We start from the raw sequence: 72,089 nt of genomic DNA, 5'->3' as shown, positions 1-72,089 counted from the left end.
TTTTGGTCTTTGAGGTAATTTTTCATTTTAAGCCGATTGCATGGTTTTACTGGATGTCAACACTTGGAGAAAAGGCTGACTTGGAAGGGCTGCAGAAGTGCTGGGGTGGGTGTTGACAGATCAGACTGACATTTGCATGGTATTTCCCTGTGACCCCACCCCACCACCCTTCATCACCCTAGAGGCAGTGGTTTAATGATCCAAAGATCCTGGAAAAGAGCGTTTCTCAACCAATTTCTTTCAAAGGGAAGCCATGGAGGAAGGAGCCATTTTATCTGAGCAAATAGCAAATTCTTATAGGAGCTTGTAATGGCTGTCCATTCTTCCAAAATAGACCTTGCAGTGTGAAATGAGGACAGCAAGTGATTCATATGTAGGTGGGTTTATAATTCATTTTAGAAATAAAGCTGAGTCTGTAAATGACAGTCCAGGAAAAATAAGGAAGAATGAGTAGCTTTACGGGCACATCAGACGACGTAGGCCAAAATTGAAATACTTGGTAGACTTAAAATAAGTCTCTATTTATTTCTTGAAAGGTAATATGCAATTAAAGCTTCCTCTGTGGAACAGTCACATAAAATGGTTTTGTAATAGATTGTGAATTTGTGGAGGGATTGTATGCTTTGGTCTCGTCAATGGTTCTATAAAAGAGACTTGACATATAATGTTGACAGTGACAGAACAGAGGCTCAGATTCTGCCACTTTCCTGAAGTCACGCAGGTTGTAAGTGACTTGAACTTGGAAATGACAGCTCTAAATCTCATTCTCTTTTCATTAAGTTGTACAGCATCTCACTCTGTAACACTGTGTAATGATGACAGCCATGGACCAGCTCACTCATGATCTGGGTGGTAAAGAGTTTTGGATTTAGAATAACAAGAGGTAATTGGATAAGAGTCTCACCTGATATTACTTAGCTGGGTGACTTGAAGCACATCACTAAAATTCTCTGAACCTCAGTTTTATTATCTGTAAATCTGAAGGAGATATCATTTATTTATAAAGACCAAAAATCATGAGCGTAAAAGTTATCTGAAGATGGCAAAATGCTCTACCATGATATACTATTATTAGGCACAGACTATTATTTATTAGGCACAGCAATGTCTATTTGTCATGATCTTCTATATGAAAGTCAGGACAGTAATTCTAATACCTCTGGTCATGCATTCACTGAGCAAGACTTTGGATGTCCACTCTGTACCAGGCACACTTAATACAGATGGCAGCATCTCTCCTTGAGAAGCTCATAGCTTAGGAAGGGGCAGAAGCATATATATAAATAGATGAATTACAACACACTGTAGGGAGTGCTATTCTAGAGTTGTGAGCAAAGTGCAAAGGAGCCTAGGAAAGGAAAAACTCGGAGCTAGGAGAAATTCAGAAGGCTTTTTTATAGCTTGCCTGACAATCTTTTTATTTTTTATCTGCTCAAGAAGCTCTAAGCCCTAGTCAGACTGAACTTTAAAATTTTTCGTTAATTTGCTCTCTCATATCTCTGTGCTTATGCATAATGCCCCTCTACTATAATCTCTTATGTATTTTTTAGAGGCTTTTTTCAGCTCTACTGGGTCGAGTTTTTCCTTTCCTAGGCTCCTTTGCATTTTGCTCACAACTCTAGAATAGCACTCCCTACAGTGTGTTGTAATTCATCTATTTATATATATGCTTCTGCCCCTTCCTAAGCTATGAGCTTCTCAAGGAGGGATGCTGCCATCTGTATTAAGTGTGCCTGGTACATAGTGGACATCCAAAGTCTTGCTCAGTGAATGCATGACCAGAGGTATTAGAATTACTGTCCTGACTTTCATATTGAAGATCATGACAAATAGACATGAAACTCTAGCAAAGTACACAGGACAAAGAATTCTGTGATGTAGGTGCAAACCCTTAGCAATGTATAAATTCAGAAGAGCAGGAGATCTTTGAAAGCTAAAGGAATCAGGGAAAGTTTCCTTGAGGATGTGGCATTGCTTAATGATAAGTGATGAATAGGGAAATCATTAAACCCATCAGAATTCATTCAGGGAGAAGATCCTGTTTGTTTGGAAGGTCCTCTGTGGTAGATGCTAAATACTCAAGGCAACTGCTTGGGGGCAAAACTGTTCTATAAGAGAAAGAGCATTTAGCTGTTGTTCTAAGAGATAAAGGATGAGGAAAGTGAGAATGTAGGTGAATTGAGGAGGATGGCTGAAGCCCACACATTCAGCAAATCTCAATGACTAAATCCTGAAGTGCTTGAACTGAATGGTTTTTTTAAATGGAAACAATGAATGGACTCAAACCAGAGATTCCTGGTGAATATAGGAACATGGATACAAAGAGAGAACCAAGGCACAGCTATTCAGAGAACATGATATGGCCTTCTCAGGGTTCAGAGACATAGATTTGGGGTTTGGGCCAGGTTTAACCAAATCTCTGAGGAACAGAGAAAAGGGGAAGCTGATACGTGGATGACAGTATCAAAATGAGTTGAATCTCCAAAGCAGAGAATTGGCCTTAAGGAATCATCCAAGTTAAAGCAAAATTATACCTTAATCCTCTATGTAAACATTCCTTTAGCCACTGCCCCTTAGACCCATAGTTTATAAATGTCAGTCTGCCCAGCATGCTAATGGAGGAAAACCTTTCCCCTAAACACTGTGGCAGTGTGAGTTGTTCATGATACTAAATTCATTTAATTTACAGAACTATCTTTGTTATTTTTCTGACAGAATTTTTTTTAATGAATTGATGGCTTTTGATGTCTTTACATGGCAAAATTAAAATGTGTCAACTTCATGTTCATCTTCTAAATTTCTCAGAAATAATACTGGTCTATAAAATCTAAAAGCCGAAGAACCACCACCTCTTTAATATGACCCATAGTATAATTTTAGTTAGGTAGTTTGCCCTGAATTAAATGGAAGATTTATTTTCAGTTCCTAAATTTATTATTGGTGGTCGCGGTCGGTGTGGCTTTTTAAGGCACTGCCTTTTTGAGTCACATCATTCATACCCTCTTCAAATTAAAATTTGCGAGTAGATGCACTGCCACAGGGTCCCCCGAATGCTGTCTGCATATGAACAGGGTTTGGTTTTATAGTCAGTATGCCATTCAACAAAATGTACCCTGCAGTTAGTAAAGACAGTACCTTGCATTGTATTATTACAAAGCAGTGTTTATACAATGATTACGTATTTTCACTTACATAATTATGAAATGCACAATTGTTACCGTGCTGCACGGTAATTAGTCACAAATGGCACACGTTTCATGTAAATGGCTATAATTCCTGTGACTTTTCCTATTAGGGCTAGCTTCATGAGCATGTGACCTGTATAGTCCCATGGGGTCCCCTTGCTCAAAAGGGCCCCATGTTTGGTTTAAGGTTCTGTGGCTGCTGTCTTGAAATTGTTCGTAATTTTTGACAAGGGGACTCACCCCACACATTTCCCCTTTACGCTAAGCCCTACAAATTCTGTGGCCATATCCAGTTGAGATTGCAAGGATTCAAGCTGGGATGTGAGGTAGAAATAAGAGGACCAGGTAGAGAGGGAGGGAGCAAGACTGACTCCCCATAGCCATCTCAGGAGCTCCTGCCTCCAATCCAACCAGAAGGGCTTTTCCTGTTACTTAGAAGGTCTTGGCTCTTTTATTCCAAAGGAACAAGGAAGAAGAATTAGCTTTTCAGAAAATGAAAAGTTTTAGTTAGGCCACGGTAAGGGGGAGCTGGAAAATGCTATGGTTTTGTGTTAAACATTGGATGCTGGAAACATTGTTTGGTCCCAGATTTCATGTGTTGGAAATTTAATCTCCAAATTCATATGTTGATTGGAGGTGGGGCCTTTCAGAAGTAATTAGGATTAGATAAGGTCATCAGGGTTGGAGTCCCCATGATGGCACTAGTAGCTTAATAGGAAAAGGAAGAGAGACCTGAGCTGGCATGCTCTTGTTCTCTCACCATATGATGGTGAGAAATCAGTGTCTTGTCTTTATACAGTCTGTGGTATTTTGTTATAGCAACAGAACATGAACTAAGACAGAAGGTTGACAGCGAGGAGAGAGGCTATTGCTAGTAAGAAATACCTGAAAATGGCCGGGCGCGGTGGCTCACGCCTGTAATCCCAGCGCTTTGGGAGGCCAAGACAGGTAGATCAGGAGGTCAAGAGATCGAGACCATCCTGGTCAACATGGTGAAAACCCGTCTCTACTAAAAATACAAAAAATTAGCTGGACATGGTGGTGTGTGCCTGAAATCCCAGCTACTCAGGAGGCTGAGGCAGGAGAATTGCCTGAACCCAGGAGGTGGAGGTTGCGGTGAGCCGAGATCATGCCATTGCACTCTAGCCTAGGTAACAAGAGCGAAACTCCGTCTCAAAAAAAAAAAAAAAAAAAAAAAGATACCTGAAAACATGGAAGCAGCTTTGGAACTGGGTAATACATAGAGGCTGGACTCTGAGAATCACTCACAGTGGTCACGTGGCCTAGGAGGTGCCTTCAGGGGAAATGGAAGTACTCGACGGGATAAATAGTGGCCGTGAGATAGGCAGTGTACCTCACTCTCCCCCACTCTTCCATAGCATCGGCAGTGAAGGCGATAATTGTTTTTTATGGCTTTGTGTTGGTGGATTTCTTTGTGAAGCTCAAAAGAATGCCAAGTTCTGAACCCAGGTTGATTCAACATGAAAATAAACATTGTTCATGCAGGCTCAAGGAGCCAGAAGACGGGGGCAGGGGGATGGAATGGGGGAGAGGGTGCAGCTGGGCTCAGAGTGGTGTGTCCTCAGTGAGAATTCCAGTTCTCCCATAATCTTGCCTGTGAGGTCCTGAGAATGAGTGTACAAGGCCATAATGTGGTCCCGGATGGTGGGTGTTCCCCACACTTGAGCAGAATGAAGCCTGTGCAAGCTGTGAAACAGCTTCAGAGATTAGTCATCCTTGCTCGGACTCGGTAAAGCTTTTGCATTGCTTAGGTTAATGTTTCACTTTTAACTCATATAGAAGACTTCAGACACTATTGAAAATAGCACTTTCATCATTAGCTATGTTGCCATTTTTATTTTTTCAAGTTTCTTCTTGCTCTCTCTCTCTCACCATATAAGTATACTCAAAGCATTACGCTTGTTACGAGGTTAACCTAAGACAGAGTGTATGTTGCCAGCTATAGGCCAAAACTCTGGGTAGGGGTGTGAGAAAGAAATATTTTGGCAGCGATATAGCTTATTTGTCAATACTTTTTACATAAGTGACAGTAAATATTTACAAATTCAGGCTGCTGTGGGTTTCAGATTTTGAGTGAAAAGCAATCTCATACCCTGATATTTACTTTGAATATGTTCTCCTTCTTTTTTCAGTAGCCATGACTAATTCCCCTTTTCACAGGATGGAGAGCAAGTTGGTTCTCTATCTAGCCAAATAATAATAATAATAAAAGTTTACTTACACATTCCGGTGGTAGGATTCAGTTAGAATACAGGAGTAAGAAAACAAATGCACCTCTTAAAATTATATCACAGATTCATAGTAAATGAATTAAACATCTAAATGTTGCTAAAGTGGCTGAATCACAGATCCACTGTTTCTTACTGTTTTTTGCTAGAGGGGCAAAGAACCCATACATTCAGGGTATCATGCAGCCAATGAACTAAATCAAACAGAAACATTATTTGAGTATTGTTAATGCTGTGAAAGAGGAGAAAAAGAAGACAAAAATGTTGCCTTCAAGGAAATTATATTTGTGAAGAAAATAATGCAAAGTTGAGTAATCATAAAATATGAAGGACACTTTAACAATAGAAGGGAGGCAGAAGGCTGAGCATGGTTAATTTATAAATGGAATGTATGAAGTTGTTTCAGAGAGGCAAGAAATTATTTGGGGCTGGCAACGGTCTCCCTGGAGGAGGTAGATTTGAGTTGAGTATTGAAAGGGGCATTCTAGGCGGGCAGAAGGCATAAGTGTAATCACAGAGGTGGTGAAAGATCCATGAAAATGAGATGAGTAAGTCAACCTGGCTGATGTGAGGTTTTGGGATGGTGAATAATTAGAGACTGCTGGAAATAACTAGGGCATTGGACTCCAGAGGATCTTGATTGGTGGGATAGGAGCTTCTCCATGCTCCATGGAAGACCTGCTCTGACACAGTAACTATCTGAATCTCCATTTCCTGCTCAACCATCTTAGGCTTCCCTCTCTGCTTTTTCCTTGAAGCCGGGACTCCATTCCTAATGGGCAGGCCCATCCTTCCTGAAATTCAGCACAAGACAAGGCCTGGCAGGTGAGTATACAGGGCCATGGTGCGGATTCCTCCAAGCTCATTACTCCAGCTTGGTCAGGGTCTGTTTGGAAAATGGAGTGGTGACATCCTCTTGCCTCAGGATGTGTGGAGCCTCCTTCTTCCATGAGCACAATAGAAACAAAGAGGGTCTCTCTTATCCTTCACTACTCCCGGAACCCACTCCCCTGGTTCCTGGACGAAGAGCCCGAGAAGCGGTTGTAAAATTGGGAACTTGCCCAAAGGACCAGTGCTATACAGATTCATTTCAAACCCTGAACTAGTCGTTATGGGTGCAGACCTGATAATGAGCCATTATGAGAAAATGAAAAGCACACAATTTGTGGTGGTGCCCTCAGAGCTAAGTAATTCTGGAGAGTAATTATGAAGCAGGAGAATGATTATACAAACTGCAGACTAAACATTTAGGCCCCGGGTGTGCGGCCAGCTGACAAAGCAGAGGTAATTAATAAGCAGTTACAGTGTGGAAGATTCTGGAAGGTAGAGTTCTGTCGTCTGAAATTTAGTCTGACAGAGGAATATTAGTAAGATAAATGCATCTGGACCAAGCACTCCCGAGAGGAAGGGCATTCTCAATTCGTTTTTGTAAAAAGTCCCTGGCAGTGTTTGGCTCCCTTCTGTGCCCTTCATGAAACAGTTCCTGAGTATTACTGTTGGCAAGCGTGTGGGTGGGGGAGATGTCACACGCACCCACTCCAGCTGTACAAGCAAGCCACTGAGAGGATTAGACACTTGTTAGTTCTTATGAACTTAGGTGTCTGGTCTGTTTCTTTGGCTTTCAAAGGCACTTCCTGGCAGAGAGGTACAGTAGTGCTTTGCAGGAAATCCTGCGCCCGCAGCATCTGTTTTGCAGCTCGGCAGACCGCAGTTGGACCTGAGCATGGCCTGCTAATTTTCTGGGTCAGGTGTGCCTGTGGTGAGATGGGTCTCAGCCAGGTAAGACCCTCTAATCTCTGCTGTCTTTCTCCTGCCATAGATGCACTGATGATTAGAGGGTATGACAGGAATTCTTGCCTGCCTTTTGGTCATGAGGGAAACGTAGAGAGCATAATGGGCTTCTTGGAGTGCCAGGAGCCCAGTCCCCAGAGCTCATTCTTACAAAACCATGAAGCTGTTCTTTGATGCACTCCAACTTCTTTTTCTCCTATATACATGTGGGGCTTTTTGCTCTACACGCCCCCATCCTGTTGATAGATGCCTCCTTCCTACTTTCTAAATGTCCAATTTTATCTTCCCTTGGAATACCATCAAATTCTTCCTTCCTTTTTCTGTACCCACTTCCAAAAATAATCCCTACCCCCATCGTTTAGAGTGTCCATTTCCTCAGGGCTAATCCCAGAAGAAGCATATAAATTGATGAACTCGTACTGATATGTGAATAATGTTGCCCTTGGATGGTTAGAAAATTAAGGTAGTTCTTCACTGTAGAAGATTGTTTAAAGCCAAGTGGTTGAGAATATTCTGTATCCTTCCTTTTGCATATATTATCTCTTTCATCCTTGTGAAGCAGATAATCTCATCATCTCAATTTACAGAAGAAGAAACTGAGGCTCAGAACGTTTTGCGTAGCTTATTTAAATAGTCTAGGCAGAGATCGAACCCACATCTCTGGCTCCAAGAGGTCTTGATAATTCCCTCACACCTGCTGCTTAACAGCATATGGAAATATATTTGGATTCTACTCACCGTTAAGGAAACCTAGTAAGTTAATCTCTAAAAATCTGCAATCTGCAATCTGCTCAGGGGATACAGGCAGAACTAGGACCATTGTCCCAAATGTGTCATCATATTTGTTGTCTGCTTACTGAATGACCATGTGATGAATCCCTGAAACCCATGGAAGAACTACAAAATTTAAAAAAATTATAGAGTTCTGCTACGTTTTTACTAGGTTTTTCTAAAATTATGTTTGACTACACAACCCTGAGTATAGGCCATATGCTACAAGATGATCCATGATATCCGTTAGCCCAGTTATAACAACTTAGAGTTTTCTTTTTTCCCCCAATTGAATACAATGTTCCCAATCATATTAGTTATAAAAGATAATTGTAAAAACCATGTCTGGTCATCTAAGTCATCTTTTTCTACCAGTTGTTTCCATCTGATCTTCTGGACAAAGAAGTGTAAGACATTGGGCTGAGTTCTGCCCTTGAGTGAGCCTTGTTCTCCAGAAGTTACTTTCTATGATGCCAAATCCACACACCTGGTGAGAAGCAGATGAGGAAGTTTCCCTTGGGATAACCCAAGTGGAGTTGATTCACATCACTCAAGGGTGATGCCATAGTCAAAAAGGGAACCTTGCCTAGGCAGAAAATGAATTCTTGTCTCTCATAACCAAACCATGGGAAGAAAGGGTTGTGGCTGGACCTTAGGAATAATTTGGATGAGGAGTCAATGATCATAAGCCTTTGTCTCACCATCCCTGGCCTCTGCTTTTCTGTACTTGTTGGTTCCATTCTGTCTGACAGGCATCCTCCTGATAGTTGAAAACAAGACCAGTAGAAGCAACCAACCCTCACCCCTGACAGCTTGGACCCAGTGCTCACCCCCAGGACCAGTTGACACCGATAGTAGCTATTTTAAACCAAAGGAATAAAATGGAGAAAAAAATCATCTTCCAAAGACAAGAAATGCTGCTCACGAAAGAAAGATGCTGTGTAGATTCCCAGTAAACAATGGTATCTGTAAATGACTCTGGGAATCACTAATAAGTGACGATAAAACTGATTATTTATGCCTTACATAAACATTATGTAGATTTGAAAAAATTGATTTGTAGCATATACAATTTTATATTACTGAAATGGAAATATGAAGCAATGGAAACATTTTATTTTAAAAATATAAAGCTACACTAAGAGACATTAGCTCCTTTGACTCACATATTTTAAAAACAATGATGGTTTTCTGTGGAAAATAACTCTAAAAAGTTTTGAAAAAATAACAGTAATAAGGAAGAATTTGAGCACTGAAACATTTATTCACTCATTTTCCTTCAAGTATGTACAACGTAACTATAAAATAATTAGACTAAAAAAGTGGCAGGCACACCAGAACCTTAAACCAACAAGTATAAAGTATAGACTTTTTGTTGGTATAATAATAGCACTAATATATATTGAATGTTTACCAAGGCAGGTAACTGTTATAAAACCTTTATTGGTATGATTAGAATTAGTTCTCAAAACAAGTAGTTGGCAAACTAAGGGCTGTGGGTCAAACTCAACGCACCATCTATTTTTGTACAGTTTTATTAGAACACAGCAACACTCACTCAATTATGCATTGTCTGGCTACTTTTATGCTGCAGAATTGAGCTGTAGCAGCAGAGATTATGGACTACAGAGCCTAAAGAATTTGCCATCTGGCCCTTTATAGAAGAAGTTAGTTGATTCCTGCAAAACAAGCCAATGGAGCGTAGGTACTGTTATTTCTGCTTTACCCCAAGGTCACAGAATAGTAATTGTCAGGGTAGTGATTCAAATCCTGAACTGTTTGACTACAAAGTCCATCATCTTTTTAGATAGTTTAACAGCACAGAGTTGTTTGGGTTCAGATCAGATTCTACCACTTAGTAGCTGCATATTGGACATTTTGCTTAACTGCCCTGTACCTCGAATTCCTCCATAACTCTTCCCATTGGTAACAGATGTGGCTGGTCATCCTTCATGTCAGTACAGGCCTTGGACCCCGGCTGTCTGTCCCAGGCCCTGCATCTCGGGGTGCCTCCTTCAACATTGCCAAATTTCCTCTGGGAACAGCTGGAGTAGCAGTGCTATCTGGGCAGAGTGCCCTCACCTGGGACCAGTATTACTTCCCAACCCTCATGTGGGGTTGACCTAATGCCCCAAGGAGCTTCACAACTCATATCTGTGAGTTTATTTTGGGGTCCTTGACCTGTCCCTGATTCCAGGTGGGTGACCTGGTGAGCTACTGCTCCCAGAATAGCCCAGTTTTTCTTGTTGAGTCACCAGGCAAGTACAGACATGCTGATGTTGATGACACTCACTTACACAAAAGCCATAAGTTCAGGGCTCTGAGGTTATCTTGGCCCACTGCCAGCCTTGACTAGAGCCACATGTGGGGTCCATGTGTTGAGTCTCGCACGTCCATGTCCAAATAAATAGTGGCTTCCATTCTTCAGCACCCCAGGGCAGTGAAGGTGGTATCATTCACCCTCTCCCCTGTGCCCCTCCCATCACTGGCACCAGGAAAGTCAAACCTTTTCCCTGAGCATTCTTCCAGAGCATTGTCTATCCCCAAAGAATATCTGACATTGCTCTGCAATGCTAGCAGACCCTTCTGCTTGAGGCCCTCCAATGTGTTGCCTATGTCAAGGTGCTGACATGTACCCTCTGTGCTTAGGCCATGTTGGTGAGAGATGGACATTTCTTACACAAATAGGACCACTCTTCTTTTTCTACCCGTGGGATCCCCCCACCTCCCCGTGGTGATAGTGTGTGGAAGGCAAAGGTGCTGTGCTGTAAACATTAAAAGAAATCACATTCTAGGAATGCTGGAATTACCCTAGGGAGTTCAAGAGATGATATGGTCAGAAAATGTGCTGTTCTATATTTATGCCATAAATTTTCAAACAGTGAATTTAACATTCTCAGAAAATAAATTAACATTCACATTTTCCTGCATACTCTGGGCAAGACTTGACTTTGCGGTCCTCATCTCCAAAGCACAGTAACCGCCCACCCTCCCTTGAGAGCATCATTGGAAGCCAGGATTCTGGGTGGCAGCAGGGATGACACAGCATCATGACTGATGATATAACCTGCATTAAATAAATGATACTAAGGAAATGCAGAGGCCAGAAAATCTGTTTCAATACAAACAAATGCCGAAGAGCCACAGTGTTGTAATAACAGCATTGCTACCCTTTTCTCCCATTGAGAAATGTGGAATTAGCACATCTGACAATAAAAAATACAGAGGATTCTGGCATCTGCACAGAAAGTGATGGTGCCTTGACACTATGAAAAATCTTCCCTTATACTGAACAATAAGCAGTACAAAAATACCTCTTCTTTACCCATTATTCTAAGTCTTCATTGATAAATCATGACTCAGGCCTCTGAATTTTGTAAAACATTAAAAAAATCAAATTCTTTATACAGACAGGGACTTGGCAGAAAATGTTTTCCAGGGACACATACCATAAAAATTCCCTACTTGGTGTCACCTCATTTTCTTTTCTGTGAGGTCACGCTTGCTTTCACTTACTCTTGTAGTTTCTCCTGTCTTTCTTCACATTGGTACTTTCCCATAGGTTTTCTTCTCATTTAGGATGTTCTTTCCTCCTCTTCAAAAATCACATTGTGCTTTGTAATATTTGTAGCCCTCAACTTCTTTCCAAGCAGGTAATTTTGCCTTTCTTTCTGTCTCTCTGGTCATCTGCCTGTCTTAGCCTGTCAGACATTCTCTCACACTCTTTCATACCCCCCCACACACACTCACTCTCTACATATGCACACAACTGAGAAACATTTTGTTTTAATGTACAAGCAGCATGTTTATACAGAATTTGTCTTTGTCTTTAAGAACTACAAATCTCACGAAATAGAGGGCTACGTATCTGATACAGGAGAGAGTCCAAGATTACTTGCTTTTCATTCTCAGGTCTTGTCTGGATAATCAGGTTACAGTATGCTAAGGACGTCGAGATGCCCAGGATGGCACAAGTGGAAACTCTTTTAGAAGCCTTATTTGTGTTCTCTTGAGTGTCTGTGGTTAGAACTTGATTCTTTACTTGCCTATGGATCAAGTATCCTGTGGTTTGTAACAGCTGCAGTGCTGGATGAGATATCTGGGTTGGCAGGTGTAATTCATCCCCATGTGTCTACATTCTGACTATAGAAAGCTATTGAACTAAAATAACATTTCATTTAAAAATATTTGGATAGCCTAAGATCCATTTTTTTTTCTTTTTGCTTTGGATCAGGAGGCACTATAGTCAATTCGTACATGTTGTCCCTATTTGTTTTCACAGACAATTTATATTTCTTGATTTCTGACACTATTTGGCTGTCGTAGAAATAGCTGGTGACAGCAATTAAAATATACACTTGGTCGCTGATGATGTGTATCCTATTATGTGTTCATGCACAGCAGGGCAGGCTATCTGAAATGCATTTGCCTTAGCACATTTAGATAATGTGTGGGAAAGGTGACAGGTTTTTATTTTCCTTTTTGCCAATTTGTACATTAGTGTCCCTTAAGTGTCAGATTAAAAATTTCTTAAAGCACTAATGCTGATTAAAAATGTTTGTTTGGCTTGTTGAGAACTCCAATTGCTTGCAGGATCCAAGTCATATTCTTGTCCTTTAAGCCAACAACATTTTAAAAGCCTGTAATGGCTGTATCTTATTGAAGCAAACAATAACAACTTTCTATAGGGCTATTTTCTTTTATAAGGTAAACAACTAAAGCTTGTAAATATGGAAAAACAATCCAGATCCATAGAAATATTTGTAAGTATATATTTTTAAAAATGCTTCAGTCCTATTAGACTCTGTGTCAATTTAATACATTGGCAAAATGCATAGCACTTTGTTCTTTTTTCAAAACTCTTTTTCAGAACTTATGGCATTTCTTGTACCTAGTAAAGATTCCTGATAAGCCATTTCTTGTGGACTAATAAATTCTTGTTTGGTAAGCATTAATTTTAGTCTCTGCTTTTTATCTGTTTACTCATTCCTTCATTCTTCATTCAACAACAGCTCCTGTGCTGGTCTGAGAGTCAGGTTGGAGGAATGTGCCCTCTCACCAGGAGGATGAACTTGGTTGTATCACTGTGAGACACCCACTGAATTGAGGGGCCTCTGCAAAGTGCAGTGCAGCCCAAGAGGAGGGAACAACTGATTCTAACACAAGCTTCATAGAAGTGAAAGAGGTTTTAATGGGTTAGGAAAAGAGAAGAAGTTCATGCAAAGATACAGAGGCTGAAAGGACTGGTATTTGGGAGGTCTGCAATGGTAAATGAGGGAGAAGCTAAATGTGTGTGACTGGTGGCATGAGCGATGGAGGATGTGTAGATTGAGGCCAGAAGGCAAAAGGACTTGTGTGTCATTTTCAAGAGTTTGTTTGGACTTTATCTCCTAGCTATGGAGACCTTGTAAAGGACCTTTCGGCAGTGTGGTGACTTAGAGTGGGCACTGCTGGAATCGGAGGCTCTTACAGTAAGTGTGAGAGGTAATAAGAACTTAAGGCAAAGACCTTCTGTGTGATTATAGACCAATTTATTATGCAATACAATAGATAAAAAAGACTAATGCATAAGTCTTCATAGCCCCTCTTCCTCTTCTCTACCACACCCTCCAGGAAAATTCTGGCAGAGCTATGGATTATGAGTTAGATTTCCTTTGGAGTTCTTTAAGAGAAGAATATAAATATTCCAAATGCTTTAGTTTCTCTTTGCTGCTACATCTTGATTTGTTTTTTCACTGTAACTGCAGTGAAGTCAGTCCTCACGGAGCTCTAGGTTATTAGGGCTACATAACGTACTTTTAGGAGAGCCGGTATAATGTCGGGTGGCCCAACGATTGGCAGTTTGAAGACCTGCTGGTTAGTCACATCTACAAAGAATAAGATAGGCAGGATCCTAAAAACTCAAATCCTGTCTGGTTTCCTGCTACCACCCTACCTTCCTGAGGAATATTCCAGCAAAAGAACAGGCTATTACCAGCTAACACCTTGCATAAGAGCCTTTTCCAGGTCACGAACCTCAGCCAATCTGTGGACAAGATGTAAGAACACTTTGCCTCCTCTGAACTCAGAAGCAGTCGAGATGACATGTTCAGATGCTCTCTCCTGGACTCTGGTTTCTGCTTGGTTTTCTAAGAGACAGGAAAAAGGATGCTGCTTTCCAATGATAAGGCCTCCATCCAATCTTATCCCATCAGCTGCTAGGAAGGGAAAAGAGAGAACTGATCTCTGTTTTAAGTAAGTTGAGCTGTAAAGGAAGAAGTTCTGAATGAAGTACCCCACTCAGGCTGCTTATCTTCTTTCCTCTTCTGATGTGGTTTGTGTGTCCCCACCCAGATCTCATCTTGAATTGTAGTTCCCAGAATCTCCATGTTTCATGGGAGGGACCCGATGGGACGTAATTGAATCATGGGAGCAGTTACCTCCATGCTGTTCTCATGAGATCTGATGGTTTTATAAGGGGCTTTTTAACCTCCTTTTCTCTGCACTTCTCCTTGCTGCCACCATGTGAAGAAGGATGTGTTTGCTTCCATTTCTGCCATGATTATAAGTTTTCTGAGGCCTCCCCAGCCCTGCAGGACTGTGAGTCAATTAAATCTCTCCCCTTTATGTTTAATAAATTACCCAGTCTCTGTTATGTCTTTATTAGCAGCGTGAGAACAGACTAATACTGCTAACCCACTTTACCCTTAGCAGCATAGATCTAATTCTACCTTCTTGGTATGAATTGGGGTGTTGGGCAGAGTGAGTGGCTTTCATTTATTCAGTGGATTTTATGTCCAGGTTGTGCCACTAGCACAAAGAGTTCATGAAGGGCGTTGTATTACCAGCTTAGGAATTTGGGCTTTATATGGTAAAGGAGAGTTTCTGAAGTTTGTTAATTTGGGACTTTATGGGTTTAGATATTCAGTTAGAGAAGGTTAGAATTTTTTTAAAAAAGGTATCTAAAAAATAGTTTTAGATCCCATCACCCACAAAATTAAAAAAAAAATGGCAGGGGTCATACTAAAGACAGTGAAATAGTTAGGAATCTGTAGCTATATAATAGAAGCAAGGTATGATGAGGATGTGAATGAATTCAGTGGCAGTGGGACTGGAGAAAAGAGGCTGGGCATGAGAAATATTTAGGAGGCAAAAGAAGAGGGTTGTATGAAAAAAGGAGTCACCTCCCAGATTTGGTCCTGAAAAGTTGGCTGAACGGTATTATCACTCACAAGCACAGGAGGAAGAGGATGGAAGCATATTGTTGTTGGTGGTGGTGAACTCAATTTGAAATATGGTAAATTTGGCATTCTGGCAGGCCAAACAAGCAGAGATGTCCAGAGCTCATCCGGATATTCAGGTCTGAAGCCTAGTAGTTGTATCTGGGCAGGAGATAGAGATTCAGGAGTCATCAGTAAATAGCTTGCAGTTGAAGCTGTAAAACCAGACATCACCAAACAGAAGAATGAGAATGACCCCAGGGTGCATGGTAGCAATGGGGTCAGTAGCAGAAGAACCAGGAAGGATTCATAGTGGTGTAGCTGGAGAGGAGGAAAACCAGAGAGAAGGAAAGTGAGGAGGAGCAGTGCCCAGGAGAGTCAGGTGCTGCAGAGAAGGAAGGAACGTGGGGTGGGGAACATCTGTGTCTTCAGGAAAGTGGTTCATTGGTGACTGCTGAGCACAGCTTCAGTGAATGGTGGCAGTAGATCCAGAGGAAAGTGACTTCAGTGAATGTGAGGTGAGCAAATGGAGACATTGGTGTAAACGCCCCTCTCGAGGTTCTGGAAGCAGCTCACAGACTTGAGACAAAGCTCTGTTTGGTTTTCAGAGGGAGGGACTTGAGCATATTCTCCGCAGAAGCCCCGTCAGTCAGTGAGACTGGTAAAGACTGTTGTCATGTAATCAAAGGCAGAGTCTCAGTTCTACTCCTTCTCTTATCTCTGTCACGCCGAATACTTTTTCTCTTTCCAGTTGGCTCCTGGGACTCCCAGACTTTTCTGGGTTTGCTCCAGGTTTGTTCACCTCTTGTGTTAGTCTGTTCTCTTGCTGCTATGAAGAAATACCCAAGACTGGGTAATTTATAAAGGAAAGAATGTAATTGACTCACAGTTCTGCAGGGCTGGAGAGGCCTTAGGAAACTTGCAGTCATGGCAGAAGGGGAAGCAAACATGTTTTTCTTCACATGTCAGCAGGAGAGAGAAGTGCAGAGTAAAGGGAGAAAACTTCTTATAAAACCATCAGATCTGGTGTGAGAACTCACTATCATGAGAACAGCATGAGGTTAACCACCCCATGATTCAATTACCTCCCACTGGCTCCCTCCCACGACACGTGGGGATTATGGGAACTACAAATTCAAGATGAGATTTGGGTGGGGACACAGCCAAACCATATCTTTCCTGCCAGAGATAAAGGATTTGCTGTGCCCCTGTCACTGCTACCCCCCACTGCCACTAGGGCAGTCATGCCTCACCTGGTGCGACATTTGGTATCCTGACTTCTTCACCCACTTGTGCCTTCAGAGAGGACTTGGAACCTTCAGGAGAGCTGCAGGGTAGTCCTGTAAATAGGGGCCAGTGAGATGTTGTGCCCTAAGGAGAAGCTTTCCACAATGCAAAGCTTAGGTGTCAGATGTGCTATGAGGCCACTGAGGCATTGTACCTCCAGCACCTGTGGCAGGTAGGTGGGGCCTGGGCCAGCCACAACAACTCTTTTATTTCCCCATAGTGCTGTCCGAATGTCATAATTTTCTTTGTCATGATGTGGGAAGCACTGCCTGGTGGGGCTTCACCTCCAGCATACTGGCTGGCTGTCTGTCACTTGGCTTCCTGAATGGTATTTAAATGGCCCTTGCATCACTGTTGGGTCTCAGTAAACCCTCTGGCCTCTTCTTCAATTTGCCCTCTGCATACTGGGAAGGCCTATTCAACTTTGCCTGGCATGTGTGTGGAAGAAGCCCTTCTTAGGCAAAGAGATCTTGGAAGACGATCTCCCTAGAAACAACCGAGCATCCTCTCTGCAGTCTTTCTGTTTTTCTTTGGTTGTTATCTGGATAAGAGAGATTGAATCTGGCCTCTGCCCATATCAAATGCTGTCTGGGGCTGGAAACAAACCTCAAAACATGTTTTAAATACTTTATTTCCCTCCATCTGCCCTAAGTCTGCCCACTATGAATATGCTTGACTAAGGTTAACCCCAGCAATCAACTGTGAGTGATGGTGACCCTCCTAAAGGTAGCCTGTGGGCTACCTCTACCTAGCCTGTGGGCTCAGGCACCACACCTGTGTCTGATTAGACACTGTGTTACCCTGCCTGAACATGTGCCACAGGAAAGCAGCTTTCTCTTGTGCTCTCATAGCAGGAGATGCTTTCTGGTAATGTTAGGGCAGGGCTAGACTTTTCTCCTGCTGATTCTCTGCCTGGAATGTTCTATTCTTCCTTGTCACCAGCCAGAGCACCACTAAATCAGTGTAAACACCTCATCTTACAGGGAAGACTAAGGTCCAGGGAGATGGGGTCATCCTGGCCTTATCTCCTTAAAGAACCTAACTCTTCAAAGGTGTTTTCCCTGTTAACCCTCTGTATTAGTTGGCTAGGGCTGTAATTGCCAATACCGTGAGCTGGGTGACTTAAACAACAGAAACTGATTTTCTCACAGTTTTGGAGGCAGGAAGTCTAAGGTCAAGGTGCAAGCAGGTTTGGTTTCTCCTGAGACCTCTCTTTGGCTTGCAGATGGCCACCTTCTTGCTGTGTCCTCCCATGGCCTTTCCTCTATGTGTGCATCCCTAGTGTCTCTTCCCCTTTTTATAAGGACATGAGCCCTATCCAATTAGGGACCCACCCTGATGAGCTCATTCAACCTTAATTACTTCTTCAAAGGCCCTAGCTCCAAATATAGTCACACTGAGGGCTAGGGCTTCAACATATGAGTTTTCAGGGAACACAATTCAGTCCACTACATTATCCATAACATTCTCCATTTTTCTGTATTTTCTCCAGTGCTTGAGTATTGCATCAGTTTCCTATAATTGCTTTAACAAATTACTAAAAACATGGTGGCTAAAAACAACAGAAATTTATTGTCTCACAGTTCTAGAGGCCGGAAGTCTGAAATCAGCATCACTGGGCTGAAATTCAGCTGCCAGCAAGGCTGTACTCCCTCCAGAGGCTCTAGGGAGAAATCTGACCCTTGCCTTTTTCACTTTTTGGTGGCTGGCGGTATTCCTTGATTTCTGGATACATCATCACTCCATCCTCTGTGGTCACATTGTCTACTCCTCTTGTCAAATTTCCCTTTGCCACCCTTTTTTTGTTTGTTGGTTTGAGACAGAGTCTCACTCTTCACCCAGGCTGGAGTGCGATGGTGTAATCTTGGCTCACTGCAGTCTCCACCTCCCAGGTTCAAGTGATTCTCCTGTCTCAGCCTCTCGAGTAGCTGGGACTACAGGCCCACACCACCACATCCAGCTAATTTTTTGTATTTTTAGTAGAGATGGGGTTTCACCATGTTAGCCAGGATAGTCTTGATCTCCTGACCTCGTGATCTGCCTGCCTCGTTCTCCCAAAGTGCTGGGATTACAGGCATGAGCCACCTCACGTGGCCCTCTTTGCCTCTCTCTTATAGGGACAATGGTGATTGCACTTAGAGCCCATCCAGATAAGCCAGAATAATGCCCCATCTCAAGATCCTTAACTTAATCCTATCTGTAAGGTCTCTTTTACCAAATAAGGTAATTTTATAGGTTTCAGACATAGAAGCTCCTATCTTTGGGGGCCATTATTCCACTGACCACAGGAGTATTGTTCATAATATATCATTTGACGTTTTACACAGTGGAGTCGACCTATCAGAAGAGCACCTGTTGGATGGGCAGGAGACACAAAGCTGTTTTTGCTGTGCGTGTTCGGCAGGATCACACCCTCCATACCATAATCTAGACTCTTGGCTCTGTCCTCCCCCATGACCTTTGCTTGAGGGGAGGACCTGAGGACTAGGGAGCCAAGGAGTCTCCCTGGGGAGGTGAGGTTTCAGATTATCCGGGTAGGAAGAAAGAGTTTCTCCCATGTATTTTTATCTCATGGCTGGTTAGGGGGGTGGGCACCCCACTCCTGGAATCCATTTCACTTTGAATACTTTGTTTACTTCTGGTTAGAAGTCTCCAGGAGTGTGGGCTCTGGTAAGAAGGCCCTGCTTCCCCTGGTCTTACACAACCAGGTCTGCTTCTTGTCTGTATTTTGCTATCATGACACTTTTACAATTTTTCCTCTCCATTACCTAAGGTACCTGATGAATATTCAACATGTTTATGAAGTCCAGAGTACCAACTGTGCTGAAAATGAACAATTTTAATCAACGGTGAACCTACCATTTTATTATTTTTTTAAAAGAGGGAAATTACTGCATAGCGGAGATTCACAAACAGTGCTTTATTTAGTCAGAGGAGCCGTGGTCTGGTACTGGGATGGGAGGACTTTATTGGCGGCTAATCTAATATCTATCTAAGATTGTGTTTGTCTGCTCTTCTTGCCGTTTATGGTGAAAAATCTGCCAGAACACCACAAGTGTTTTGTTCCTTGTTTCTAGTCCTGTCCTAATTTCATTTTCATGCAATAGGAGTCAGGTTTGGAAGAAAATTACCAGTTACCTTCTACTTTTAACAATGCCCCTGCTTACTGTACAAAGTTGTGTCTGAACATTACTGCTTATTCTGAAAAACTCACTATGTAATTTTTAATGTCGTTTCAAGCTTTCTGAAATTTCATCTGTTTCTGGGGCATTGCTAATGGTTTACCTTAGAACACAGAAAGAACTTACAAAGGAGACTTCAGGAGAAAATCATAATCTCCTCAATGAAATCATGTCACTAAGATGCTACTGTTAAGAGCGGGGGGTGAAGCAGAGGAAAGACTAGACAGTGACTTGAAACATGAGCATTTGGCGTCAAAGTTATTACTGTCTTGAAGCTTTCTGTCCTGTGGGATGAATGGAAACATGTCAGTCATTGAGAGTTTTATATTAATCTCCTGTACCATCTAATTTGCTTGATTCAAAATTAGGTATAATTGCAATGGTTGCATGAACTCTTCTGGCACTAGTGAGATCAGCCAACAATAACCTTCATTATCTCTTCTGTTGAAGGCCACATTTGCTCTCAGGTAAATCTCTTAGAAAAGCTCATGGATGCTTCACTGCCCTTTTTTGTTTTGTTTTGTTTTGGTCCCAGGCAAATTATGCATTATGTGAATTCACTCTTCATGCTTTTCCTGGTTTCTCTTGCTCCCTTGCCCCAGGCCAGTTGCTAGATAGAGACTTGTGCTCCTACAGGGGGCATCTGATGAGTGAGTTCACACATTCATTGTTGGTGGCCTGCAGATGCTGTTACTCCTGGAATTATTCTATGGGGACTCCATGCCTAATAGAAAGCCTCACCCAAACAAGAACCCATCTCCAAGGGTGGATTTTCCAGCCCTGGGGCAGCTGAGTGTAGGAGAAATGTTTTTGAGCAGTACTGTTTTTCTAGGGTCATGCAGGTTCTGCCTATTTCACTTGTAACAAGGCTGGCCATGGGTATGAGAATGACATCCTTTGGAGTTTCAATGCACATTTTCTGGGACTTAAAGATGGGAATTTTCTTTTTTTTATTGTACTTTAAGTTCTGGGGTACATGTGTAGAACATGTAGGTTTGTGACATAGGTATACCTGTGCCATGGTGGTTGGCTGCATCCATTACCCTGTCATCTACATCTCCTAATGCTCTCTCTCCCTGAGCACCTCCCCGCACCCTGAGAGTCCCCACTGTGTGGTGTTCCCTTCTCTGTGTCTATACGTTCTCAATGTTCAACTCCCACTTATGAGTAAGAACATGTGGTGTTTGGTTTTCTGTTCTTGTGTTAGTTTCTTGAGAATAATGGTTTCCAGTTTCATCCATGTCCCTGCAAAGGACATGAACTCATCCTTTTTTATGGCTGCATAGTATTCCATGGTGTATATGTGCCACATTTTCTTTATCCAGTCTATCATTGATGGACATTTGGGTTGGTTCCAAGTCTTTGCTATTGTGAACAGTGCTGCAATAAACATCTATGTGCATGTGTCTTTATAACAGAATGATTTATAATTCTTTAGGTATATACCCAGTAATGGGATTGCTGGGTCAAATGGTATTTCTAGTTCTAGATCCTTGAGGAATCACCACACTGTCTTCCACAATGGCGGAACCAATTTACACTCAAAGATAGGAATTTTCTACGGAAGCAGTGCCTCAAAGGGTTTCTTTGTTGGGATTTTCAGGACCCAAATATAATGAAAGAATCTTTTCACTACAGATGACCCTTGACTTATGGTGGGGGCTACATCCCGATAAACCCATTGTAAGTTGAAAAATATCAAGGGTAGAAAATGTGTTTTCAACTTAGAACCATCCTAAGTTGGGAACCATCTGTATTTTGGTGGGTATTTGTGGTGCAAACGTTGGGGACCTTGTGCTATGCTGATATGACCATCTTGCTGACATGTGTAGCAGGTAAGGACTCAACCTGGGAGTGAATGTGAGCTTCCCTGAGGGGTAGACAGTCCAGATATCACCCCTCTAAGGCAGGTCCTCAGAAGCCTGGGGCTTCTGCTCCTGAGCCTCAGTTTCATGAGTGTGGACTTCAAGGAGTTTGAGAGAAATTCGGGGCTGTTTGTTTCTACTCAATTGAATTTTTTCCTATGTTGTATGCCAGAACTGGCCCTCTTGGGTTCTAATGACCCAGGAGACACTTTAATGACATTTGGATTATCCTGTTTCCTGGGGAGCTTTCTTCCTTATCCTGGGGATACTCAAAGTATAAGCCAGCCTTGGAAAAGATGGGTTGAAAGAAGTTCTTGGGGCCAGGCGCAGTGGCTCACGCCTGTAATCCAGCATTTTGGGAGGCCAAGTTGGGTGGATCATTTGAGGTCAGGAGTTTGAGACCAGCCTGGCCAACATGGTAAAACCCCACCTCTACTAAAAATACAAAAATTAGCCAGGCATGGTGGTGGGCACCTGTAGTCCCAGCTGCTCAGGAAGCTGAAGCAGGAGAATCACTTGAACCCCAGAGGCGGAGGTTGCAGTGAGCCATGATCGTGCTACTGCACTCCAGCCTGGGTGACAGAGTGAGACGCTGTCTCAAAAAAAGTTCCTGGGGATACTGCTGGTGGGCCAGCTACCCAGTGTGTTCAGCCCAGGACCTGTTAATGCCAACCTGCTTTATCTGGAGCTGTTTCAGGAGACACTTGGCCCTCTCACTTCCTTCATCTTCCTAAATGACTTTCCCTGAGCACCTTACGTCAGCCTCACTATTGAGGTGTCCCTACTCTGGCCTTCAGGTCTCTGAATGGACATTATAGACTGGGAATGAGCTTCCATAAAATGCTGGTAATTTTATACAAACATCTACCCTGGGAACCACCTGTTCAGCAGTCTGATTCCAGAATCTTTTCTTCTTCCACTGGAGTCTTCCTAGGAATGGGTCCCAATCTTTCAGACCTAAATGTGGGCATTTTTTACTCCAATCCCTATTCCTGGACTGTTTTGAGTAGAAACACTACTAGGGTGTGAGTGTATCCTTTGCTTTGCTCATAATACTCTTTTCCTTCCAAGAATGTCCCCTCTCCCTAAAATGATCTCAGCAGTCCCTCAAGGTACCTTTTGGGTCCTTCTCTTCCATGAAACTGCTTCATGTCTCTCCCTCCCCACTCAAAGCTCTTTCTTCCCAATCCTTTTGGCAATGAATCATGTGCATACTTTGTGACATACTCCAATAATCACTTTATGGTGAGCATAATATCCACTTCACTTACTCAGCTTTGCTCATTTTGATGTATGGCAGACATCTCTGTCTGCGTGATGGGTCTCTGGAATATTAACTATATTCTGCACGATGGCTTTGGTTTGGGCAGATGTTTTTATCTATCACCCGTGTCAATCTGCTTTCCATGAAGGAAATTTGGCTGACCTTCAGAGAGTGGATTTACTGACCTCCATTGGAAGCCAATGGAAGTGACATCATTAATGAAAATTTTTTTAAAGCAAAAATGGAAGATAATTAAATACAGCACAGTAGTTGTAAAACAGATTTCATTGTTATACATCACTTCATAAAGTAAGCATAGTTCCCAGTCTTCCACGTTTTTTGCAGCATTTTACCACAGAATAATGACTCCCTAACAACTCAGCTGAAAAATATTTAGATCTACTTGCTCTAAGAATAAGGTCAATGTTAAACATTTTCAGATGAAAAGCTTGCTGGATGAAACAGTGCACCATCAGAATAAAGCATGCAATATATTTACAGTCAGATGAAACAAATGTGTCCATAAATCTACCAGAAAGATCATCTCCTGTTTTAGGGAATACATATATTGTTTAGCCAGTACCAATACGTTAACGTGTGTGAATAATTTTGGGTATTCTGGCCTTCTTGAATCTCACAGCCAAATCAACCAGAAGGTTTTCCCTCTGAGTTGATAGTGGCTTGACATTTGGCATCTGGAAGCTTCCTTAACTTTGCTAGATAGGGCTCTGTAATGGGTGGGGACAGAGGGCAGCACCCAATAACCCTGATTCTATGGCGTATTGACTTGTCTAAGAAAAAATAAGTCAATCATTCAGATTAATCTGGGAGGCTAATTCTAAAATGGGGTTTTGTTTATGAGAATTGCTAGATTTGGGGCTAGGTTATTAACCTAATTTCCAAAAGAAACACTCTTACTGGAGAGAAAACCATGTTGGCTCATACTATTGTGTTTATATATTTCATGGTAAAATGATAGTCTCACCAGGTTCCATATTAAGAGGAGGATTAGAACTGTATCATTCAGTATTTTCTTTTGTATGTTCTAAAATATTTATCAAGTTAATTAATTCATGGACTTATGGATTTTTTCCATTCCAGGACTTCATTTGCAGAGAACATTTAGAAAAGACAGGTCACTTGCAGTAATACAGGACTAAATTGTGGTTCTGGAGACTTGGGTTCTTTGCTGTTCAACCAGTGGTCTTTTGTGTGTGCTGTTAACAGTGATTTCCGGCTCACTGAAATGTGTGAATGACTCCATATTTGTGAAGAGCTAAGTATCCGGATATATTAATCTTTTCAAGCGGATAATTTCAGGTAGAAATAATACAGCTTGTCTTTTGTTAGGTCTCACTAGGGGGAAAAAAATCACCCACAAGAGTCTTGCTTTCCTCAACAAGAAGGGTCTCTACTTATACAAATGGCACCTTTTTTTTTTTCTGGTTATTGGGTCACAGGTGGTTTGCCATTTGCTTTGAGTTTGCAAATCAAGTACATCTTCGGTTTCCTTTTCTTTAAACAAGTAAATATAAACTACGTTAAAGTGGGAGAAGGTTCACAGGATGAGAACATCAATTCAGCTCACAGCAGGTGTGAGTCTAAAGTGCCTCTTTGCAGGAAGGAAAGCCACCACCAGCTGTCCATCTGCTCTCTGCGGAAGGGACTGGGCACTGGAAAGCCTGCCTTGGGAGAAGTGACTCAACAAAATCATTTGTAAGCCGGATGTAGCTTTGTTTCCTTTTTCTAATGGGCCATATTTATTGCCATCTCAATTACACCTAATTCAATTAATAGAAAAAAAATATATGAAAGGACTCCCAGAAACTAAAATGGCTAACTGTGGGCAGGATGTTCAATTATTTAGACTCCATCAAACAAACCCCGTACTGGCAGGGCTGTTCTCTCCCCAGTACTTACCAGAGAGGGAGCAGAGCTAATGCACAGCCGTGCTCCTCATCCTCTCATGAAATAATCTTTACCTTGAGGTCATGCTACAGATGAAGAGCAAAATGAAAAACTGAATATGGTCAATACTAATTAAAATGGGGGGAGATATTAAAAGAGTCTAAAATTGGCTACCAATAATGAGATACATTGGACTCTTCCTCATTAACAAGATTTAGAACAGGCTGGGAAGTTTCTGTTTGGAACTGTGAAGTGTTATGGGTGTGGTCCAACAGAAGAAGAACACTGCAGAGTCACGGATAATGAATACAACTGGGAAGTTAAGGAAAGCACGCAATGCCCTAGGGCAAGCTTGTCCAACCTATGGTCCACATAGGCCCAACAAAAATTTTTAAACTTTCTTAAAACATTTTATTTGCAGTTTTTTAAAAAATTTTTTAAAGCTCATCAACTATGGTTAGTGTTAGCATATTTACATGGGGCCCAAGAAAATTGTTCCACTGTGGCCCAGGGAAGACAAAATACTGGATGCCCCTGCCTAGGGGAACTTGTTTTGTCTACTGGGTAAGTTGTCCTAATTACATTTCACCTGCAGTCCAAAGGTTATTTTAGACGATAGAACTGCAAGAACCCAAAACCCAAAAAAAAGAATTGTTGAAGTGGTTGGGAGGAGGTCATTTCTGAGATACATTTCAAGGAGAAATACACGTTTAAGAGACGTTGCTGGCAGTTATTGGGTGCAAGTGTTTTTCTTTGACGGGGAAGGAGTGGTTGGCAAAGGGACAGGAATCTGTGTACATTTCCTGCTCCTGTTTCTTTAACCAACATCCTCAGGGCATCTCTGGCACCTTGGGGTGGGGTAAGTGCTCTCTACTGCTCCTGCTTTAGCTGCCTTAATCTTGTCTATATGGCACTTGCTGCATGAACAGACATTTGTCCTACAGGGATGAAACTGGACTTGCAAGAGTTTGCTGTAGAAGGTGTTCAAGTTAGGAAGATGCTCAGAAATGAGCACTGAGAGGGTGGATCAGTACTGACATTAAAAAGAAAAAAATTTGACCTTACATGTTCATTTATCCTAAAGTAGGGAGGCCCAGTTTCTAGCCTCTCAAACCATAAGGAAGTAATCAAAATTAGAATAGATGGAAATCATCTCTTATTTTAAAGGCTCATGTACATTTCAGAGAAGCAATTTATCTAGCTAGACTCAGACTCTTATGGTCTTGTTTATTACTGTAAACAAGCAAGTTCACTTTCACTTATCATTTACTCTTTATTGTGTTGTTTGAAGTACCTACGTAATGCAAGTATGTACTGTACTAATATACCTATATTTCCAAATAACATTACGTGGTGTAGCCCACAGTCTCTGCAGAAGCATCATGAATAACCTGTGCCTTTATACTTTACAATCCATTATTGGTTGCTGTTAAAAGTATGATAACAGATGAAGCAAAAACTAAGTATGAATACACTTTTCCAAACACACACATACACAGCTTACAATGGAATCCCAATGGAAACAAGTCAAGTGACAAGATCTGATGTAGGATCTATAAAATGTAGACTCTGCAATAAAAAGCCAAAGGCACGTAAAAATATATTTTAACTTTAAAAATAACTTAGTTACAGTAATACTTTGCCTGTGTCTTACCAACAAGTAGCTGACAGTCAAAATTTGCAATATAGATATAATATATAGGGATATATAAGAACTACAAGAGAATCCCCAAAACCCATAAAGTTCAAATGTGAAAACAGAAAAGTTTTTAACACTGGAGAATTCGCTATGGTGAGCCCAAGCAATATATAGAAAAGAGTCTAGAAAAAAGGCTTAGGTGTTAAATAACTTTTGACTTCCTCTTGCTCAGAAAATGTCGGAGTGCTGTAAAGTTCCTTAATGCGACTCGCCCAGCCCTTCAGAGCTAGTGCCAATCCTGGCCAAGTCAGATTTCTTGTGTGTCTGCAAACAATACATGAGCCGAACATCACCAATGCCTGCTGAAAGTGGGCTCTGATTTGCCAAGATACGTTTTGCTTTGTTGTTGTTTTTCTAAATTGTTTTTGCAAACAGAGCATAACAGGTAAAAAAATACTTTGTAAGAATATTATTTTAGAAAACCCATCACAAAACTGCAAATACAGCTCCGGAAGCCCTTCTCTTCCACTGCAGTTAGTTTATTTTTTGTACCTTTTACCCCAAAGGAAAAAAGTTGGCATCCTGTTACTTATTTTTATCCATGACATTCAGCACCTCATCCAAAAGTGAGGGCCCAAGATCAAGCTGCAGGGAGAGGAGGGAACCTGTAAGGTCAGAGAGGGACTCCTCTGACTTAGTCTTTCCCTTGATGAGCTCACAGGGGGCGGGATGGTCAAACATGTCCTCGGCTGGCCAGTCAGGGTACTGTTCAGACAGGCTTGAGGAGTGGCTGTCCCTGCCCTGGCTGGACTGAGAGGCAGAACCGCTGGAGCCCCACGAGGTGTCTCCCTGGTGGACTGTCCCGTTCTCCAACAGGCTGCTTTTCTCCTGAGGTTTTTCCTCCATGACAGGCTCACAGCTAAGCCTGGGCAGCTTTGCTGGCCCGAAGGACTCCTGTTTGGAATTAAATGTCACTGGTGACAACAAGGGCAACATGAGAGCCTGGGACCCTCCAATTGTCGGGAGGGAGATGGCATTTTTGAGCACTGGGGAGGGTGTTTCTGTGAACACCGAGTCTGAGGTGCTGTTTGCCCGGAAGAACTCGTTATGCCCAGGGAACTGGCCCAGGTGTGCTTTCTCCTGGTTTCCAGGTAAAAGCTCATAGTTCCCTTGAAGAAAGGAAATATCTCCAAAGACGTCATGCTGGCCCTCTTTGCCGATGTGGATGGTGTGGCGAAAGTCTCCAAGCGGGGGACTGATCATATCGGGAGACAGAATGTCCCTCAGTTTAAATTTCTTTCCTTTCTTGTTATTGGCTGCTTTCAGGTAAATTGGCGTCTTGGCTGGCATTTTGGAATTTGAGGATGTCTATCTTGCAAGCAGGGAAAAAGTGCCACTTTCTTCTCAGATGGTATATATTTCTGAAGAATCCTTTTTGATAAGGAACTGTCACATCATTTTTCTCAAGTGGCTTCAGAAGTCACTATGAATTGAGATGGGGTCAAAGAGAACCTTCCAGAGGCTATGGCCAAGTGAGCCTTCCTAGAAAGCCAGTTACATCATCCAGTCTTGACCACCACCAGGAAAAACCTGGAGAAGAAATCAAAGCAGGTTATAATCTGAAGACCCTACGGCTTCCCTTTTTGCAAGAGCCTGTAAATAATGGCAGGATCAGTTCCAACTAAACCCGAACTTACCTTATTGTTTCCCTTCAATAACTGGATAAAAATTTTCATCTTAGTCTTATTTAAGGAGAAAGAAGAAGACTTAAAAATCCCAAATCTTTGACACCAGTACTTTTTAGATATGGTCATGATCACGTCTAAGGTTTCAGTCCTTTTCCTTTATTTTAAGAATAGCTGTAAGCATAGAATCAGTGATTTCAGCTTCCTAAGTATAACTGGATTTGTTTTAAAATACATTTTCCTTTTGCTTTGATACACTAGCAAGACTAATGATATTTCATTGTTGGATTCCATATGTACATAAGTTAATGCAATAAAATAATTCCAGCACCTTGAAGCAGTGTAGGGCCACAGCCCTACAGGGTCATGGGGTGTCCCCTCTTGCTGTGCTGAGGTGCTGGATCTGAGAAGTAAAGTGACAGGACACAGAAGGACTGGAAGAGACAGCTGGGCTTGTGGGGGCCATGCCACTTACAAGTGGAGACAGGTGAGGCCCCAAACGTCCAGAAGCATCTGTATTAAGACGGGGAAGGAACGGTGCTGGAATTATTTACAGGGAAATAATTTAATAAGTGACAAGGAAAGGTGCTGGAATTATTTAATAAGTGACAACTATTATGTGCTACCATCCTGCAAAATCTTAGTGGAATACATTCTCACAGATAAGAAAATAGAGATTCAGGATAAGCCCTTCCCCCAGAAAGTCACCTTTTCTCAATAACATATAGCCAATAATCAAGAGAGCTAGAGTTGGAATCAGGTTGTGGCAGAGAGTACTGGGCTGTTGAGGATGTCAGGATTTGAAGGCATCCTGAGATGGGAGGAAAAGAACAAAACTGCTTGTGGGTAACCCCTCACATAGGCACCAAGGAAGGAGAGCTATGCAGACCCCAGGCACAATTATTGCCTGAAGTATAACTTACTGCTTACTTATATCTAGCTTAGGTATATAATCATATAACGGACTGTAGTTGGAGCTGTACAGATATTTAGTGCTGATTTATATAATCCTTATATATAACCATATATACTTTGTAGTAGGAAGAATGCCTAGAGCAGTCACAGCAGAAGCAAGTATGTGGGAAAAACAGCCAGACCAGAACCAATGACCCAGGAGGTAGCATCCCTGCCTGAAAGGGCAGATGCTATATGGAAGGTCAGGGTCTAGATGGCAGCGCTCAGTACCTGCTGCATGGTCGGTGTGGAGCAAGAGTTATTCCTCCTGAAAAGCAGTTGCAGTACCTTGCATCCAGTTCTTGTGGAAAGTAGGCCTCAGGCCTGAGATCCCACCAACAACTGAGGAAGAAGAACCCCTCTGGTGTCATTGTACCATGGCGGCTGTACACCGTCAGTTTTTCTTGCTACTGTGCTGGCTAATCATCCTCCTATAAGATACCTTAGAGAAGAGCACACTCTCAGCTCCCACTGCATTGGTTTACAGCATCCTTCTATAGGAATCCTCTGAAGTCTCCAGCCCCCAGATAAGAAGTGTTGTGCATGGCACTTGTTGCACACAGCTCACCTCCTTGCCTCGGTGACCTAAGAGGGGTGGACCCCCTTTTTTTGGGGACAGCCCTCCTACTGCACACAGCCCACCTCTCTGACTAGGTGACCTAATGGGGTGGTCCCCTCATTTGCTACTCACATGATTATGTATGCCCTATCATCATAGATGATCTCACTCACGACCCTTCCCTGTCTTAATACAGATGCTTCTGGACGTTTGGGGCCTCACCTGTCTCCACTTGTAAGTGGCATGCCCCCCCTAAGCCCAGCTGTCTTTTCCAGTCCTTCTGTGTCCTGTCACTTTACTTCTCAGATCCAGCACCTCAGCACAGCAATAGGGGACACCCCATGACCCTGTAGGGCTGTGACCCTACACTGCTTCATTTTGAAGAGAAAACACTGACTCCATATTACAGGCTGTGCCTTCACTTGGGAATACTTCTGAAACATTACTGATAAGGCTGTATCCTCCCTGTAGTAGGCAGAATTCTAACCCCCATGATCTGTCTCCCGGTGTTAATGCCTCTGTGGGTAGAACCTGTGACTAGCTTCTAACCAAGGGAGTATGGGAAAGGTGACAGGTCACTCCCTGATTAGGTTACATTATAGGAGATTCTATCTGAGCTGACAAGGGAAAGACTCCCTTTGCTGGCTGGGGAGAGGTGAGCAGTTACACTGTGAAGGCCTATGGAGATGAAATCTGCCAACAATGTTAGGAAGCTTGGAAGTGGATCTTTCCCCAGTTGAGCCTCTGATGAGACCACCACCCTGGTCCACATTGAATCACAACTCAGTGGGATCCCGGAACTCAGCCCTGCCCAGATTCCTGACCCACAGAACCTGTGAGATGGTAAATGTTGTAAGCGCTCAAGTTTATGGTGTTTTGTTACCACTGTCAAAAGCTAACACATCCTCCCTGCACATACTATATGATAAGATTAGGAGGGATGAACTGTAAGAAGGCACTGGGGATGTCAGGTCCTCTTTTGCCCATGAGATACTCTTATCTTTTGAAAATAATCCTTTACCTCTGATGCTGACATAGAGAAGATAAACCTTTCCCCACGGCAGGAACTCCCTAAATGGCTCTGCCATGACCTCTTCTCTCAGGAGCCTCTCCCTCTGGCTGCAGAGACTGCAAATAAATACTCCAAAGGCTGGGTGGGTTAGCTGATGTTTTGAAGGGAGCCACATTTGCTTTGTAGCAGCTGGAAGCTGTCTGCATCTGCCCCATATTTCTTTCCTTTCAGCAGGAGTTTTAAATTCATTTACCAGTGACAGGTGACAAGAACTGTGCTCTACCACCCACTGGCTTGGTAACAGCTAACTCAGTTTGGGAAGCAGCTAGCTCACTGTGTCAGTATTCTGGCCAGCAACCCAGGCCTGAGAAGGCTGAAGACAATGAGCTGGAGAGAGCCAGCCTCATTCTGGCTCTGGGTGTGGGGAGGAAGCAGAAGAGTATGAGGAGGTTTGTATTCACGCAGAGTAGGCTGACCTTGGAGCTGCCAAGAGAGACATGATTGTGGGTCCTGACTCTCTCTCTCTCATGGTTTTCTAATTTAGGTCTTGTCTTGGTAACTAAAGTTGAAGCCCGGGTTCTTCCTGCTAAAACATCAGAACTTCCTTCCTGTATGAGTGTACAATGCCTAGTCCTGGCTTAGGGCCCCTGCTGTTCAGAGGTGGCCTTCCTGCCCTCTGGTCACAGTGTGGCTGGGTGACTGCAGGAGCAGCTGGGTGGTGTGAGGAACAGTTGCCCACAGGAGTGGTATCCTCAGCACACAGGGCCAGGAAGGCAGCTGCCATGGAAAGATACAGTGTGTCCACCACAACTCATGGCATGCCAGGGCTGCCTGGGGTCAGCTGATGGAGGCAGGGTTCTACAAGGCCAGGTCCCAGAGTAGGGTGTTGCAATTATTTAAAAAAAAGAAAAATCTTAATCACTTAAGGCCTGGAGTTTGCAGTCAGCCTGGGCAACATAGAAAGACCCTGTCTCTATGAAAAAAAAATTTAGCTGGGCAGGGGGGCTCCTGCTGAAAGTCCAGCTACTCAGGAGGCTGAGGCAGGAACATCGCCTGGGCAGCCAGGTTTCTAGAAGAACTTTCTAAAAAGATTAGCTGAGTGTGGTAATGCACACTGGTAGCTACTTGGTGGGAGGCTGAGGTGGGAGGATTGGTTGAGTCCAGGAATTCAAGGGCTTCTCTATGTACCAAGCGCTGTTCCAACCCTTGACATGGACTAGCTGAAGGAGCCATGAAGCTATTACTATCCTCATTTTACAAATAGAATACTACTACAGAACTGATGTCCAGCCACTCTGCCAAGGCTGCATGGCTATCAAGCACGAAGCCAGGTGGCTGGGCTCAGAGCTTTGAGGTCTTGACATGACATTTGATGAGTACCCTCCCTGGGAATTCTTTCTGCTCTCAAATTATGAAAGGGGTGCATCCCAAACCCTGTTTAAAACACAAATGTGTGGCAACATGCTGGGCTGATGCAGATTAGAAACAGGCCCCACACATCCACTGAGAGTCGAAATAGGAACAGGTCCAAACTCAGTAGAAGGCAGTTGGGCAGTATCTATCAAAACTAAATCATATGCCCTTTGACCTTGGATTGTACTTACAGGGATTTACCCAACTCATATATATGAGAAATAATAAGGCTGTTGAAACCAGCACAGTTTATAACAGCCAAGAGATGGAAACAACCTAATTGTCCACCTATAAAGGACTGGTTCAAAAAATTAAAGTGCATCCATACAAATTAATACTATTCACATCTAACAAAGGATGAAGCAGCATTTAATATGCTCATCCGAGAAGAGTCCAAGGATGTACATCATCAAAGGAAAAAAGGTGCAAAAGTGTGTAGGTATATCTGTACTGGCTTATCTATAAAATATTTCTGGAAACACACAAGAAATGGTATAATAGTGACTGCCCACAGAGAGGGGAAGTGGATGGAAGCGGGAACAGGGTAGAAAAGAAATTTTTCACTATATATCCTTTTATGATTTTGGATTTTCAAATCATGTGAATGAAATGCATCATGTGAATGAATGCATACATAGGGCTCAGATTATGCTTCCTTGGAGAGCCAATTGTATACATGGCTGTTAGTTCCTGAAAAGCCTTCTAAACCTATGAGTTACTGATCATAACACAAACATCAGGAAAATGTGTCCAAAAGCAGCACCTGCAATGGCAGTGTGCAGATATATAAAGACTTCACAAGAGGCCTGAACTGCATCTCCCTGAGCTTGGCTATGGGACAGATCACTTTTTCCTTCTGTGATCAGGCCTTCACCAAAAAGGCAGCATGGATCTCTACTTTGCAAAAGGGAAGAAATTTCAGAAGAGAAACTTTCAGAGTTGGAAGGGAAAGAGAGAAAATTTAACAGGCGGGAGAGCGCAAGGATGCAGGAGGAGCTCCAGCCAGGGCATGAGTGAGGAGGGAAGTACAGGCAGGTGGAGTCGCCTGGGCCTGTGAGGACAGCTCCTTGTGCAGGGGTGACTAGTGACACACACACATAACCTCTTATGATAGAATGGCCCTATATGCCATGATATGAAATCCTATCCCCCCTCATCATTTTAAGAAGACACCTGGGTTCTATGAGACCGGTGGTAGATGACCAATGCATCAGAACAGTCAGCATGAGTCAGGGGAACCCCAGGGCTTTCCATTCTGCCCAGAAAGAACAACAACCTGCTTGGAGGAAGGGATGTTAGGAAGAAAGAAAAGGAAGAGCTAAACAGGAAGGGCTTACAGGCTGGAAGCGAACACCAGATACAACTGGGGAGTGAGCCCTCCTGGGTGTTCCACAACCCAGATGAGAGAACTGTAGCTTTATGTTTCTCAGTAGGCAAGACTCTAACACCAGCATTAACCTGTGGGCACTGAGCCATCGGAGGGTGCCGGGCACTCTCACTTGGGCCTCTCCTTTCCTTATCTTGAACCCCTTTCTTGAAACCAAGGGCTCACTTTGTCACCCCAGCTGGAGTGCAGTGGCTCAATGCAGCATTGAACCCCTGGGATCCCAGCATCCTGAGTAGCTGAGACTACAGGTATACAAAACTATTCCCAGTTAATTAAAAATTTTTTTAGAGACAGGGTCTTGCTATGTTGCCAGGCTGGTTTTGAACCTCAAGTGAACCTCCTGCCTCAGCCTTATGAGTAGCTAGGATTACAGATGAGTCTCGCCATGCCTGGCTCTCTAGTTTTCTTGCATTTCTCTACTCCCATTATCTTCCTCAAATCTTAAGACAGATAGAAAGGTTCTTATACATAGCCTTTTCTCAAAGACCCTTCCCTTGACCCTGAAATTTGAACTTTCCGAGAATGTTCCTGATTTCTTTTTAGTTCCACAAACTTTCTCCAAGTTCTTGGATCATGGTTTCCTCTTTCCCCTCATAGATGAGGCTGGAGATAATATTCATCTCAGAAATTATTCTTTTAAAAACAAATGTTCTAGTTCCTAGGGCACTAGAGAGAAAAGATTCATCAACAAAAGGGTCCAGCTTGCCAGTCAGCCGCTTGACCCTCTATCAAGGTCAGAGAGAACATGTAGCACACAGACAGGTGGGCAAGTGCTGCTGAAAATGGACATGCTTCCTTACAGGTTTTGTGAGAAATCCAAGGGTTTCAATACACAAAAGGACCTAAGAGGAAGCTACAGCTATGGTTTTGATAAGGAAGGGAGCTGGGCTGCATGAGGCTAGACAATTCTAGTTTCTTGTGACTGACTGAAGCGCAAATGACAGTGATAATAATAGAAATAATCACAGCAGTAATAAATAATTAAGAAAAAAAAAAACTGAAGCACTGTTTTGCTTCATTTCTTCCCATCCTTTTGGCAAACAGAATAATGCTGAAAATACCAAAATGGGGCAGCAGCCAGGAGGAGGGGAAAATCAAGGGGTTATAAAAAAATGACAGAAAAATCAGTTCCTGAATTACTCGGAGTTGATGGACTGGCAACTCACAGGACTCTGAAAAGAACAAAGGAGTTGGAATATTTGTAAAATGCCATTTAAAGATAGGGATGTTTGGTCTGCCTAATGGTTTTTAAATGAATTCTTAGAGAAAGGGTAAAAAAAATCATTTGCATCCTGCAAAACAGGTTGCAGTGTTAATTTAAAACACACACGTACAAAAACGGGAAGGTGGGGTGAAGGGTGCTACTGTCCCCGGGGACCTGCAGCTCCGTTCTTTTCTCCTCCTCGCAGGGAAGTGAGCCTGCATCCGACCTCCCATTTCTGGCTTAGTTGTCACATCCTTCAAGGACATTCCAGCTTGTGATCACTTTTCACTTTGCCTCAGCACAGTCGCATCCATGTGGCCAGACACGGCACCACTGCACCATCTGAGCCCTATGCCAGAGTATCCAGTGACTACACCTGCATATGGAGGACTGCATGTTGGGACCAACAGTCCTAGGGGAGGAGGATGACTCGGCCAAGTACCCTCCACCACCTCCGTACCCCCAACCGTCTGTGGGTTATGTCTCTTTGCGGCCAACCAGGAGAAGATAATCATTCCACTGTGCCAAGCACCCGGAACTTGATACTGGGCTCCATATTTAGAAGGGATAAAGGCTACCTGGAACATGTCCCTGCATGCTCAGAGCAGGGCAAATGGGAGGAGGTGAAGGAGCTTGGTCGGAACGTGACAAGAGGCTGAAGGAATAGAGCAGCTTAAAGAAAACTCATAGAAAGGGAATACTAATCTTAAGGGATCTGAAGGATTCATTTGATTGTAATGAAAAAGGAATTAACTCATTCTGGGAGGCCCTAGAGCTATCAAGCAGAAACTACAAGAAAACAGATTTTGGCTTCTCCAAATAAGAACTCAGGTTTCTCAAAAGATGGAATGGGCTGGGGTTAGGAGGGACAGCAAGTATGGCCATGGGGTGAGGATCTCACAGAGGAGAAGGCGGTCACTCTGTACCTCCCCAACAAGTGTGTGAAGGGAGGTGTACACATACCCATTCATTCTGAGTTTCCTATATAGAAACCGATCACTGACAATTTCCTTATGGTCCCAAATCACTTTCCCATAGAAAAACAAAGAGAGACTTCCCTCGAAGGGGCTCTGTTTGAACATGGCAGTCTTCTTACTAACACAGAAATGACCAGCCAATCTTTGGGATTAGAAATACTACTAAAATATTACTAAAACGTGGGCACTCACGTAAATCCTTTTACAAATCTCTGTAGGAGTGCTTCTCCAAATCAAATAATTTTGAAATTCAAGGGGATAAAAACCCATAGCATTAGCTTTTCATTTAAGTTCAATGCTGAATTTCTAAGACAGAAATCAGTGTAACCAGAAGCACCCAGTAACCAGCATCATAAAGAAGATGCTTTTCATATTTTCAGTCAGTCTAACTCCACCCATTTGAGAAGATAAGAAGATGCCTTTTCTATTTTTAGATTCTTATCCTCTCCTCATATCATCTAAATGGAGGACATAGCTCTAAGCTTCAAGACTATGAAACTCTTAGCTGGCTTCCCAGCTGCTGAGCTCTGTCATGCAAATGAACTTAGCCTGAATGAGCAGGCAGTATTTTACAGACCCACTCAGAAAGTCTGATACATCTCACCCTCCATTATAAAGGAACTTCATGTTTGTGGTTCAGCTACAGCTTGAATTTACTATTCTTTTACACGCCTGATTATATAAAGACCCACAAATACTATATGGGAGACTCAGTGCTAACTTGTGTACACATCTCACTTTTATAGAATCTAATTGGAAAGATCTTTGAGAAGCAAGATTGGAAGACAGAAGGCTCAGTTCACATAGTACCAAGTCTGCACTTTTGAAAAGAGGCCATTAGGGCCTTTTTCCCTATAAAATGAGTTGCTGCGGGAGACTCTTATGTGGACATTGACCTCTGGCAGTTACAACAAGGCAGGAGGAGGGCAAGTCCTCTCACGCCTGGTTATTTATCAAAACCAGTTTTACATGACACTGAACCCGAGCTGGTCAGAAGCACCCAGGCAGGCACCCTGGTTTTGTGGATGTGAATCTCTGATAAGGCCATTGCTGTGAACTACTCATGTGCTTCCTCAACTAATGGATCTGACTTGGTCTGTAATGCTGCAAGGTCAGTATCAATACAGAAAGAGAACTTGAAGTTTTCAGCAATATTCAGCCAGGATATTCATTCTCATCTCTGCTCAAAAGCAAGGAACTTGCTTAGTTGCTCACAAAGTAACTGTTAAGCCAGCAATTATTCTAAGCAGTTCTCCAGTTCTGGTAATGGTCATTTCCAATGATCCCAAATACTAAGCTGACAATGTCCAGAAATTCAGATTATGGTCACTTGACCCATACTACCCTGGAGAGCAAAGTTCCTAGCCATTTGCCTTTATGCCACACTCTCAAACGGAAGCCCCATGAATATTCTAGTTCTCTGATGGGGTAATAGGACAAATACAGGATTTTCATGCTGTTCTGCCACCCTGCTAGGGCCCTCTACAATGATCCATGTTCCTTGGATGGGGTGAAACATGGCTTTTCTGTGTCATACATATATATCACACTGGCTACATTTGGCATCTGGTGGTCATTCTACTCTCGGTCTACTTCCACTGCAAACATCCCTACGTTATTTGTATACATGTAGTACACACTTATTTGTTGAATGCATGATTTCCCTCTAGGCTGAAATCTCTTCTGTGAGCATGAGCTTATTCATCTTTTTGCCTCCCACAACACATGGCCCACAGTGAACTTCAAATTCACAAGTGTTAAATCCATAACCCCTGCAAGGCCTTCCATCATGAGAGCCAGGCTGATTTGCTCTTAGGGGCCAAACCCTAGAGCAAATCTACAGAGGCCCTCTGAAAAGCGACAAATCTGCAATGCTTTGCTCTCTAAAGAAGACTAATAGCTAGCATTGAGTGCTTTCTGTGGGCCAGGCAGGCATGTAATACTCAGAGCATACCTCTTAGGAAGCAGTCTTAGATGAAGCCTATGTCTGTGGCCAATCACCCAAAATGTGGAGGAGCTAGGATTCCAGCCATAGCTGCATTCTTTAACCACTGCCGACATGAAGACTATGTATCTTGAGGTCTGACAGCACCAAGAGCTCAATATTGATGAGAGGTGGGGATGCTAACCTGACCTTGTCAGAAACCAAGAATGAATAGAAAGGGTCCTAGGCACTGGTCCCTCCATCTCTAACTCACTAGGACTTTTCAGTATTTTTGCTATTGTCGAAAACAATCCCAAAAGGGATTTGACTTTGTGGTAAAAGTCAAAAGATTAGAATTGCAAAGTAACAAGGGCCCCCTGATCCTCGAGGAGAAAAAGCAAACATCCTGTTCTTAGAAAATAGTGTTAAGTGTTCATTCTTTTCCCAGAAGTAGACCACTGCATGCGACCATGAACAAACCCACAGCTTTCGCTGGGGACAATAGCTCCCTAGCTTCCTAACTAACACCTCATTTCCCTCCTAACCTGAAACTGAGAACCTTGTGTTCCCGACTGGAGAGCACTCCCACCTTCTTACCATCAGCCTTTATTCACAACATCCTCTGAGACCTGCTCCAGACTCACTTCCTTCCTGAAGGAAGTCTACTCGAATGCACCTCACATAATCCAGCCTTGCTACTGCTTTGCTTGGGTTTTCTTAGGGGTTGTGGACGGCCTGTATTACGTGATTTGTTATTTTCCTGTTTTCTGGTTTTGTGGTTTTAATGCCAGATATTTCCAGGTGGGTGGTGAGCTCAGAATAAGGTAAGCCAAAGGGCTATAAATGAGCGCTACTGTTGAGAAAACTCTCCTCTTTAAGCTGAATCGCTTACAGAGCCTTCTCTTGAGCTGGGGACATAGAACACCCTCAAATTTTACTGAATAAACTCTTCTGACCATCCCTTAAGTCAAGGGTCTATAAGCTACAGTAGGTGGGCCAAACCCGGCCCTTTGCCTGTTTTTATAGATAAAGTTTTATTAGAACACACCTATGCCTATTCATTTATGTATTGTCTACAGCTCAGTGGGGTTCTCAACTGAGGGTGATTTTTGGTCCCTAGGTGATATTTGGCAATGCCTGGGAGTACTGTGGATTTTCATGACTGGGGTGGTATGCTCCTGGCTTCTAGTGGGTAGAAGCCAGGAATGCTGCTAAAGAATTATCTGGCTTCAAATCTCAGTAGTGTCAAAGTTGCAAAATCCCTGTAAAGGTGCTTTTGCTCTATCAGGTCAGAGTTGAGTAGTCTGTGACAGAAACTGTATCTAGCTCTCAAAGCCCAAAATATTAACTGAGCCCTTACAGAAGAAGTTTGAACCCATCTTAAATGTTGGCATTTCCATAGGGTTGGATGGCTGCTGCCCATCCCCTGCTCCTCAATAATGCCTCAGCACTCACATACCACCTCTAGGGATAACTTCCAAATCAGTACCTTCAACCCACATGCAGCTACTTAAGTCCAGAACAGCGCTACTCAAAGTAAATTCATGCAGTCCATGATGAGATATAAGTAGAGAAGTCGAAAGGAAGCTCTCTTTGACATTGCCATAACATCAAGCATGTGACCAGGTTTCTTCTCACTGAACAGGCTACTGAAAAGTTTCGGAGCTGTATGTTGTTGAGCTTGCATGGGAGTTGTGTGTGGCCCATGCTGCATATTCCTAATGCACAGTAGTATTGTACAATGGATTGGAAATGGAAGCAAAAAGACAGTGGCTCTTCCTAGACAGTTTGAGAAGCACTGGCCTTTTCCTTCCCCTACATTCCATACTTCTTTACTTTTCTTCTCTCAGATACTCATAAATCTTGTCCCAGATGTGATTTCCCCATCTTTCTTCTTCCTGCCTGCCTAGGCATCTGCCTCCCACACTATGCTTTCTTGGTAAATGGCAGAAGTTACTCAAATCCAAAACCTAGTTACTATCCAACCCTTTTATCTGCCTCCCTCTCTACATCAAGTCCTATAGTCCTGTCAGTCTGTCTGGACTGTCTCTCCTCATTCATCCCTGCTCCATCAGATCTTTCTCCTGTACAAGGACATTTACCCCTCACCTACTTTCCTCCCTCCTTCCCTCCCCTATCCCTCCACCTTATCTTCCAAATCTACACCAGAGTGAGCTGCCTAGCATCCTCCCATAACCCTATCACTCTTTGCTTTAAAAACCTTTCAAGGGTTTTAAGGGCAGGCCTGCCCCTACAGCCTGGAGATAAGATAATAGCTGTGAAGCTCACCTCAGCAATCCGGGGGGCCTGCCCACACTTGCAGCTGGATCTCCTGCCAGTTCCCCATGGCCTCCTAAGCTCCCATAGTATCTTGTATACACCTCAAACCTACCAACTATCACACTGGATTATCACTACTTATTTAACTCTTCCCCCAACAGGCTGTCAACTGGGAGAAAGAACAAGATCTTATTCACAGCAGGTACTGAAAAAAACGTTGTTGAATGGATAAACAAATGGAAAAGCTTGAAAGAGACTGCTGTGCCTCTTCCTCTTCAACCCTGCCTGCTCTGCTCAAAATGCAAGATGGGATCTTTTTATGACTTTTACAGAACAAAAAACATGTAACAAGAAGCTGTCTCTTCTCTTCTTGTGGCAAAGGCTCTTTCATTTTTCCACGTGTAAGGCATGTTATCTTCCTGTATCCATGTAGGGTAATAATTTAACAGTGTATCAATTCAGGCTGGAATAATTCTACAGGACCATACAGATCTTTGGGATTAAGGCAAATATTTGTGGACATGCTGGACTCCTATCCCTGACTGCAGTGTGTAAATAGCGTCTTAGAGAGGTAAGACTCACTCAAAGTTTGACAATACAGTCCCCTGAATTCAAACCCATTGGCTCTACTTAAAGAATGAGGCCCTGGAGAAACAAACTTGCTCTCCTCTCTTTTCAAAAGATGTGTTAAGGGAGGACTTGGCTCATTTGGCCTAAAATGTACAAGGGAGCCTCAAGAAACTATAATGGACAGCTGATAGAAAAGGGTTGTTTGGAAGATCAATGTGTGACTAGCACAGATCAGATACGTGGGCGGGGAAAACTATCAAAACATTTGCCAAACCAAACCAAACGAAACACTGATTGTATGAGCCAACCGAACAGCTATCTCACTGCTGTTCCTGGCCTTAGGGGGGAAAGAACTGGGCCAAAACTATGAGCCAGCCCTGTAAGAAGCCCCAATATACTGGGTGCCAGTTACCTTCATGTAAACTAGAGATAATCATCCCAAACTTTATAATAACCACAGGTTATCAGAGCGGTGTGTGAAATCTACAGTGCTGTGGAAACATGGGCATTATCTTCTCCCCAAATGAGAAACCAGATCATCTACTGAAATACAGGGTGGAGAGGAAACTAATGCAATTGCCCAAATAACCACTTCTGTTTTCTCCTTAAATTTTGCCTGTTATCACTCATCAATAAAATTGTTGCAGATAAGGCTAAAATGCTTCCTATCTATCCTGTGGACAGCCTCCACCATTGGAAGGGATTCCTATCAGCAGCTTGATCAGAGGTTAATTACCCTGTCAATGCGGCATAGGGCTGGGGTTATCTTCTCATTCACATGTACATGCATCGGTTATCTCCCCTTATGGCTCTCCCAGCCTTGGGAACAAATGAGAAGTCCCCAGTTAGAAAAATTACAACAACTGCTATATAAGTTAGATAAAAGTGGTGTTTTAACACCAACTTGGGATATCTTATAGTAGCCTCCCTCCGCCCGCCCCCACCCGACCTTAAGACATGAATACAATCTAACTTTTTTTCTCCTAAATTCTCTGGTGACCTACTTACTTTACCTTATGCATAATTTTAAGAGGAAAATCCTTTCACTTCCATTTAAAGTTCATTCTAAGTTCATTTGGTTTTACCTTTTACGGAAAAGAAAGCTGAGACCAAAGAGGACTATTACCTTCTCTCATTCAACTTCAATTTTGTTTCTACTATTCAATTTTGTTTCTACCTTAAGGTTTTTTTAAAAAAAAGAAAGAGTAAATGGAATGAACCTCAAAGTGGCAGACCTGGAAGTGATGGGATCTGGAGGGTGTGGGGTTATCTGGAGGGTGCAGAGTTAGGGAGTGGGCACAGCTAACCCCGCCAAAGAGCAACGGAAGGCTAGGGTGGAGCAGTAATCAACGGAAAGGACTTCATACTGCCTGGGAGTCCAGATTTCCAGGCTTGCTGAGTAAGGAACAGCCTAAGGTCCTAAGATCACTTGTCTCCTCCTTCTTCTGATCATGAAACTGTTTATGAGAACCTTTGAAAAAACAATAGGGAGTAAATTAATATGCACACATGCATGCTTGCAAATGAAATTTGATTTTCCAAAAAGAAGAGACAATTGCTTGGTAACTACTATCACATCTATGTTCTGGGTTTTGAACACTTAGGCGATATATGCTTAGTAGGCACTGATAAAAAGTCCACGGGGACCTCACTCTGCTTACATACATGACACAGTTGACAGATGGGTCAATTACTTGTCATATGCCGATTTTAGCCAAGACTTAAAAGAATATTATTGATAGGGCAAGTGACTTTGAAGACACAGGAGATGCACTTATCAAATCTATAGATTAACAGGAGACCCAGAATTACCTGAACCCAGAGCTGGGGCTGGATGAAATCCACAGGAACGAACTGAATGAGAAATAGAAAGTCCTGCTTTGGGGTTAAAATTATTATATATTAATATAATTATTATGTAATCCTATTTGCACAGAATGGATGAAGCTCTGGCTGGTGGTGCTTAAAACTGGACTGCAAGCCTACTGTGAGCTGACAGCACGACAAGGTAGCTGAAAAGTCACAGCCATCTGAGGATCTCTGGACAGGCCCCACCAGAATTGGTGATGTGTAAGAGAAGAGAAAAAACAAGGACATATTGTTATTTTCTTTAAATACTTGATAAGTAGGGCCAATCTCTCCTTTTAACCAAAGAAATTATGTTATTAGTTGCTTATATATCAGGCGCTTTTCCTTGACTTAAAAAAAAAGTTTGGCAGAGAGCTGGGCCAAGGAGGAAGATTCATGCTCTGTGACACTTAAGCACTTAAAGCCTCAGTTTTATCATGTCAGAATGAGACTCGGGCTGAGATAAGGTCCCTTCCATCTGTGAAATGGTAGGGCTCTGTGATTCTATTTGCAGAAACATCTAGTTTCTAGGAAGTTTCTATAAAAAAAAAAAAAGTAATAGACTACCCTTAGAATCAGAATACTTTTTACCATCGAATACAATTTTCATCCTCCTTTCCCATCCCTCCCGTTAAATTAAGGGTCTAGAGCAATGCTAGTGACTCCCTTTGGGAGCTCCAGTCTCCCCATCTGTGAAGTGGAAACAGCAATGGTAGGAATCTTCTTGGGTGACAATGAGCATAAAGTGCTTTGCAAAGCACCTGGCAGGCAATGAGCCCAAATCAATGGAAGGGGCAATGTTCATTTTTCATTACTCCAAAAAGCTAGAGCCACATAAGGAAGATGAGCTGGAATATCATGGTGGGATTCCTTCCAACCTTATTCTTTTTAGACCTTGGGATCTGGCTGCCTAAACCGATTGTTTTAAATAAAGTGTGAAAAGCTCTCAAATGTTCTGGGTCCAATAGTCTAATTCCCCATTCTGAGAAAAAGGAATTTGAAAGGAGACTTCTCCCTGAAGCTCGCCCCCCAGGCTGGCAAGTAAAGCACCAATGTCCCTGAGTGAGCCCATGGGGAATACAAAATAAAGCCCCATCACCAGCATAAACTTACACTAAACTTTATAGAAGGCCAAAAACCAACACTCTTTTGGAAGACATTTCATTCTGAAGCCATCTGAGAGCAAGAAAACAGGCTCCAGTTTGATGCTGTGACATGTTCAGAGTGAGCCATGTGCCTCTCACCAGTTCAACACATAAGAAGCTGGTTTTAGAAAGCCTTCCACAGCCAGGTGCAGTGGCTCACACCTGTAATCCCAGCACTTTGGGAGGCCAAGGTGGGTGATCACCTGAGGTCAAGAGATCTAGACCAGCCTGGCCAACATGGTGAACCCCCCCACCCCACCCCCGTCTCTACTAAAAATACAGAAATTAGCTGGGCGTGGTGGTGGGCATCTGTAATCCCAGCTACTCGGGAGGCTGAGGCAGAACTGCTTAAACCCAGGAGGCAGAGGCTGCAGTGAGCTGAGATTGTGCCACTGCACTCCATCCTAGGCGATAAAGTGAGACTCCGTCTCAAAAAAAAAAAAAAAAAAGTCTTCTACATGTCTCCCCGGCTCCTGGCTGGTCCCTCATGTATTCAACAAATATCCATGGAGGACCTACTAAGTGCCAGGCACTAGTCTAGAAATTGAGGCCACAGCAATGATGCAGTCCACTGTGGAGAGACTGACACCAATATAACAAATAATTGTCTTATATTTATTTATTTGTTAATGGCTGGTGAGAGGTCTAGGCAGCACTAGGAAATACACCCTTACTCCGTGGACACATGGGTGCCAAGTTGCCTCAGTCACCCCTGAGGCATGAGAAAGTGTTGGTGGGGGTTGCCAACCTCTCCACTGAGATCTTGAGAAGGTTCCAGTAGGGTCTTGACCTATTTCCACAGGGCCCTCAGATGATCTCTATCACCAGAATCAAACGATTGGGGGTGACTCTGTAGCCTGGGAAGGAATAACTTTACTACAGCAGGACTTAGAAATAAGTTATTGTGATAGTTAATACTGTCAACTTGATTCAAGGATCCAAAGTATTGTTCCTCGGCGTGTCTGTGAGGGTGTTGCCAAAGGAAATTAACATTTGAGTCGGTGAACTAGGAGACATGGACCCATCCTCAATCTGGCTGGGCACCAACTAATCAGCTGCCAGCGTGGCTAAGATAAAATAGCAGACAGAGGAACGTGGAAAGATGAGACTGGCTAAGTGTTCTGGCCTCCATCTTTCTCCCGTGCTGGATGCTTCCTGTTCTCACATAGCAGACTCCAAGTTCTTCAGCTTTTGGGCTCCTGGACCTATACCAGTGGTTTGTTAGGGGGCTCCCAGCCCTTTGGCCACCGACTGAAGGCTGCACTACTGGCTTCCTACTTTTGAGGTTTTGGGACTCGGATAATTTCCTTGCTCCTCAGCTTGCAGGTGGTCTATTATGGGATTTCACCCTATGATCATGTGAGTCAACATTCCTTAATAAACTCTGTTTTATATATACATCTACCCTATTAGTCCTGTCCCTCTAGAAAACCCTGACTAATACAACGAGGTAAGTGACAAAGATTTCTGGCTTGACAACAACTGAAAAGATATGCTACAGGAAGAATCAGAGAGTATAACTAGGCTATCCTACCCACTTTGTCATTAAGTCCTATTGCAGAAAAGATGAATGATAAACTAGATTCACTCCCTACCCTCAAGGAGCCAGTAGTCTAATTAGGGAGTCACTTGGTTCAATAAAGAACACAGATGGAGCCGCCGAAGGCCTCTGTCCTTAGCAAACGTATGCAGGAGCAGAAAACCGAATACCACGTGTGCTCACTTATAAGTTGGAGCTAAATGAGAACAAACGGATACAAAGAGGGGAACAACAGACACTGGGGCCTACTTGAGGGGGAAGGGTGGGAGGAGGAAGAGGAGGAGAAAGAGTAATGATCAGGTACTATGCTTAGTTCCTGGGTGATGAAATAATCTGTACACCAAACCCCGTGACATGAGCCTACCTATATAACAAACATGCACATGTAGCCCTGAACCTAAAAGTTTTTTAAAAAGACAATTTAAATGCAGTGTTAACAATAGAGACCCTATGGAAATGCCTCTGATACAAGAACTTCCCATCCCCACCCTCCCACTCTGCCATTTCTTCACAGGTGATGGGACGAAGCCTGCCCAGAGAAAGGGAAGGATTTGTTTTGTGATTAGCCGGTCGGCCAAGGGCTTAGAGCCTCATCTCCCGCTATGCTAAAATCAATGTTTTAAGTCTGAAGTGACCCTTGGCAAAACAAAAATTTAAAAAAATAAATAAAAAGGTAGGGAAATCAAACACAGTCTGAATGGCAAAGCCACATTTCACCAAAAATGCCTCTGCTTGTTTTAAAAACTCTGTGTAGCCTAAATGATTATGATGTATTTGGACAGAAAAGCTTTTTCAACTGAACTCACGACAATGATCTATCATTGGCAAGATGTGTCTACAAAGAGGACCTTCAGGTTGTTACTAGAACATGACAGATTCCCGAATGTGCAAACTGTCTAAACAGAGGCCTGACTTTGAAGTTCCCTGCCCGCCTTCCATGCTTGCTCAGGCTGCTCTGCCAGAGATCTGCACGGGTCTGTTTTCAACCCAGAGTCTTACATTATTAGTAGAAAGACAGCTATGCTAATAGGTGCCACTGATCCTGGCTCACTGATTCTAGAACTAGAGATTATCTGAGATCATCTCCCGACAAATGGTGGCATTTTACGGATGAGAACAAGAAAACCTCAAGCGGTCAAAGTTATACAATTTGGGTCAGAGCTAAGACCAGAATCTGTATTTTTTTTTATCTCTACTCACACACACACACACCCCTTTTGATTGCCCTCACTTAATTCTCCATTAGTTCTATCAGTGTTTTACCACGTTCTCATGGCTCTCTTCCTGTAATGCCTGTGGTTCTCTAAAATGTCCCTGGGTTCCTCCAGCTCTTTAGGGCATATTGCAGTTATGTAGCTTCTGTTTTGTGTTTTCCAGAGTGTGTTTCCTGCCAGCCTAGTCCTGCAGCTGCTCAGTGGGCAAAACTATTTGAGAAACTCCAGACACTACCTCCCTGTGAAGATTCACTATATACACGGGCTTTTTAAATGCTCTGAACAGTCCTACAGAAAGCGACTTTCATCAAAGTGGGGTCCCACATTTTGATGAAAGCAAAAGAATACTTTTCTGATGCTATTCATGGCTCCAGGTACACTCTAGGCCGTGCCCTTGTTATCTGATTGCAGGTGTGGGATCTCTGCAACACGGTTTAACAAAGGGCCAAAGGCTAGAAGGCTAATAACTTCCATATGGAAATAAAACCCAATTCACTGAAAATCCTTTTTAAAAACTTTTAAATTTGGGATTCTAGAATTCTATTAATTCATGATTTAGGCAAGCAGTAAGGAGTAAGCAAACACTACTTTGGAACTCATCAGCTTCCACACAGTTTACTTGGCTATTTAGAAATAGTAATCTTTTAAATATCAATATCATGCTTTGTATTACAAAACTGTATAGTTAAAATTTGGAAACTGCTTTTCTAACAGAGGTATTGTCAAATTCAGTCCATCATCATGTGATTCTGATGAAACTTTGCAGTGAAGTGTATCAAGGCCAACGAAAGCTTTTTTGTTGTTGTTAAATAAACATACCTGACTATTGCTTTAGAACTACATGGCTACTTATTCTGGCGTGTGGGGTATTGTTTTGTTTTGTAGCCTTTGAGGGGTGGGGACAGGAGAAGATTTCAAATGGAACTGGACAGCTCCAAGGCTGTAACCCTCAGCTTTGAGGCAACCTGAGTTATTTCGGGCTGTCCTTTCCAGAACTCTGTTCAGTCTGAGACGTTCTTGGAGCTGACCCCTACAGCTAGTCACAAACCCACAGCATCAAAGCAGTGGAGGCCAGGCAGGCCCTGTGGGTTTTCCAGGACACCTCTCGAGGTTTCGAAGGCTTCTTTGTTCTACCTTTCTTATCTAGCAGGGCCCAGGGCACATGCAGAACTATAACAAGACTTGACTTCTGCCATGGACAGAACCCCAGGGCCTTTCTGTCAACCTTACACGTAGCTCCCCTTCTGCTGAGTTCTTGCAGCAACATCGTCGGCAAACATGGACTAAAACTCCCACTGAGTGCCGGGACTGAAGGCCCAGGTAGTGCGGTTCCTGCCTTCAAGGAGGGAATTGTCCAGACACGGTTACTAGACCCCTGACTTCCCAGAACTTTGAAGCAGGCACATGGTCTACACTAGAGCTCCACTTCATCCCTGGCCCCCAGAATTCTTGTCCCTGGCTGTGGCTTGGCTTGCTTTCTCACTAGAGAGCCCCACATTTAGTAAATCTCTTCGTTTATGGCATAAATTAAACTGCTTTATGTTAACTGTAGGAGAAGGCTGTTGCCATGTGTGGGATTGAACCATCTTTAATAATAAAATAATTTACATAGTATTCCCCAAGGCTGGCAATTATTGTCATCTTTAACTGTGAGATACAGGGTGATATGAAATTATGTCCTTGCCAGAGGCCAAAAGTCGCAACAAAAATCAGATTTCAGGCCGGCGCGGTGGCTCACGCCTGTAATCCCAGCACTTTGGGAGGCAGGTGGATCACAAGGTCAAGAGATCAGGACCATCCTGGTCAAGAAAGTGAAACCCTGTCTCTACTAAAAATACAAAAATTAGCTGGGCGTGGTGGTGCATGCCTGTAATCCCAGCTACTCGGGAGGCTGAGGCAGGAGAATTGCTTGAATTCTCCGCCAGGAGGCGGAGGTTGCCATGAGCTGAGATTGCGCCATTGCACTCCAGTCTGAGTAACAACAGCAAAACTCCGTCTCAAAAAAAACAAAAAACAAAAAATCAGATTTCACAACTTCTCTGCCCCTCCTCCCTGCTGGTGGGGGTGTGGGATTTAGTATAAGATCAAAGAGACCTGAGTTCAAACCCTGCTTCTACTATTGAGCTGTGTAATCTTGACCACGTTACTAAACCTTTCTGAGCCTGTGTTCTCATCTGAAGAAGAACAATATAATAGTCTGCCTTATCCTCAAAACATATTTCTAAGACCCTTAGTGGGTGCCTGAAACCTTGGACAGTACTGAACCGTATACTATTTATATATGTATACATACACACACACACACACACACACACACATCTGTGATAAAGTTTAATTTGTAAAATAGGCACAGTAAGAGACTAATAATAAAATAGAACAATTATAACAATGTAATAAAAATTATGTGACCATGGTCTCTTTCTCTCAAAATATCTTATTGTTGCATATTCACCTATTTTCAGACTGTGGTTGACTGTGGGTAACTGACACACAGAAAGGAAAACCACAGATAAGAGGTTTTCTATCTCAAAAAATAGTTATGAATATTAAATGACAGAACCAGTATTAAGTACCTAGGAAAACAACAAGAGCAACACTGAAACCTCAACCTTTTATTGTGCCTAGTCTGGGTCAGGCACTGTTCCGAGTACATCATCTTTTTTTTAACTCCTTTAATTGTCAGGATAATATTATCCCCATTTTACAAAGGATAAACTGAGGTACAGGCTAAGCAACTTGCCCAAAATCACACAGGTGTTAAGTGGCAGAACTAGGACACGTGCTCAGGCAGTCTGACTCAGGGAGGCTTCAGAAGTTCAAGGTGTTTTTTTTCCCCATCCCCTTAACCCAAAGAGCTGCTGACTTTCAGAAAGGATTAGCCACTTATGCCTGCACATATTGTGTTGATAAACTGCACATGCATGTTTAGGTGTTCTGCTTATTGCAGTGTTGGGTAAGTTATACAACTGGTCTGTCCTCAGTCTCTACACCAGTAAAATGGGGATACAACAGTTCCTTCATAAGATGATTGGTAGAAACAAATAATCAAGATGAAGGGCTGAGAAGAGTGTTTGACACGTAGGACAGGTTCCACTTAGGAAGTGCTTATAACATCCAAAGTAATGAACAATGTAATATATGAGGAGAATTCTTGGTCTTCTCTGCTTGGTGAGACACACAAGATTTTGTGGGTGGCTGAATCCAGTATTTAAAAATGGCTATACTTGTTCTCTGGCAAACATACTGCATTTAAAAACAGATTCATTCAATCAATGAAAAGAAAACCAGGTTCACAGGATTCTGGTAAGAAATGAGACTGGGCCTAGATAAAATCAGACTGAAAGTAAGAATCTTCATAATAATAATACAACCAGAGCAGTCTTCTTGGAGGTCTCTAGGTTATGAATTATATTCCACCCACTGGATAAATGTTACAGTTAATGGGCAAAGAATTTGTGAAAAATCTATGGCCTGGTTAAAAAAAAATTTGGGTGATATAGGTTAAAGCAATTTTATCCCCAACACTGTTGAATACCAGAAACTTTGTAAGTGAAAAAGCACAGCTTTTGAGAGCATGCTGGACATAAAACAAAACACCACATTAAAGGAAAGGCTGGAGCACAGGGCAAATGAACCCATGTGAGCCCTTTTGCAATCACTGTTACGGCTTTGTATTATTCATCTTGCACCACACTTAAATGTACACTAAAAAGCAAAAAGTGTGCCACACTTACTACTCTAGCTGCTTTTACTTGTTCCATAGAGATATGTGAGACAATTTCACTGATCAGATGGAGGGAAAGAGGAGCTCATCTTATTTCAAGCCTGTAGCTGCTGCCACAGCCTCAGCACCATGTTCTAATCATTGAATTCATCATGTAAATCTCTAGCAGATGATACCACTGGAAAACAGAAACTGTCTTGGATCCAGAAACGCTTCCAAATTTTTCCTCTAAAGTTCTTATCTGTGAGCCCAGAGACTGGGGCTGTTTCATTCAATGGGTGAGGCCCATTGGGAAAGCAGCATTCTTCGGGAGACTTCGTAAGGAACTTTCAACCATTCCTTGACTAGATAAATGGCCTTTATCATTTATTTCACGTGAAAGTGCTAAATATTTCGCAACTACTCCAACTTATTTCTGAGTGTCTAAATCTATTCTGAAAAGGATATGCATCACACACATACCTGTGTAGTTTATTAACTACCAATAAGAGCTTATACAAATTGCAGGGGGTATGAAAGAATAGACTTCTGGAATTGTCCAGAAAAGAAAAGGTACATTTCCTGGTTTTAAGAGGAAAGCTCTTGTATAAATTAGAACATTACAGGAGGCTTTTAAATTATCTTAGGGACAAGACCCTTAGGGCATCATCAGTGGTTCCTGGCGAGTCTTTTTTTCCTCCCTGTGATGTTAAGGGGAAGTCCCTAAGACCGGCTTTGCTATTAAAATACAGACATCTGCTGCTCTTCTAATTTTGTTCCGTTTAAAAGGCAGTACTCCCAAGAAACTCTTGGATATTGTGAGAACTAAGATCTGGGGGATGGGGACAGAATCTCTGTCTCCCTAACACATTTATCAGTTCCCTCCCTAGAGCCCCCCTACACCCTCAGCACACACCAGCAGCCCACTCCTCCAAATACGCCCGGGCTGGAAAGATTCATGTTGCAATACCCTTCTGACAATCCTATTCCCGCCCTCATTTTAATTCGCTCCCCTCACCTTTTTTTTTTTTAAACAAAATGTAATTACTTGACTGTCAGCCTGGGCTGCACTCTGGGGCTTTTACTACTTTCAACACAGCTGCGCTCCCGGCTTTGATGCTGCTGTCCACGCAGCTTGTCCCAGCCACAGCCTGGCTCTCGGTAATGTAACATTCAAGTGCGTATTTATTTTTAAACTGACCTCTCCTAGACTGTACAGTATAAAGGAAATCCTGCCAAAAAATATTCTACTTTCTATTTATAAGATGAAACACATGCCTCCCAAAGTCGAGAGGGGGATAGAGCATAATAATTCATAAAGAAAAAATGGCCAGAGCCATTCGTCCTCACATGTCTGATATTTGTCTGTGTCAAGGCACTTAGTTTCAAGGAGAAAGGTCTGGGGAACCCCAAAACCTTGTAAATGTTTCAGCTGTCACGGTCAAAAGACAAAAAAACAAAAAAAGTCAATAGCCAGATCTGCAGGTTGTTGCCCCGCTAACAATGCTCTCCGTTAAGAAAGAAGAGGGCACGGGGCGGGGGGGGGCGATGCCACGGCAGAGCTGTGCGATGCACCCATGTGCGGCTCTGGTTCCAATCCACGACGCGAGGGGCGCGGTAGCGAAGTGAGGCTTGTTCTCCTATGGAAAAATTCTACACGCGGCCAGAATGGCTCTGTCAATAGCTCAGAGGGTGCAATGCGGCCGCGCAGCCCCACCCTTAAAAGTGGTGGGCGCAAATGGAGGAGCCCTACGTTCCGGTGGGGCCGCCCGACCCCCTCCTGGCTTGCTTTACGTTCCCTTCAGTCCTTTGAACATGAGATGGGAAAGCGATGCCCTCGGTATCCAGTCTCTCTGTTGGTTTCCCAGCCTAACACCAGCGCACGCCGGAAAGCGGCCACGGCCGCGGGCGGGACAGACTCACAGACAGGTAGAGAGGAAGGAGTTCTGGGCTCTCCCGACTCACCGGCAGCCGCCGAGGATCTCAACCGCTGCCCGAGCCCCCCACGGGCACAAGCAGAACCAGCCTGCCGGTGCTTGCAGAACCAGCCGGGTGTGCCGGCGCGGCGCGGCGCCTGCTCACCGCATTCTCCGCTCCGAGACGGCGTGAAGGCTCTCCAGGCCCGCGGCCGGGTCTCCGGGTTGGCCCCGCGCCGCGGCCCCTCGGCCGCGAGAGAAGGTGCGCGCGACTGAGCGTTAGGCGGCCGGACGCGAGGACTGAACCTGCGGAGGGCGGGGCAACGCGGGGCGGGGCCGGCGGCGCGGGGCTGGCCCGGGGCGGGGCGGAGCGGAGGGAGCGGAGGGAGCGGAGGGAGCGGGCGGCGGGGCCGACCCTCCCGGACGCGGTACCTGTGCCCTGGCCCGGGGCCAGCAGGCGGCCAGGCGCGCGGGGGGTGGGGGGGGGTCAACGGCGGACCCTCGGAGGACAATGGGCGCCCACTGTTACCTCCCCAGCGCCACCCCCAAGTAGGCGACTTCCCTCAGAGAAGAACCCGCGTTCGGCTCCCTTAGCACAAAGAAAGGTCGCCACACTCCCGGTTTAAAGAAGGACCCCGAGGTGCTGCCGCCCGGGTGCTCGGGGACAATAGGACTCCGCCCGTACCCCGGACTCCCGCAGTAAACCTCGTGCGCCCACCTCTCCCGATCCCAACAAGCCGACCTAGCTGTGCGAGGTTCCGGCGTGGCGGGCGGTGACCCGCAGGGAAGCGAAGCCACCTGAGTGCGCCGCCCCAGCCCGGCCGCAGCTCCCCGGGTCCCTCGCAGCCCGGGCTCCGGTGAGCGCGGAGGGGGAGGGTCGCGTTCTGTCAGTTTCCAGCTCGCTCCCCTAGTAGCTGCAGCCAAAACCCGGAGAGTGGACTTAACGCCCTGGAGATGCCGGAGCTACCGGCTGAGCAGCTGGACACGCGACGAACCGCAGACGCTACAGGTTCTCCAGTTCAGAGGGAGGCGTGTCTTCTCCCTCGGGGTCTTTTAAAGGGATTTGCCTAAAGTAGGGGCAAGCTGTTGGCGGCTGCCCCAGACGCCCGACGAGGCGCAAGTGGTGCAGCTGCCGGCCCGGGAGCGTAAAATTCCGCCCGTGGCGGCACCTGCGCCCGCCGGTCACCCAGACGCCGCCGCCTGGCGCGCCCCTCCCCTCCGCGGGGGCCTGAGCTCGAACCGGGTTAATGAATGCTAATTTTCTTAATCGGTCTCCGTCTCCTCCTCTTCTGAGAGTCGTCGGCCTGTGGAAGGAGTAGGCCACAGGAAAGGGCAGTGTTTTCCGGCTGGGAGGTCCCAGCCCGCAGGATCAGCCTGGGGAAGGGGCTGGGACCCTGGGGAGTCAGACGCTCGGGGTCTGGCCTCTGCCCTAAGACTCTCAGGTTGGATGGAAATCCTGGCACAACGCGGAGAACCTCCCAAGCACCTTGGCTTTGCCGAAAGATATCAGCTTCAGGTCATCACCGCAGTGCCCTGGGTCTATCTGAAACCTTAGAGGGTGCACCTTAAGCCGACGTTGTAAACCCAGGCTGACGTTAAGGTGAAGTGAAAAGGAAACGGACACAACTGTTCTGGAAGCAAAATACTTGGGTGGAGAGTTAAAAGCCTCAAAGAAAAATAATAGTTGGCAGGTCAAATAGCCATGAGGTTAGAAGTCAAATACTAAACTCCGCTGAAGTGATGCTAGAAGTTTGACAAGCAAAACAGTGCGTGAAGATAAGAGACCCAGCATTGTTTCCCTTCTTCAAAAGACAACTGGTCCAAAATTTCCTTTGGCAGATACCTGGATTCTACTCCAGATTCCTGAGCATTTTACTTGGGGCTCATATTTCAAATATGTTCCATTTGGCACTAATGTATATATTTTATATATTAATTTATTGAAAAATATTAAATGTTTCTGGCTTACTTAAAAAATGGTATTTTTATAAATATTTATGCATAGTTTTCATTACATATGGTATAGGTCCAAATAATGTGTGTGTATATATTTATAAAAAACCACATGTAAAATTCCTTTTGAACACATAAAGACATTCCTTCCACGTCTTATATGTAACTTTTTTTCACGTGATCTATTGTTAGCTGCTGTTAAAAGCACTTTATTTCCACATGGCCCAATAAATAACTTCTTTTATAGTTTGTGCAAATATAGAGTGGCAGGTTGTTTGAGGTGGCAGTTTTATTCCAAAACCCTAATTTTACTTTTCTACATTATTCCTTGCCTTTCGGAGGTTTTCTCTCCCTCTGCCATTTTGAAATGAGACTTCTTCACTGCTGGGCTCTAAAGAGTTATCTAGGATCTGCTCATTTAAGGGCCTGGTGGTTTGATTTATCCTGGTTCCTTTGATGCCCTATGTTATCTCTCTCTCTCTCTCTCTCTCTCTCTCTCTCATTAAGCCTTACTCTATCAGCCAGGCTGGAGTGCAGTGACGGGATCTGGGCTCACTGAAACCTCTGCTGCCTGAGTTCAAGCAATTCTCTCGCCTCAGCCTCCCGAGTAGCGCCTGCCACCCTGCCTGGCTAATTTTTGTATTTTTTTGGTAGAGACGGGGTTCCACCTTCTTGGCCAGCCTGGTCTTGAACTCATGGCCTCGTGATCCACCTGCCTTGGCCTCCAAAGTGCTGGGATTACAGGTGTGAGCCACTGTGCCTGGCCTCTTTCTTTCTTTTCAGGGTGTTCAACTCCTGGCCTCAAGTGATCCTTCTGTTTCAGCCTCCCAAAGTGCTGGGATTACAAGCATGAGCCACCATGCCCTGTGCCTTATGTTATTTCTTTGTGTTGAATGTCTTCAGTGAGTAATGATGCCCTCATATAGTGAATTGTTCTTCCAAATGAGTTCATTTCCTGTGCTAACTACCATCGCTTGTAGAGTTAATGGATATAGGTTTCAATACGTTATGGGACTCTATTACTGGAAGTGAGGAAAAAGCTTCACTTCAGGAAGATTTTAAGGGTTCTGAGATTCTGCTCTGCATTTTGGAAAGGTGTAGCCTTAAACATTTGGTGGTAACCTTAGAAGCCTAGTTGAGACTAATATCTGTAGAACACCTGTCTGGCCCAACAGTGGGCTGTTTTTCTATTAGTCCCTACTTGGGAGAAAAGCCAAGTAGTATTGGCAGTGACTTTGCTATCCAGAAACCTGTGATCTACCTAAGTGCAGAGAGCACCTTGCCAGGGTACACAAGCATGTGCTGACCACATTCTAGTTTCTTGCTACCAAGTACGGTCCCAGGACCAGCAGCATCAAGCCTCACTCCAGGGCTATTGAATTGGAATCTTCAGTCTAATGAAACGTGGACAGTTTGTGTGCACATTTAATGATTGAAAAGCACTGACCATGAGTGCTTGGTGGTTCTCCACCTTTTAAAGTTACAAACTGATTTGAAAATCTCATGGCATTCATGAACACCCTTGGAAAAACATACAGAATGATACACAAAATTTTATACAATTTCAGAGTTCCTGTAAAGATCTATCGATGGCAGGGAAGTCCTAGGTTAAGACCCTCTCAGTCACAAAGAAGAGTGACTCAATATTCGCTGGAGGAGTTAAGAGAGGATTCTTATAGGGGACAGAGCTTAAATTAAACCTGGGGGAGTTTGATAGGAAGAGGGGTAAGGAAGAGCATTTCAGGCTATTGAAATGTAAAAGCAAATGGTCCTGAGAGGGAAAACAGAGAATGTCCATTTTTGTATGTGTTCATGTGAAACTTAATGAGGAGACTGTAGTTTGATAGCAGGCTTTCCTTGCAATTATCATAGCTTGAAAATCCAGAAAATGGAGGTTTCACGTAAGATCTCATTTTGTTCTACTTTGCTCACCTCTCACTCTGTCCAAGCCACATTGGCCTTCAGGCTATTCCAGGGACTCCAGACAACAAAGCCTGGCCCACTCTGTCTGCCTGGGGCATTTCCCCAAATCAGTAAAAGGCTCATTAAGATCTTTATTCAAATGAGACTTCAAGGGAGAGGCTTTCTCTCTAAAATAGCAGTCCCTCCCACATTTCCCTTTCCCTAAATAAAACGGGAAGAGCAATTGCTTCACTACCTGCCTTTATATTTATAAATTCATTTATGGTCTGTTTCCTTTAACATATGAACTTTATTTGCTGCTGTATCTCCTGTGCATAGAACAGGGCCTGGCATACAGTAGGTACTCAATAAATGTTTATTGACTAAATGACCTTTTAACTATAACCAGTAATGAGTATGAAAGTCATGTTTACAAACTCTATAGCTGCAGAAATCATAATATATCAAACATTCTTGGAATATACCATGTTTGCTGAGACTGAATTTTCAACCACTTCTCTTTAGTCTAATAGAACAAGAAATACTAAACACATGGAACATTTTAACTTTGAAAATTCAAACATTTTAAAGTAAGGCTTACAAAAAAATGTCTGTATAGTCCATGTATAATGCATAACTATTTTTCTTCTGGAAAAGCTGAAACACACTCGTGTACTTAGCTGGGGTTTTCCTCCAGAATGCCACATCCAGGCTGAATTCGTGTGTGTGTATGGTCTCGATTATCCCTCTAAGTTAGATTTAAGGAAAACGTAGGAGAAGCTGGAAGGTTAGAACATTCTGAATGAGAATTTCCTTAAAGCTTGAGTATTCCCCTCCTTGCTGCCCAATTAAAATTTCACCAGTCCTGGAAATATGTCAACCTGTGCTAATGAACTTGATTGACTAATTGCCAAGGCTAAGGAATTTTCTAACCAGTGATTTCCTTGTAAATAAAGAAATTTAGGTCTCATCTTGGTGGGGAGACTTCAGCTTTCCCTAATTGAATGCAGTAGGAAATGGTATACTGTGAGCTATAGTATGAGAGGCTATATTTGCATGGGGACTACAGGCCTAAGATACAGTTCTAAGCAGGTTACACTGTTACTCACCATAACCACTGAATATGTTTTTGGCATTTGTATTAGCTCCTGCACTTGGGACAGCACCGATTTAATTTGTGCATAAGACCTTCAAATATAGATGCATACTTGGTTCTGATTGTTAGTGCCAACCAGTGACTAATAAATAGCATTACTGTATATGTATATAGGCTTCTTTGCTTCTAAAAACACTTTCTCATTTCATCCTTATTTTAGGTCGTTTTGTTCATGCTGGGTAGGTAAGGCATTTATGGTTTATTTATATACTTCTAATTTCCAGAAGGGATTTGAGGCAACTTAGAAGGCTTTTGTATATAATGAGTCATTCCTTTCTTTTTTTCCACCTTTAACTGAGGTATAATTGATTGAGTCATGCCTATTGTACTCTTTGTTACGTGCTCTTTCCCCACATACCTGTATGTCTCCTTCCTTAGCTTTCTTCCCATGTTGCTTAAATCTGAACTCCCAGATGCCTGCCTTCCAAGACATCTTTTTTTTTTTTTTTTTTTTTTGAGACAGAGTCTTGCTCTGTTGCCAGGCACCAGGCTGGAATACAGTGGCAAGATCTCGGCTCACTGCAACCTCCCCCTCTGGGTTCAAGCAATTCTCCTGCCTCAGCCTTTCAAGCAGCTGGGACTACAGGCACATGCCTCCATGCCCAGCTAATTTTTGTATTTTAGTAGAGATGGGGTTTCACCATGTTGGCCAGGATGGTCTCAATCTCTTGACCTCGTGATCTGCCCAACTCAGCCTCCCAAAGTGCTGGGATTACAGGTGTGAGCCACTGTGCCCAGCAAGACATCTTATATAAAGTATCAACCATGGCCTTCTTTATCCCATTACCCCCTTTATTCTTCTTCATAGCACTTAACACCTGACATGTTGATTGTATATTTATTTGTTTATTGCCTGTCTGCTCCCCATACCACTAGAATATAAACTCCACAAGGGCAGAAATATTACCTATTTTATTCATGGCTGTATCCCAACCCCTTGATCAGTGCTTGGCACATAATAGGGATTTAATAAATGTTTGTTGAATGAATAAATGAATGAAGCCGCAGTGCTTAGTGCAGGCACCTGGCATGTGATAAATATTTGTTGAATTAAACAAAGCTTTAATGAATGAGCTAGAGAAAGGTCTGTGATTCTTTCAAGGTTATGCTGATAGTGATAACTTGCTTTATCGAGATTCGAATCCCCACTAATTCTTTCTCCGAGCCTTCTTCATTTGTATACCTGGTAGACTGTTGTAATGTCAAAGTTTCTTTGTTCATCCTTTTTGGTACCTGACAAAAATTAAACATCATAGAGCTTTGATAGTGATTATAAAGTGAGCAAGAAAAATGATTATTTCAATTAATGCTCTGGGTTAGTGAGAAACAATAAAAGAGAGAGGTCTGCAATGATACTCCCCTCTCTTACTTCTCCTGCTTCCCTGCATGCATTCACACACAGATAGAACACATACTCATATACCATCCCCCAAACACACACACATAACACACACCTACATCTACCAGTGTTCACCAAGGACAAATCATCTTCTGAGGGGTAATTACAGATCACTTCTTTTGGACTCCCATAAAGAGAACCAGGAAGTGTGCAGTAGAGGACACCCAGGATTGTTCTTGTTGCATTTCCTTCACAAAGAACAACTTGCAGGGATATTTATAAACCACACCTGACAATTGTCTCCTCCTTCTTTTAGGGCCCCAAGGTGGCTTACACTTAGGGCCAGCATCCTTCCCTGTGGCTCATGCCTCTGATGTGCTGGGCTGTCGAGCATGCCTCTTCAACCTGGTACTGTGGTTGTTCTCAAGGCCCCTTCTTGGCCATGCCTGATTTTCAGAAATGTTCTACTGGTCATTAACTCTGTAGAGACAATGACTGTGGTGTTTTCCTCAACAAAGATAACAGACAGGTAGATGCATGGCCTTGACAGTGCGTAGAGCTCCCTGACTACTGACCGAACAGGTTGGAGCCAGAGGGGAGGGGAACCATGTCACCCACTTAACATGTATTTATTGGGTGTCTACTTTGTGCCAAGGAATTGGGCCAATAAGGCTGGCACTCTTCTTGGGCTGACCTATATTTCTCTCATTTTTCAAGCCTGTTGACTAGATGTGGAAACTATTGTTGTCAAAAGCCTCCATCTGAACACTCCAGAGACATCTAGATGCCCCTGACTGTAATCAGGTCACTTGTCTGAGCCTCAGGACATGCACCCATGCAAGAGTCAATGCTTGGACATCCTGTGCTTTGCACCTCAGTCTGGAAATGCTGTTTGACTAACACAAGTGAACACTGAATGCCAAGCTGCTTCTTCCAAGGTAGTCATCTCCTCTGTTACTCTCTATTAAAATCTTTGTGCCTAAGAGTGGTCTAGGTCTTCCTTTTTGGTTTGTAAAGTCTTATCTTTAAATTGTTTCTAATTACGGGTTTGCCTAGAAAACAAAGGCAGGAATTTTGCACGTTCATTCCATTATATTGTAGCCCTTAGAACCTGCTGCAGAGATCTGTTTGCTAGTGAATATGACCTAACACTCTTATTGTCATTCAACTTACATTTATTGAGCACCAGAGTGTAAGGCACTGTAACAGGTACTCTAAAAGGTACAAAGATAAATGTGCTTCCTACACCTAAGCAGATTAAACTTGTACAGATGATAAAACAAGCATACAAGTAACTATAATACCAGATAATATATCATAAATTTTATCAATTCCATGATTTTTTCCAAATGCCAAATAGGGACCCATATTCTAATATGTTATCGGTCAATGGGACAATATGTATTGCCCTTGGGATTATCTGACATGTGTGGTCCACTAATGCTGATATTTCACTATACACTGGTGGTTTTGAAGTTTTCTCCCTTTCAAATGGAATTGTAAGCAAGACCTCAGTGCTTCTTACAGGTGAATGTGCAGCTGCTCTGGTTGAGCTATAGTGAATGAGGAATCCTTCTCTGTCTACCCCCATTCTCTTGCCAAGGGGTTCTTGAAACTCCTTCTTGATTCTCATTGGCTCTCTTATGGGCTGAATATTTGTATTTCCATAAAGTTTATATGTTAAAATCCTAACCCCTGAGGTGATGGTATTAGGAGGATGGGTCTTCAGTAGGTGATTAGATTGGAGCTCTCATGATGGGATTGATGCCCTTATAAAAGAGACCCTAGAGAGTTCCCTTGCTGTTTATGTCAGGTGAGGACATAGCAAGAAAGGTTGCCTATGACCCATGAAGCAGACTCTCATCTGACACCAATGTTAGCCTTGATCTTGGATTTGCCAGCCTCCAGAACTGTGAGAGATAAATATTTTTTCTTTAAGCCACCCAATTTATGGTGTTTTTGTCACACTAGCTTAAACAAACTAAGACAGACTCCAAGAAACAGCTGAAACCACAGAGAGATGATCAGTAAATAGAATACTTCTGGGTAGAGTATCCCAGGATGGCCTGATTAACATTGGGTGATTATTGGGCTTTCCACTGTACAAGGCTCGGGCATGTGGTCTGAATGCACCTGTTTGTGTTACAGATCTTTATGACTCAGGTAAATGGCCTCCATAGAGGGTGTCAGTGGGGATCCAGGACTTGACTGGTGAGTTTCATGGCCATGTGGGTTTCAGGTAAAGTGAGGTTCATTTCCAGCCTCATGTGACCTCCTCTTCCTCAGTCCTCTTTCTTCTTTCCACTGCAGGTGACTTCCCTCCATCCATTTTTCAGCCCAGAGCCCTGGCTCCTTTGGATATTTGTCTTTAGCAGTACTCATAGTGGAGCCTAACATTTCTTCCTTTAGCAATGGACCCCAGAAGCACACACCCCAGGCACGGCAACGTTGGATGAATAGTGCCATCCTCAAGGAATGCTATGTTTGCTTCCAAAGAGGGTTGGCTTGGGAGGCGTGAACTCCAGAGCCATAGACCAATAAACTAGAACCCTAGTCCTTTGGCATAGCATTCTGGCTAATCAAAGTTTTATATCATCTTGGAGTACAGTTAACAAGCTTCACACATTGCTTGGGAGGGAGGCTGCATACTTTGAGGATTATGATGGAGGAATGATGAAGTCTTAAACACCATTCTCTTTTTAAATTGCTTTATTATTCCTTGGCAGTGACCTGATTAGCTATAAAGGAAGGCAGGGCTTATGGAAAACCCAAAGACGGAAGCCATACCTATATTTTCAAAAACGTGAGGGCTGTGCAGAAAATTCAATATAATTAAAAACTGTATTTTTGAGGGTTTTTCATTTAAGTAAACTCTATTTCTTAAGATCAGTTTTAGAGTCACAGCAAAATTAAGCAGAAGGAACAGAGTCTCTATAATCTTCCCACCCCCACATATGCAAACTCTCCCCCCATAAAACCCCACACCACGGTGGTACCTTTGTTACAACTGATGCACCTACATTAACACATCATTATCCCCCAAAGCCCATCATTTCCATTAGGTCTTATTCGTTACGTTGTGCATTCTGTGCATTTTGTCAAATGTAAAATGATATGTATCCACCATTGTAGGATTATACAGAACAGTTCTAATGCCCTGAAAATCCTCTGTGCTTCACTAATTCATTCCTCCCTTACTTCCCCAATTGCACCCCAGTGGCCCTGGAAACCACTCATTTTTTTACTGTCTCCATAGTTTTGACTTTTCCAGTAAGTCATATAGTTGGAATCATACAGTATGTAGCCTTTTCAGATTGGTTTCTTTTACTTAGCAATATGCATTTAAGGTTCCTCCATACCTTTTAATGGTTTGATAACCCATTTCTCTTTAGCACTGAATAATATTTCATTGTATGGAAGTACCACAATTTTTTATTTGTTCATTTATTGAATATTTGTTAAGTTTTTATTCTGAATGAAGTATTAAACTATATGCCATTGGGAGACATAATAATGTAAGACATTATTTATCAAACAAGGCATTGTTCTGTCATTCAGGGAACTTACACTCCTTGGGCCTTTGTTAAGTGGCAGACTGGAGAAATGGGGTCTCAAGGAAGGAGAGATTCCAGCTGGCTGAGTTTCATGCTTTCTCAAAGGAAAATGCATCTGTGGAAAGATTAGGATGGGTAGGATTCCAACACTGCATGGACAGAATTGTGTCTTCCCCAGCAAATTCATACATTGAAGTCCTAACTACCAGTACCTTAAAATGACTATATTTGGAGATACGGCCTTTAAAGAGGTTTAAGGTTAAATGAGGTCATTTAGGTGGACCCTGATCCAATCTGACTGGTGTCCTTATAAGGAAAGGAGATTTGGACACACACAGAAACCCAGGGGTATGTGTGAGGGGCACAGCGGGAAGATGGTTGTCTGTAAACCAAGGAGAGAGGACCCAGGAGAAGCCAGTGCTGCTGGCATTTTGATCTTGGACTTCCAGTCTCTAGAACTATGAGGAAAGAAATTGCTGCTGTTTAAGCAATCTAAAAATATATCTAGTGGTATTTCATTTTTTCTTTCCTTTTCCTAATTTTAGACTCATACCAAATAGTGGTATTTTGTTCACACTGTGAAGACGAGAAGGAGAGTGATGCAACAGTGAGAAGGGCATGAAGAATGCTCAGAGGCTAGAACACATGCCTGTATTCAAGATGGAGCCCAGGTTGGCTGGTAGTTTGAGCTGTTTCACCAGGCTCTTGTTGGCCTTGAGGATGCCGGCAGAAAGGAGTCTGTGAGGGTGCTAGAATGGAATGGCCCCTAGGATTGCCTTGTGAGTTCAGTCAGCCGGGGGGAAGCGGGGGGTGGTGGCTTCATAATAGATGATGTTTGAATTTTTCAAGTCAATTAAAGTCAGTCTTTAAAATGTCTTGGCGGCCGGGCGCTGTGGCTCATGCCTGTAATCCCAGCACTTTGGGAGGCCGAGGCGGGTGGATCACGAGGTCAACAGATCGAGACCATCCTGGTCAACAAGGTGAAACCCCGTCTCTACTAAAAATACAAAAAATTAGCTGGGCATGGTGGCGCGTGCCTGTAATCCTAGCTACTCAGGAGGCGGAGGCAGGACAATTGCCTGTTCCCAGGAGGCTGAGGTTGCGGTGAGCCGAGATCGCGCCATTGCACTCCAGCCTGGGTAACAAGAGCGAAACTCCGTCTTAAAATAAATACATAAATAAATAAATAAATAAATAAATGAATGAATGAATAAATAAAATGCCTTGGCTTACTACTGTTTCATTCCTGTTTGTATACAATGGTTTCCGTAGGCTAAGTTTGCAACACTAAAGGACATATTTTGTTAGAGAAACCAGCTAAAAATATTTCAAGATGTTTCTTATCAGCAAGTGAGCTCCTTGTCATTCTTGGCTTTTCTTCTGTATTTCTGAACCTCAAAGCAAAGTGGTATTTAAAATAGAAGTGCAGATGTATCTGATCAATTAAAAGAATATCAGTGCTTAATGTGATCTTAGAGGTCATCTAGCCCTGTCCTCTTGTTTGACAGCAGAGGAAACAAAACTAAAGAAAGTTAGTGATTTTCTCAAGATCATCCAGTTAGTTAGCAGTAGAGGCACCTAGTGTAGACAGGCTGTTTTGCTAAATAATTTTGTTTCTATATAAAAAAGGATGTTCATCCTTGCAAGGATTACGATGGGAAAGTACTCTGAGTTATGTCCGCGGAAGCGTCATGGCATCCATATGAAAATCCGATGCTCTGGGGTCAGGCACCTGGGTTTGGAACCCTGCTTTCCATCGGCTAGTCCTGTGACCTTGGGTCATTATTTAAGCTCACTAAGCCTGAGTTCTTTTTTCTTTTTCTTTTTTTTTTTTTTTTTTTGAGACGGAGTTTCGCTGTTGTTACCCAGGCTGGAGTGCAATGGCGCGATCTCGGCTCACTGCAACCTCTGCCTCCTGGGTTCAAGCAATTCTCCTGCCTCAGCCTCCCGAGTAGCTGGGATTACAGGCATGCACCACCATGCCCAGCTAATTTTTGTATTTTTAGTAGAGATGGGGTTTCGCCTTGTTGACCAGGATGGTCTCGATTTCTTGACCTCGTGATCCACCTGCCTCGGCCTCCCAAAGTGCTGGGATTACAGGCGTGAGCCACCGCTGAGTTCTTATTTGTAAGAATGGTGGTAGCACAGGGTGGTTACCACAGAACGCACCTTGAGAGTGATGTGAAGTTTAAGTGAAACGATTCTTACACACATGTGACTGACATTATTAGGCCTCAAAACATATGCTCTTATCTATTCTTTCCACCACACAAGGATACCATATTTGTCTCTGTCCCTGGGCCCTGGCACAATTCCTGTCCCCATCTGTGTGTCACAAATATGTGTTAAATGAATGAAGCATCAGGAGCGGCCCAGAGGGAAGGCTAGCACATGCCACTGGGAACAAAAAAGGAAGCAGAATACAAGGTGATATATGGATAAGGGAGATCTGTAAATATTTAGATTCTCAGGCAAATGGAAAGATGTGAGAAGTGTTAATGAGCAATAAAAATAAAAGATGAATTCTCCACCTTCGGGGGTGTGGTCACAGGGGTCAGACAACAGGTGTCCTTGACATGCTTTGCCAAACATGAAGTGTAAAACAGGTATATAGAGGCCATCAATACCAGAAGCAAACACACCTTACTAAAATTTCAAGAAGACAATGTTGCCTCAAGCATCTGGAGAGGCTTACACTGCTCAGATCTCAGGAACCAGTGAGGTCAAGAGGGAAGAGAGAGAGGACAGTCTCAGGTAGCTTCAACAAAAATAGACCCGACAATAAAAATGATGCAGGAAGTGTATTAAGTGTGTCTTTTTATTCTGATGCTTAAACATCATGGAGTCTAGCCCATTGAAAGGGACTGCCCCCCTCCCAGGGTTTTGAAATTCCTGGAGATAGCAACTTGCCTGGGAGCCTATCTTTCATATGCAAACCAGCCAATCCAAAGCCCACACCTCTACCACCTCCTTTATCTGGCTGTCATATGCAGACCCACTATTCCCCTGCCCTAATCACCCTAGGCCAGGACAGGATACTAGATGGCTAAAGACAGCCCCTATGCCCCAGATCTTGCTGAAATTATTCAAACTAGCCAATCCTAAACCTGCTTACTCTGCCTCGCCCTTCTCAATAAGGGCTCTTGTCCATGTTCCTCCCTCACTCCCTCTTTCTCTTGACTCTTCCTTCTCCATGTTGCCCTACCTAGGGTGCTGTGACTCCTGTTATTAGGGATCTGTAAGTATAAAAACTTCTTCCTTCATGACTGTCTTTTCTGCATGTCTTACCATACCTGATTAAAACAAATCCCAGATACTCTTATATTAATAAAAAGGAGCCACCAGGGTTTCTAGCATCATCTCCTCTGTCCAGATGACAGCCCTCTTTTCTCTTTTTGGCCATGTTTTTTATTTTGATTTGGAAAGGACAATCTCTTCTGTTTGTTCCAAGAAGTTACTTTTTGCATTTATCTCCTCTCTTTCTCATTTATTTTATGTAAAGCATTATTAGCTCCCACAGCATTTTTGCTCTTTTATTTGATAATGGAGAATATGAGCTAAAGCCAAGTGGAAGAAACAAGTTGGTGGTTTCTACATCCCGCTTCTTGTAGAACCCCGAAGAGGAGCACCTCTTCTATAGCCTGAGCTGTCTCAACAACTCCGTGGCTCATGCTGGTAACTCGGATTTCTTGTTTAGTTTTTAAGTTTTACTCCCCACTCCTGACAAACTTTTAATATTTTTCAAAGCAGTCAAACAACAGTGAAGCACTATTATACACCTGTAAGAATGGCTAAAATCCAAAACTAACTGACAATACCCTTTGCTGGCAAGGATCAACAGAACTTTGTGGAACAATAGGAACTTTCATTCATTGCTGGTATGAATTTAAAAATGGTAACAGACACTTTGGAAGACAGTTTGGCAGTTTCTTACAGAGTTTAACACAGTCTCACCATAGGACCCAGCAATCATGCTTATAAGTATTTACTTAACTGCGTTGAGAACTTATGTTTGCACAAAAATCAGCATAAGAATTTTATGGTAGTTTTATTTATAACTGCCAAAAACTAGAGGTAAACTGCAGTAGGGAAATGGCTAAACAAAATGTGGCACATCCATACAATGGCATGAGCTGTCAAACCACAGAAAGACACAGATGAATCTTAAATGCATGTTGCTGAGTGAAAAAAGCTAGTCTTAAAAGGCTACATAATGTATAATTCCATTTAAGGGATATCCTGGAAAAGGCAAAACTCTTATAGAGATGGCAAATAGACCAGTAGTTTCCAGAAACACATGGTGAAAGGAGAAGTCGAACAAGTTAACCACTGGGGATTTTTTAAAGGGTGGTAAAACTGTTTTTTATGATATTGTGATAATGATAGACGCATGACACTGTGCACTTGTCAAAACCCATAGAACTTTACAGCATAAATAACAGAAAATTTAAAACATATTTAGAAGGTTGGAGGATTCCAGAATGAAATGCAAAATTGATAAAATAATCTAACTGTATCACAAATGTATGAAACAAGCTTACTGAAGGGAATGTGACAAAAAGTGCTTATCTAAGTAAGTTTGGCAATGAATTGAGTCTGTAAGATTAAAGGCAAAGAGCTCTATAGAAGCACTCAAATTTATAAAGTTATTTCTGTGTGGGTATGGCTTAATAATTATGGAAGTAGTACAGGCCACTGGATTTAAACAATGAAATAAATGAATGACTGATGGCAGAAGCCAGGTTCTTCATTATAGGAGGGAGAGGAGACAAGCAAGGGGAGAAGGCTAAAATTATCTACATGCTACTGGGTTGGGGTTGGGACATCAGTATCAATTCATATTTAGCTTAATATAGATACAGATAGTTACAAAAATAAGGATTTATAGATCTATGCATATAAACATGGGTTAATTTACACACATGTATGTTATTTCTCTGTCAGCTGAACTTAGAAGCAAAAACACCTCTGCAATAAGGAGCACGCCCAGGTCTTGGTTTCTTTTACCATTTTCCAATAAAAGAACGAAGCTCCTTGGAGACACAAACTCAAGGATGGGGCAGGAAATATACAAGATGAGCCTGGAGCATTTCGTACATCCTAAAAGTAAGAAAGAGCTCAACAAAACCCCATAATGGCAGGGCTATGTTACAGGGACACAGGAGCCAACTGAACATATTCTCCATGGCCAAGGCTGGAACAACTTGAGCAACAAAATAAAATAGGACTAAGCTATAACCCAAAATGCAAAATATATATTCATGAGACCATACTGATACAAATAAGTAATTGAATATATAAATCAATGGGGCACAATAGACAAATCTCCTAGGCAGAAGAATTTCAAATAATGTATGTATATATTTTGCCATTAAAGAGTGGAGTATAAATTGCTGCTCCTTCCTTGTGAGCTATACATTGTGACTTCCTTCCAAAGAGTATAATATAAAAATGTGAGGAGGTGCGGGTGGGGGAGAAGGGCTGTAATTCCAGTGCTTGTGGAGGAGAAGGTAGGAGGTTCGCTTGATCCCAGGAGTTCAAGGTTGCAGTGAGCTATGATCACACCACTGCCCTCTTGGGTGACAGAGTGAGACTCTATCTCTAAAATAATAATAAATAGTAATAGTAATATAAAATACAAATAAATGATGAAGGCAGCAACTTTAGAGTGGAGAAAACTAACAAACACTACCCCAGGCAGGTGGTTAAGGTCAATATTAACAGTCATAAATCTTGTTGATAGTATGCAGTTTTGATATATGACAAGAATGACATTTTTACCTCTGTGGTCTTCATCTCATAGATCCATAACTCCAGCCTAATCATAAGAAAGTCATCATATAATTCCCAAGTGAGGGACATTCTAAAAATACGTGACCAGAAATGACAGGAGTACTCTTCAAAACTGTCAAGGTCATAAAAAACAAGGGAAGTCTTAACAGTCATGGCAAACCAAGGCCTAAAGAGATATGACAGCTAAATTTAATGAGGTATGTTGGATGGGATCCTGGAGCAGAAAAAGAACATTGGCTAAAACTAAGGAAATCTTAATAAATTATGGACTTTAATCAAAAATTATATATCAATATTGGTTAATTATCATGAATAGACAATGTTAATGTAAGATGTTAATTATAAGTGAGAATGGGTATAGGGTACATGGGAACTCTGCACTATCCTCATAATTTTTCTGTCAAGTCTATAAATATGTAAAAATAAAAACTTAAAAAAAAAGTGATGGGAAGAGGATATACACTTAATTATTTTGCTCAAAGCTGATTTATGTCTTTAATCATTTTATAACTTATTTAGAAATTTAACTTTAAAAAAATTAATAAAATCATTACATTTTAACTCAGCATAAAGAGCTAAAATATCTTAAATAAATTATAAACAAAGTGCAGAAAGCTGGAAATAAATGATTAAACCAGTAAGAACGTGGGTTAGGACTAGATATTTTCTTCTATACTGATGGTAAGGATTGATCATAGCACCATTGTGGTTTGCATTACTGAAATGAAAATATGAAAGTTCATGACAAAGACAAACATTACATTCAGATAGTCTATATTGCAAGATAGTTTTTGTATACAAAATACTGCTGGCCTTAAAACATGTTTGCAGATGGATGACTTTAGAGAATCCTGGTGAACTTGAACCTTTAGGTATCAATAAATAGGTCAGTGGGTATCTTGAAACTTTGGCATAAGGTCCTGTTGACTTTGGCCCTGTCACTGACAAGCATATAGCTCTTGTGGGTGACCGATTCATAAATTCAGATCATTTTCTAATGTCTGGTAGTTTACTTTGGAATCTTCTAGAAATTATGTAGACTCTAGTACCCATCGTCTCTAAGAAGATGCTCAACAGGGATATTATGAAACCTTCTCTGAAGGTCTCTGGTAGGCTGTAAATATCTTGTGGATTTGCATTATGGGAGAATGAGTAACCTCTCTGCAAAGGAGGGAGTTGAAGGGCTTTCTTTTGGTTTAAATACTGACTCTGGAACCACCACCACCCCTATACACATATTCTGTGTTTCTGTTTCTTTAATATATACTTACAAAATGGTTGATATGTCAAGATGTATACTGGAAAGTGTGGGCAACACAAACATGAATTAGACACAGATCTCTCTGATCTTCCTTCAAGGACGTGATGATTGAATAGGGGCAATAAAATTTGTATAAATAATGAGAAAAGGTACGAGTTATCACTGGAGAATAATATTAGTGAGAGGAGAATTATTCTATTTTCTTCTCCTGGCTAGTAAAACCTATGGGATCACATGAGGCCATTTATTTGTCAATTATATCTTTGGTTGAGGCTCTCATCATGTCTCACCTGGATCCTTTACACCTTCTCCCCAGATCCCATTAGTCACCAAGTTAAATAGATTGGACCACCTTTTGTGGCTTCTCATAGCCCTAAGGATAAAATACAAAGTACTCAGCTGACTACAAAAATATTCTGTCATGCCCTAGTTGTGCCTACTTCTCTAACCTCATCTTCCACCATTCCCAGTGTATTACCCCATTTTCAAGCTGCTAATAAAAATATATCTATACAGATTTATAAAGGAAAGACGTTTAATTGACTCACAGTTCAGCGTGGCTTGGGGGGCCTCAGGAAACTTACAATCATGGCAGAAGGGGAAGCAAACGTCCTTCTGCACATGGTGGCAGCAAGGAGAAGTGTTGAGCAAAAGATGGGGGAAGCCCCTTATAAAGCCATCAGATCTTGTGGGAACTCACTCAGTATCATGAGAACAGCATGAGGTTAATTGCTCCCATGATTTGATTACCTCCTACTGGGTCCCTCCCATGACACATGGGGGATTATGGGAACTACAATCCAAGATGAGATTTGGGTGGGGACAGCCAAACCACATCACATGGCATCCCACACTACCATGTTCTTTCACCTCACTCTGGACAGTGCTGCCTCCTTTCTCTAGCATGCCCTTCCTCTGCTCTCCATCTGACTATCTGCCACTTCCATATCCTCCAAGTCTCAACAGAAGCATTACTTTCTCTGTGAAGTGCTCTGGGGTCCTTGCCACTGGGTGATTTTCCCTCCTTGTCCATGACTCTGTCCAATTTCATGTCTCTTGGGATGTACACTCCAGCCCCTTCCTTCATATAGTATCACTCATTCTTTATGATTTCCCCTGGTCAGCCCACTTTTCCTTAGTCAGAGTTAATTATCCTCTGCTCTGGCCAGTCATTAATACTTTGTTTATTCCTTCATTATAGTACTGAGTTGCATCTGACTTGCGATAGCTGTTAGCATGCTTTTTCTGGCATTTTCACGTGATCACAAACCATTTTAGAATAGGCACTTATCTTCATCTTTCATTTTCACACAATGCCTGGCACAAAACACCTGTTGATTAAGTTAATTACGTTTTCTGTGGTTACTTGGTTACTTGCTATGTCTAATCAACTAGACATAGCATACCAGACACAGAGACTCTCCCAGCTAGCCTCATTTCTGAACATTCTAACAGGCAGGCTATGCCAGTCTGTATAGGACTTAATGAGCCTCCAGCACCCAAGAAATGGAATATACAGCATGTTTATTTCTTCTCTCTGGATATGTATTCTGCAATCATGACCAAACAGAAAAACTAAATCTGGATCAGAATCTGAAATGTAAAAAGGCTGCTTGTCAACCACACCATTGTTTTCTGTTGGAACTAGCAGAGCAGCCTCGGCTGCACATTCCTGGGACATGAATAATATCAGTTGTGATTACACTTCAGTATCTCATCCATTACCAGCCCTGTGAACACTGAATATAACCTAATTAGGAAATGTGAAGGGCCCTTTGCTAGGGATAAGTGCTGGGGCAGCAGAGGTCCACATGCCTTCCTGACACAGAGATTCACTGGGGTTGACACACAGGTTTGGATCCTGCAGGGCTCAAGGACAATTTTGCTGGCCTAGTCCACATTCCTTGTACAATCACCAGTAAGCCGAGAATGTGACACCTTGGATTCCATCCCATGTTACACTCCTCTTTAAATGCATTGCAAAGGAGATATGTCAAGACTGATAAGTCAATTTCAAATAGGTATTAAAGTATTAATGAAGTGATTAACTCTCTCTGCCTAACACATTTTTTTGTTTACTAGTATCTACTGGCCTTGAAAAGGAACTTCAAATTTGCTATTGACAATTGGCTCCTCATCTTTCACTGAATTCTTCTAAGCTTGTTTGTGTTTTCCTACACTGCTCTTAAAATGCTTTCAGAGGACTGCATTCTGTCTTCCAGGGTGCAGAGAGCAGAGCACTAAGGATGTCGCAGGCCTAACTACACAGGATGTAATTCTGTTCTTATTGTTAGATAGCTTTTTTGATAGTAAAAGCTGCTGCATTCATTTATTTAATCCTATGTTCCTGCATTCATCTGGTACTTGTTGAGTACCTGCTATAGTACAGATTTACCTCATGCCCCTGGTGCTCTGGCATCCAGGATTCACAGGGTAACTGGCAGGAGAAAAGAAAAGGCCTGTGGCCATGAGGCAGTGAGATGGAGTCACCTGCTCTGGGAGTCTGCACCCTGCCACTCACACAGACCCCAGCCAACTGAGCTAACTGATAAGTCAACCTTAATTCTGCTCTAAAATATTTTTCATCAAACCACCCTCTGCTGAATCAATATACATTTCTATAAACTGTATTTTGCTCTGGTAATATGTGAGCTTCAATGTCAAGTTTTTGCTGCTGGGACATGAGGTCTCGGGATGATCATCAGAATCCTTCACTAGATGCTCTAGACCATCACTAGAATTTGCCACCTGTTTCCAAGTATCCTGTGTCCACCTCATTTTATAGAACTGGGGTTCCCTTGAATTTTCATTCTGGGTACCTAGTCTATTTCCCTGCAATTCTTATTGCTGGGTTCTTTCCCCAGGGAGTGGAGACTGGCTTTGGTATAGATCTCCATGAAGTACTGGAATTCCAAATGGCACCCACTCAATTTTGTTCAACCAGCTCTGACCACAAGTGAACCGTTCTGCTACTTCTGACTTCTAACCTGGAGTTTGTCTGCATTGCATCTGGACATTGCTCAATTGCCTTGGTTGCTATGCCCCACCTGCTTGTCTGAATTTCTGTTGTTACTCCAGTCCCCACCTGTCCTCGAAGCTTCATACCCACTCCCACCCCTATTTATCTTGATGTCATGCATTACTGAAAAATCTTGAAATTTGATAGGGAGGATAGTCGTGGCATTATTACTACTATTGCCTTACTGTTTGGAATACTGAGGCTCAGAGGATTAAGTGACTTGGCCAGTAACATGTCTAGTAAGTAGCAGACCCCTATCTCTAATAGTTTGCTCTTTGCCCAAATCCACGCTGTTTGCTCTGAAAAGTCTTATGAGTAGTTTTGAAATTTAGATGCTTTACAAAGGTAAAAATATACAGGATATAAAGGTTTCATTGTTATTATGAGCAGCAAGAGGTCTTTCTCCAGTATGCAGAAATATAGTTCTTCTGTTGCTAACCA

The 72,089-nt window shown here is 42.8% G+C and overlaps 1 protein-coding gene and 1 long non-coding RNA gene across 5 annotated transcripts; both read right to left on the bottom strand.

Annotated features, from left to right (window-relative positions):
- Positions 1-13,517: 13,517 nt before the first annotated feature.
- LOC128929644 (uncharacterized) lies at positions 13,518-16,668 on the bottom strand. Its single transcript, XR_013526118.1, has 3 exons — positions 16,449-16,668; positions 13,971-14,124; positions 13,518-13,863 (listed from the first exon to the last, which is right to left on the bottom strand). It is a non-coding gene; the product is annotated as an uncharacterized LOC128929644 (long non-coding RNA).
- A 6,391-nt stretch (positions 16,669-23,059) lies between these two features.
- Positions 23,060-52,536, bottom strand: CDC42EP3 (CDC42 effector protein 3). 4 transcript variants are annotated; one of them, XM_035272788.3, is made up of 2 exons: positions 52,390-52,536; positions 23,060-27,930 (listed from the first exon to the last, which is right to left on the bottom strand). In XM_035272788.3, exon 2 carries the CDS (start codon positions 27,688-27,690, stop codon positions 26,926-26,928), a length of 765 nt encoding a protein of 254 aa, XP_035128679.1. In that variant the 5' UTR covers positions 27,691-27,930; positions 52,390-52,536; the 3' UTR covers positions 23,060-26,925. The 4 variants fall into 4 exon arrangements, with proteins under 4 accessions (XP_035128679.1, XP_008979100.1, XP_008979099.1 ...); XM_008980852.5 differs by having other exon boundaries at positions 52,414-52,536; XM_008980851.5 differs by lacking the exon at positions 52,390-52,536 and adding an exon at positions 51,721-51,945.
- Between the last annotated feature and the right edge of the window lie 19,553 nt (positions 52,537-72,089).

The sequence above is a fragment of the Callithrix jacchus genome, chromosome 14 (assembly GCF_049354715.1).
Source record: "Callithrix jacchus isolate 240 chromosome 14, calJac240_pri, whole genome shotgun sequence".
Taxonomy (NCBI): Eukaryota; Metazoa; Chordata; class Mammalia; order Primates; family Cebidae; genus Callithrix; species Callithrix jacchus.
This window is presented reverse-complemented; position numbering and strand designations above follow the sequence as displayed.

Coding starts and splice junctions, on each gene's coding strand:
- CDC42EP3 (XM_035272788.3), bottom strand. CDS start 27,690: ATGCCAGCCAAGACGCCAATTTACCTGAAAGCAGCCAATAACAAGAAA.